The sequence below is a fragment of the Gossypium hirsutum genome, chromosome A04 (genome assembly GCF_007990345.1).
Source record: "Gossypium hirsutum isolate 1008001.06 chromosome A04, Gossypium_hirsutum_v2.1, whole genome shotgun sequence".
NCBI lineage: Eukaryota > Viridiplantae > Streptophyta > Magnoliopsida > Malvales > Malvaceae > Gossypium > Gossypium hirsutum.
Genome location: NC_053427.1, coordinates 68,134,343 through 68,206,431, shown reverse-complemented (window position 1 = coordinate 68,206,431; position 72,089 = coordinate 68,134,343). Strand labels below are relative to the sequence as shown.

The 72,089-nt window shown below is 33.9% G+C and overlaps 2 protein-coding genes and 1 long non-coding RNA gene across 3 annotated transcripts; 1 reads left to right on the top strand and 2 right to left on the bottom strand.

Annotated features, from left to right (window-relative positions):
• Nucleotides 1–20,220: 20,220 nt before the first annotated feature.
• LOC107948359 (aquaporin PIP2-2) lies at nucleotides 20,221–21,841 on the bottom strand. The gene is made up of 4 exons (XM_016882867.2): nucleotides 21,247–21,841; nucleotides 20,879–21,174; nucleotides 20,658–20,798; nucleotides 20,221–20,561 (listed from the first exon to the last, which is right to left on the bottom strand). Exons 1-4 carry the CDS (start codon nucleotides 21,545–21,547, stop codon nucleotides 20,442–20,444), a joined length of 858 nt encoding a protein of 285 aa, XP_016738356.1. The 5' UTR covers nucleotides 21,548–21,841; the 3' UTR covers nucleotides 20,221–20,441.
• Nucleotides 21,842–31,774: 9,933 nt separating this feature from the next.
• LOC107948360 (uncharacterized) lies at nucleotides 31,775–32,776 on the top strand. Its single transcript, XM_016882868.2, has one exon. The coding sequence runs from the start codon at nucleotides 32,121–32,123 to the stop codon at nucleotides 32,613–32,615; it is 495 nt and encodes a 164-aa protein (XP_016738357.1). The 5' UTR covers nucleotides 31,775–32,120; the 3' UTR covers nucleotides 32,616–32,776.
• A 7,088-nt stretch (nucleotides 32,777–39,864) lies between these two features.
• On the bottom strand, nucleotides 39,865–46,850 carry LOC107948361 (uncharacterized). Its single transcript, XR_001697342.2, has 4 exons — nucleotides 46,582–46,850; nucleotides 46,285–46,422; nucleotides 46,105–46,165; nucleotides 39,865–40,218 (listed from the first exon to the last, which is right to left on the bottom strand). It is a non-coding gene; the product is annotated as an uncharacterized lncRNA (long non-coding RNA).
• Nucleotides 46,851–72,089: the final 25,239 nt, after the last annotated feature.

The following is a 72,089-nucleotide window of genomic DNA, read 5'->3' as shown; positions in this document are numbered from 1 at the left end:
TAAGTCATACCAATTTTGGTTTAATTCTTACCTAAATGACTTTCTAGGATTGTCAGACATAAGGTTTAAGTTCTTCCTCTCCCCAAACAACTAATTCGCTAAGGAAACCCTATATAACAATTAGTTAATCCCACTTCCACTTACTAACCCCCCATAAGAGGATTAGTTCCTTATGGAATCTATAAACAACATATACTTGATAAAATAAATAAACATTAATAGCAGATCAAGAATATAGTTTAAGAAGAATCATGAGTTTGTATTGATTGATGAAGCGTAGAATCCACAAGAATTTGGTTAAATCTACAAATAAGATTTTTCGAAGAACACAAATGAAAATAAATCTAAAGCCAAAAATAAAAGAAAAACTGAAAACTAATTACAAAGAAAATTTTAAACTATGAAAATTATCCCTAAACAAGTGTTAAATGAGCCTATTTATAGAGTTAGGGTTGGTCGTCGTCCTTAGCCCTAGGTTGGCTGATGTTTTTGGGTTAATTTTCATTCTGCGGACCAAAACGCCGCTCGCTCATAATTCTTCTTGTACAAGGTCGGTGTCGCGACACCCGGATCTTGTGTTGTGACATTGAAGGTAGTTTGTCTGGGCCCAGGTTCAACTTTAAGGGTGTGTTGCGACATTCTCTAGCTGTGTTGCGACACCAAGGTCAGTATTGGTATTCTTGTATTCTGCTCCCTATGTTGCGACATTGGACTTTCTTATTGCAACATAAAGACCAACCTTGAGCTCTTATGCCTTTGAATAGTGTCCTGCACGCTTACTAAATACGTTAGCTTATCTTTCGGCCTCATTCGGCCCCTAAGGTTATAAAATGACCCGATTTACACTTTTTATTAAATTAAAGCTAAAATAGAAAAATTAACTAAAACATAATAAAATTGTTTGTATTCAAGCTCCTTAAGTATGAAAACTTGTTTAATTTGGTACACCAAATTACGAAAAATTACAGCGCACGAAAATGAGCGTAGCTCGTTAACATGATTGTATCGCCCGCATGAGAGACAAATAAATGGTAAGGATTCATACTCAAATATTTGTAATTTACCTTTCATCATAATCTGAAAGATTAATGACTTATCTAGATTTACGAATATTACCATTTGGGCGAACCGTCCCCTCCACCTATTGTTAATATTGAAATCAAGTTTTGCGACATTCCCTATCGATACGTCAATCTCTTCAAGAACCAATTTGTTATACAAATAACCGGGAAGGCCTAGGAGTCGAATCCATGCCATAATAACCGTCGGGAAAAGCTGGAGTAGGTTGGAATCTAGTGTCCATAGCTAGACTGTATGATATTGGCCAAAAACACTCCAAGGTTCCTGGGTAAGTACTTTCTCAAAATCTTCTTTGCTCTGAAATTTTACAAAAAAATACACATTCTCCACATTAATAAGTTGAAAGGGTTTTGATGGCCACTACAGAGTCAAACTTCTATTTTGAAGAGTAGAATAACTAATGCTCCGCTCTAAAATTTTAACCACAACTGTGGTTTCCGTGTCCTTCAAAGGGTAGTTTTGAACCTAATCTAAGAAAACAATCGCGAGAATTCCATTTACTGATAACCTAGTGAAGTCTCCTTCTACAAAGTCAAAAATTTCCCCACCGTCTTTCCCTGTTTCCTTCGAGGATTTGACTGAGTTTCCTATAAGCATATCTTTCCATGACAAAGTAGAGGCTGAAATCGGGGCTACTGACATTTCTACACTATTGATTCCTTTATCCTTAAACTGAACTTTTTTAGTATTACGACCATCTATCGAGCAATCACCTTCGTCTTCAATGATACCAAAAGTTGACATCATAAGTTTTTTAGAATGTTGTTGTATTTGTTAAATCTAAAATTATTGGTAATAGTGTTTTATTTCAATAATTTCACCCAATAAAGACTAAAGTATTATAAATAAATAAATAAATATTTAACAATACAATGTGTCATGCCCTTATTTGTCATTTTACACATATCACCTTTCAGCTATCAGCTAAGTTTTACCAAATATTTTTAAATAAACAGTTAATAGAATCAGTTGGTTAAACCAGCCACTGTAATCAATAATCAATTATCAGTTATCAATCAATTACCAAATAAGGTCAATATAAAACTATAAAAAGACAAAAGTGATATCATTATAATATTAATTACAATTTAAAAAAAGAGATATTTTATAATTTTATAATTGAGTTGGCAACCCTGTTAAGGGTGACACTAACTCAGTAAAGTGCATTATAAATAACATAGATATTAACTTTCTTTAAATATACTAGAAATCCTATCACATGTACATGTGTGTGAAAACCACATATTTGGAGCACAAATATGCGTTAAGGTTTTACTAATCTAATTGGTGAGGGTTCAAATTTCACAATATGCATATTTTTATTGGTTTTTGTTAAAAATGAAAAGATTAATATATGTTTAAATAATATAATTTATTTTAATTATGGAAAGACATTTTCGTAATTTATTTAACCGAGTACCGGTTAACTTGTAACACTAACTCAATAAAAAACCTAAATAATAGTATAGATAAATTTATTTTAATTATTTTCTTAGGAGGTGTGATATGAATCCTAAATCAACTAGCAAGCCAACATTGGCATTAAACTTTTTTTAGACACACAATTTAAAAAAATAAAAATTTAAAAAAATAAAAGTATTAACTATTTTCTTAAATGATAAAATAAAATTTTCCAAAATGTTAAAAAAATGTACAAAATTTTGTATAAAAGATATTTTTAACAAATGTCATATCACATTTAAATTATAATAATTTTAACAAAAATAATCAAGATTTTTTATTCTTTATTAAATATTTAACTAAAAAAATAGTATTTCAAACAAATATAAAAGAAAAATCATTCATAAAAATAATTATTTATGATTTTTTTTATATCTAAGAAGAAACTATTTTAAGTTCTTAAAAAAATAGAAGTCAAAAAGATCAAAATCAATATATATTTTTCTTCAACAATTATTTTCAACGAATATTTTAATTTCAGAAGAATAGTCTGAAATATTTATTTTAACTGGTAATATTTTTTATTTTACAATATTTTTAATATTATGTAATTTTTACTATTTAATTTTAATTTTTTGAATTTATATAATTTCTTCAAATTTCATTGGAAAAATATTATATATAATTTTTTTGAAAAATTACAAAATTGAGGGATGAAAATGTCATTGCGTGGACTTGAACCTGGACCTCAAATGTTAGTAGAGAACTCCTTAGGTTAAATATGTAATACCCCCAATCTGATTTAAGAGTTTCAACTAAGTTGAAGGTATTACATTAGATCACCGAGGTGATCCTGTAAAGCCTCTCTTTTACTTGCATTGATTTGTTACGAAAAATCACTCTTTTGTTTTTAGGTAAAACGTTCATTAATTTAAACCAACTTTACTTAGAAATTCAATTGCAATATTATTAATGTGAAGACTTTGGAAACGAGGTAAATTTTTTAAGAAATGACTTATCAAAACTTTAAGTATTTTGTAAAGCAACGGAAAACATTTAAAGTAATGGTTTTTTAAATAAAAAAGCATGCAAATATTAGAGTATTAGCTAAGTGTCATGCCTTAAAATAAATAAGCTAAACAACTTTACCCTAGATATAAAAGAGAGAAATAATTGATAATTACAATCCCAAAAACAAAACGAGTAAAGATAACTTTGGAATAATAATAATGAAAAATGAGTTGCTAGCCCAACGTTCCTCCGATGCCATTCCGAGTCCTAATTTTCTGTGCTACTTGAGAGATAAACAAAAGGGGAATAAGCTTATAACGGCTTTGTGTGAGACTAGTCTTAAATCATTATATATAATCATTCAAACAGTAATGTATTTAATTTATAGCGTAATAATAGTTTAAACATAATATAAGGAACAAATATTAAATCAATGCATATACAGAATATATTTATAATGTAATGTAAATGCAAATTTTCCCTCCCGTGCATCCTAATCGCCCTCAAGCATTGCTCAACACACCATCACATATATAAAGAACTGACCATCCCGGATTTGTTTTTCCAGTGACGATGGTCGTTCACTTTTCATTTGTGATGATGACTTTTACTACAATAACTTACCATTTCGGTTGCTCGATTTTGATGGCTTTTTACTACAACAGCTATCATCTCGGTCATCCTGATTTAGTGGTTTATTAACCTACCATCTTGGCTTATCCAGTTTTAATGACATTGCTACCTATTTCGTGCAGTACTAACTTTTGGTGTGGACTTAAATTACCACTGTCTCCTACGGAACTCCTCCGTCCATACCCAATTTTATAAAATTATGCACATATACCCATCATATCGTACTCATTATGTAAAGACCCAAAATCCGTGGGCACCGGAAAAGTGTGTTATCGGGCCTCCGTCTTAGTGAAATAAGTTTGAAAATAATTATTAAAAATATTTATGAGTCAAGTGGTGTGTCTAATTAGGTTTTAATTACGTAAATTTAGCTTAATTTAGAGTAATTAGCAAAAAGGATTAAATTGAATAAGGGTAAAAGTTTAATTATAGATTAAAGAAAAACTAGAAGGACTAAAGAGGAAATAAACCATTTCCTATAGCTGAGGTGGTTTAACGTGGAAAAAAATATCAAAGATTTTATTGATTAAAATATATATTTATTTGTTTAATAATTAAGTATATTATATTATATTATATTATATTATATTATATATAAAAGAAACAAATGAGTTAAAAGAAACATAAATGAAAACGAAAACAGAGAAGAAACAGGGGAGAAAGAAGAAAAAGGAAAATTTAGGTTTCAAGGTTCAAAATTAAATTGGTAAGTCAATTTAATCCTTTTTCTTGTAATTTTTAAGTTTTTGGAGTTCTAGGAAAAATATGTCATGATTTATATTGAAATTTTGAAAGATAGTAGATTTCTAAACATGAGTTATGTTGAACAAATGATGGAATTGGGGGTTTATTTGATAGAAAATTTGATTAGAATTGAATAAAGGATTGAATTGTAAACTAAGCTATAAGTTTTGAGTTTTAGGGATTAAATTGAAATAAATTCGAAATTATGAAAATATGATAAAAATTAAGTAATTAGATGTGAGTTTGGCAAGAAACTGAGTAGCAAAACGGTATGAATTGAGAAAGAAAAATATATAGGTTTAGTTGGGATTAAATTGGAATTAAAGTAAAAGTTAGATAAAAATTTCAGCATTTAAATTGTATTATGCTAATAATTGTGAAATTATTTTAATTGCTCGTAGCTAATATCGAGCCTGAAGCATCGGCCCAAAAAGGAAAAGGAAAGATCGTTGAAGATTAAATCCGAAGAAAATTCTGGTTTGTATCATTATAACTCAAGCTTTATAATTAATATGTGTCTAATTTAATATGAATGTGTGGTAAGTATTTTAAGGTAAGTATTTAATGAACTGATAAAATTTGTGATTGGGTATTAAAATCGAGATTGATACTGAAATGAATTATGGGATACTGAATATTGTTTTGAATACTGAATTGAACTGTGAAATTACTGAATAATGTTACGTATACTGCATTGAACTGTAAAATTTCTAATGAAGTGAATTACAGTATTACTGTGAAAATTGATCAAAATAATAAATTATAATTAATGTTGACTCGAAATGGAAATTATACTGAAAAATGATTTAAATACCCTATTAACTAGTCGGGCTAGTCGGATATAGTTGGCATGCCATAGGATATGGAAGAGTACGAGTTTATGCCAGCTTACTGATCAGACACTTATGTGCCGACTACTGTTACTGTTACCGTTACTGTTATCGATTCGACACTTTGTGTGTCGAATACTGTTACCGTTACTGTTACAAATTCAACACTTTGTGTGTTGAATACTGTTACTGTTACTGCTACTGCAACCGTTACTGATTGCTGATTACGTACTGTGTACCGTTAAGGTACATTGTGCCGTACTGGTGTGTTGGTTGGAATTCGTGTACCCGCCGAGTCTGAGTCAAGTTAATAGGGGCAAATGAAATAAATCTACTGATAAAACTAAATTTGAATGATATGGCATATGTGAAAGTTGAGAATTGAAACAAAGAAATAAGAATAGTATATATATAATCGAATAAAAAAAAAAGATTGAATTGTTCATTAACTGATGATGATTGTAATGTAAAAGTATGTGTGTGATTTAATGTATTTAATTATAAACTGAATTATAGTAATACCACTGAGTATATGCATACTCAGCGTATGGTTGTTTCCGTGCGTAGGTTGTAGAAGTCAAGTACTGAACCAGCATCCAAAGCCAGACCCGATTTCAGCAAACTTTTGGTGATGTATATTTTCTTTTGGTAATGTGGCATGTACATAGGATGTGTATAAAAGTTATTATGTTTTGAATATAAATGATTTAAAATGTTAGTTTTACAAGTCTAAGAATTATAATGAAAAAGTTTATCCATTTCAATTTAATTAGTAAAATGATAAATTTAAATTAATATTATATTGATTAAGTTATTTAGAAGGTAATTAGAATAGAAAATGAATGTGTGAAATAAATTGGTTGAATTGGTTATGTTTGAAATGGATATGGTTTTAATTGCAGGGGTTTTTATGTAAAAATAAGTAGAAATGCTGTCGAAATTTATAAAAAAAAATAAAAAAAATTGGAGTACTTAAACGAGTCCGTTTCACTTAAATGTATGCTTTAGATTTTGAGAGTTCAATATAGGGATTTAGTAACTAAATTATGCTAAGAATGTTATTTTATTTGTGAATTATTCGTAAGTTGTCTAATACGTCCGGTAATGCCTTGTAACTCTGTTCCGGCGACGGTTCGGGGTTAGGAGGTGTTATAATTGTTGGTACCAGAGCTAAAGTTTAGCCGATTCTTGGACTAAATCAAGCTTGTAAATGAGTCTAGAAGTACATGCCACATTTTAGTTGAAACTGAGTCAGGTTCTTGGATGCTAATATATTTATTTAATTTTTTTTATAGATAAAATGTCAGATGAAAGAATGGATAATGTTGAACAGGAAATGTATATTGGAAGTCGAGAATTTGAAGAAATCGGATCTGCTACACCTAGTGTGAATCCGTTAGATAATCAACCTCTTAACATAGGAAGAGAAAGAGATGCCTCACAACTGTTAAGAGATATAACTAATGCATTACAGCATATAGTAGGAACTATACCTGCTACTACATCTGTACCTACTGTCAGACAGGCCCCGATTAAAGAGCTACGAAAATATGGTGCCACGAAATTTCAGGGATTAAAAGGAGTTGATTCGTCCACTGCTGAAAATTGGATGGAAATAACAAAAAGAGTTTTGCAACAATTAGACTGCAGCCCTCGAGAGAGTCTGATATGCGCTGTATCACTGTTACAAAGAGAAGCGTATCTCTGGTGGGAATTTGTGGTTAGGCATTTGCCAGATGATCAGGTATCCTGGAACTTGTTTCAAAAAGAATTTCAGAAGAAGTATATTGGGGAATTGTACATCGAAGAGAAAAAACAAGAGTTTTTAGTGCTGAAACAGGGTAATATGTCAGTACTGGATTATGAGCGAGAGTTCTCTAGACTGAGCATGTATGCTTCAGAATATGTTCCAACCGAGGCTGATAGTTGTAAACGATTTCTACGGGGACTGCGAGATGAAATCAAGATTCAATTGGTAAGTCTCAGAATTACTGAATTTGTTGATTTGGTTGAGCGGACGAAAATGATAGAACAAGTACTAGGCCTGGATAAAAAGTCAGAAATGGGTAAATCAACTGGGAAACGTATAGGAACTACCAGTTCTAATCCATTACCGAAGAGATTCAGAGAATCAAAAAGTGGTTGGAGATCAAGCTTTCGGTCTTATAGGGGTGACAGAAGCAGAGAAAAACAGATTACTGTCTCTATCGGTAGTGTAAAAGCTCCGCCCCGGGAAAGTGAAAATCCTGAATGCAATTATTGTGGGAAAAGACATTTTGGTGAATGTTGGAAGAAAACTGGAGGATGTTTCCGCTGTGGCTCTACTGAACACTTTGTTAAAGATTGTCCAAGAACTCAGAGTAGTACACCTGCCACATCTCAGAGATCAGTATCGACTGCCAGAGGTAGAGGAATGTTCAGAGGAGGTTCTGCTTCGAGGAGAGGAGGAGTTGGTAGAAGCAGTGATATAGCTACATAGCAATCTGAAGCTAGAGCTCCAGCTAGAGCTTATGTAGTCAGAACCCGGGAAGAAGGAAATGCTCACGATGTAGTGACAGGTATATTTTTACTATATTCTGAGCCTATTTATACTTTGATTGATCGTGGATCTTCACACTCATATATTAATTCAAAATTAGTAGAGTTGGGGAAATTAAAAACAGAAATGTCTAAAGTCTCAATAGAAGTATAAAGTCCATTGGGGCAAACAATATTAGTTAATCAGGTGTGCTCGAGATGCCCGCTAATGATATATGATCAAACTTTTCCGGTGGATTTATTAATAATGCCTTTTGGGGATTTTGATGTTATACTGGGTATGGACTGGTTAGCTGAACATGGGGTAATTTTGGACTGTTACAAAAAGAAATTTAGCGTTCAGACTGAAGATGGTGATAGTGTTGAGGTAAATGGAATTCATACCAATGGGTTAGCTCGAATCATATCAGTAATTAAAATTAATAAGTTGCTTCATAAAGGTTGTACAGCATATCTGGCATATGTTATTAATTCTGATTCAGTCGGAAGTCAGTGTAGTTAGATTAGAACTGTACATGAATTTCCAGATGTATTCCCTAAAGAGTTACCGAGATTGCCACCTGACAGAGAAGTAGAATTTGTGTAATATCCCGAATTAGGGCCTAATCGGAATAGTGGTTTCGTGACCATAAATCCGAGATAGAAATAATTATTTTATAATTATTTTTAGGTTTATGATATGATTGCATGATTGTGTGAAAATTTCGTGATGAAATTCTATGCCTAAAGTGCTTAAATTGAAAGTAGGGACTAAATCGAATAAGTTGCAAAACTTGCATTCTAGAAGTTTTTAGTATGAAATTGTTTTGGAATATTAATGAGGAGGTCTTAAATAGAAATTTGACCAATTTTAAGTTCATGGACAAAATTAGGACATGGAAGGAATTTTTGAAAAGTTTAGTAGTAAGGGTATTTTGGTCATTTAGTTATTAAAATGAATTAAAAACAAAATTAAAAGCCAATTTTTGTCCATCTTCTTCATTAGGCCGAAATTTCAAGGGTTCTCCATAGCTAGGGTTTGTTTCAAGCTTCCAAGCTCCATAGTAAGTGATTCCAAGCCCCGTTTTTAATGATTTTTACGATTTTGAGATCCCGGTAACTCGATAAAGCTTATGTTAGCAATAATTTAACCTAGGGTTTATATTTGGAAAAATACCCATAGGTGAAATTTGTGTATTTTGATGTTTTATGATAGAATATGAAGTTTTAAATTATGTTAGACAACTTGTACTACTCGATTTTAAGCAAAAACGAGTAAAAGGGCTTAATCGGTAAAAATACCTAATAGTCACAAGTACATGTTAGAGTGAGAATTTGATGTTGCCATAGAAGAGAAAAGTGATCAGCATGTTGTAAAACATAAGAATAAGGAATAAATTTTAATCCCGAGCCTAGGGGCAAAAATGTAAATATGCAAAAGTTTAGGGGTAAAATTGTAATTTTGCCAAAATTTGAGTTAAGGATTAATTTGATAATGTGAGTATTAAATAAGCTAAATGTGTTATTTTAGATCAAGAAAGACGTGGAATCGACCTCAATCGAGGAAAAGAAAAGATTGTGGACTAAATTGCAAAATCTTTGTATTTTGGTACCAAGGTAAGTTCATGTGTAAGTAATGTAGCATAATTGTTATTTTTAAGTTATTGATATTAATTATGTGTTATTCTGAATTTCATTATGAAATGTATGCTTTGTGGTTAATTTCAAATAATATGTAAATTATGTAAGCTACTTGTTAAATATAATTGTTACCGAGTATTGATTTCGGCATTCTACGGAAGACGGCAAGGATAAGTGTTCGAGAAAAATCCCGTTTGAACCTTAGGAATAGATTAGGATACAAGTGACATGTCACTAGGATGATTGAGCATCCGAACTCGTTGAGTTGAGTCCGAGTTCACTTATGGATGCGAATGTCCGAACTCGTTGAGTTGAGTCCGAGTTCGTGAGATGTAACTAGGAATCCGAACTCGTTGAGTTGAGTCCGAGTTCACTTATGGATGCGAACGCCTGAGCTCGTTGAGTTGAGTCCGAGTTCGCTTATGGGCGGGTTACATGATTGCTTGATTGCATATATGGCACTTATGTGCAAGTTATCCATGTATCCGAATTATATTCCGATGTGTTCAACGGGTAAAGTTCTACTCAATGGAGAAATATTCGAGATGTAAAGAGAAGTATTGGTGAGTGATGTGAAATGGTTATTTTGGACAGGTATGTATTTAACCCTCGGGTTGAGTATTGATACAACCACGATAAGGTAATAAGATGATGAAAAATGATTAAAAATGTGATATGTGTTTTAGTGATACATGCTAATGTTGATTGGTATGACTGTTTGTTATGTTACTTATTATTTGCATATGAACTTACTAAGCATTTATGCTTACTCCCTTCTTCTTACTCATTGTAGTTTTGGACAAGCCAGCTCAGGAGTCGGGATAGGTCGAAGGCTCAGTCACACTATCCGGAAGACTTTTGGTAATGGCTTGTAAATTTAAGTATGGCATGTATAGCAATATACTTTTTTGTGTGTAAATGATCTTATGGTATGGTGATGGAATGGTTGAGGAAATGCTTGATAATGATAAATTATGAAAATATTTAGTTTAGATTATATTTGATGTTAAGGAAAATTATTAAGATACTTAGTGCATAAAAACTCATAAAAGGGATGAAATTTGCCATAAACAGAATACTACAGCAACACTGACACGAGTTTAAAAATTTACTAAAAATCATATAAATTGAACTTGGTGATGGAATACATATCAAATTGAATCTTATTATATCTAGTTTCACATGAAACAAATGAAACAGGTAAAGGAATTATATGTTACAAGATATTTGAATTTTAGTGAAACAGGGTCATAGCAGTTTCTGAATCCCCTGTTCCAACTTTAGAAATTCACCATAAATTGTAAAGATATAATTAGGTAGTTTATTTTATATTCTCAGAATCCTTATTGAGTCTAGTTTCATTAGAAACAAACCTTATAGTCATATGGATTTTTTACAGAGAGAAATGTGGTTCGTAGTAAACAGAGATCAGACCAGTCAAGTCCTGAAACAGGGGTAACTTTAACTAATAAACTGTACTAATTGGCCCAACCAAAAATTCTAGAAAAAAATTAGTAGATAGGTATATGAGTCTAGATTTAGGGAAAATTTACGGATCTTGATTTCGAGTTTCGTAACTCGAGATATGATTTTTGTTGTGACTGTGATGCAAGTAGCTTAAAAGCTGTGAATGTAGAAATAAATAATCCAAAGTTCTAAATATGTTAAATTAAGCTTAGTAACACCTCATACTCGACTCCGGCGACGGTCTCGGGCGTGGGGGCGTTACAATTTGCAATTGAAGTATACCTGGGTACAGATCCAGTGTTGATACCTCCATATCGTATGTCTCCCACTAAATTGAAAGAGTTGAAGGTACAACTGTAAGATTTACTAGAACAAGGTTTTATACGACCTAGTACCTTACCGTGGGGAGCTCCAGTGTTATTTGTTAAAAAGAAAGATGGTTCGATGCGATTGTGTATTGATTATCGGCAATTGAACAAGGTGACAATCAAAAATAAATATCCATTACCACGTATTGATGATTTATTTGATCAATTGAAATGAGCTTCAGTATTTTCAAAGATTGATTTAGGATCAGGCTACTATCAGCTAAAAGTGAAAGAAAGTGATGTACCGAAAACAACTTTTCGTACAAGATATGGTCATTACGAGTTCTTAGTGATGCCATTTGGGTTAACAAATTCCCCAGCTGCTTTTATGGATCTTATGAATTGAATTTTTCAGCCGCACTTGGATCAGTTTGTGGTAGTTTTTATTGATGACATTTTGGTATATTCAAAGTCCGAATCTGAACACGAGCAGTATCTCCGAATTGTTTTACAAACGTTACAAAAGAAACAGTTGTATGGGAAATTGAGTAAATGCGAATTTTGGTTATCAGAGGTGGTATTTCTTGGTCATGCGGTATCAGCAGATGGAATTAGAGTGGATCCAAAGAAGATTGAAGCAATCGTTCAGTGGAAGACTCCCAGAAATGTGTCAGAGGTACGTAGTTTTCTTGGATTAGCTGGGTATTATCGAAGGTTTGTGAATGGATTTTCAAAAATAGCTTTACCGATGACAAATTTATTGCAAAAGAATGTTCCGTTTGCCTGGAATGATCAATGTCAAGAAAGCTTTATGAAATTGAAGCAGATGCTGATAGAGGCACCAGTTTTAACTTTACCAGAATCAGGAAAAGATTTTATTGTGTATAGCGATGTTTCTTTAAATGGGCTCGGGTGTGTATTGATGCAAAATGGGAAAGTGATAGCTTATGCTTCTTGGTAATTGAAACCACATGAACGTAATTATCCGACACATGATCTGGAATTAGCAGCTGTGATCTTTGCTTCGAAAATATGGAGACATTATTTATACGGTGAAAAATGTTACATTTATACAGATCATAAAAGTCTCAAGTATATTCTATCACAAAAAGAGTTGAGTTTGAGGCAGCGTCGATGGATAGAACTTCTAAAAGATTATGATTGTGTTATTGGTTACCATCCAGGTAAAGCTAACGTGGTAGTTGATGCATTGAGTAGGAAAGCAGCAATTGAATTACGAGCGATGTTTGCATAGCTCAATATTAGTGATGATGGATGTTTATTGGCTGAATTAAGAATTAAACCAGTAATGTTTGAACGAATCAAGTCAGCTCAATTAGAAGATGATAAGCTAATGAAGAAAAAAGAAATGGTTCAGAGCGACACAGCAGAGAATTTTAGTATTGATGAGCATGATTGTTTGAGATACCGAGATTGGATTTGTATTCCAATCAATTTAGAGATTAAAGAATTAATTCTTCGAGAAGCACATGACGATCCATTTGCTTTACACCCTGGAGGCACAAAGATGTACCGTAATTTACGAGAATTGTACTGGTGGCCAGGGATGAAAAAATATATAGTTGAATATGTTAGTAAATGTTTAGTTTGTCAGCGGGTGAAAGCAGAGCATCAGGTTCCTACTGGATTATTACAGCCGATTACTATTTCAAAATGGAAATGGGATCGTGTTACGGTGGATTTCATTACGGGATTGCCATTGTCTATAAGTAAGAAAAATGCTATATGGGTAATAGTTGATCGACTCACAAAATCGGCTCATTTTATAGCTGTCAGAACGGATTGGTCACTTCAAAAACTTGCAGAGGTCTATATTCGAGAAATTATAAGGTTGCATGGTATACCAGCTTCTATAATTTCTGATCGAGATCCTCGGTTTACATCGAGATTCTGGAAACAGTTACATGAGTCTTTGGGTACTAAACTTAATTTCAGTACAGCATTTCATCCACAGACTGATGGGCAATTTGAGCGAGTAATTCAGATTCTGGAAAACATTGAGATTAGACCAGATTTGTCATATAAAGAGAAACCAGTTCAAATACTAACTCGATAAGTGAAAGAATTAAGAAACAAATGAGTCCCTCTGGTAAAAGTACTGTGGAGAAGCCATAGTGTAGAAGAAGCAACATGGGAACTGAAGGAAACTATGTGATCACAGTATCCTCACTTATTTTCAGGTAAAATTTCGAGGACGAAATTCTTTTAAGGGGGTAGAAAATGTAACGACCCAAAATCCGTAGGCACCAGAAAATGTGTTATCGGGCCTTCGTCTTAGTGAAATAAGTTTGAAAATAATTATTAAAAATATTTATGAGTCTAGTGGTGTGTCTAATTAGGTTTTAATTACGTAAATTTATCTTAATTTAGAGTAATTAGCAAAAATGATTAAATTGAATAAGGGTAAAAGTTTAATTATAGATTAAAGAAAAACTAGAAGGACTAAAGAGGAAATAAATCATTTCCTATAGCTGAGGCGGTTTAACGTGGAAAAAAATATCAAAGATTTTATTGATTAAAATATATATATTTGTTTAACAATTAAGTATATTATTATATTATATTATATTATATTATATTATATTATATTATATTATATTATATTATTATATATAAAAGAAACAAATGAGTTAAAAGAAACATAAATGAAAACGAAAACAGAGAAGAAACAAGGGGAGAAAGAAGAAAGGAAAATTTAGGTTTCAAGGTTCAAAATTAAATTGGTAAGCCAATTTAATCCTTTTTCTTGTAATTTTTAAGTTTTTGGAGTTCTAAGAAAAATATGTCATGATTTATATTGAAATTTTGAAAGATAGTAGATTTCTAAACATGAGTTATGCTGAACAAATGATGGAATTGGGGGTTTATTTGATAGAAAATTTGATTAGAATTGAATAAAGGATTGAATTGTAAACTAAGCTATAAGTTTTGAGTTTTAGGGATTAAATTGAAATAAATTCGAAATTATGAAAATATGATAAAAATTAAGTAATTAGATGTGAGTTTGGCAAGAAATTGAGTAGCAAAAAGGTATGAATTGAGAAAGAAAAATATATAGGTTTAGTTGGGATTAAATTGGAATTAAAGTAAAAGTTAGATAAAAATTTCAGCATTTAAATTGTGTTATGCTAATAATTGTGAAATTATTTTAATTGCTCGTAGCTAATATCGAGCCTGAAGCATCGGCCTAAAAAGAAAAAGGAAAGATCGTTGAGGATTAAATCCGAAGAAAATTCTGGTTTGTATCATTATAACTCAAGCTTTATAATTAATATGTGTCTAATTTAATATGAATGTGTGGTAAGTATTTTAAGGTAAGTATTTAATGAACTGATAAAATTTGTGATTGGGTATTAAAATTGAGATTGATACTGAATTGAATTATGGGATACTGAATATTGTTTTGAATACTGAATTGAACTGTGAAATTACTGAATAATGTTACGTATACTGTATTGAACTGTAAAATTTCTAATAAAGTGAATTACAGTATTACTGTGAAAATTGATCAAAATAATAAATTATAATTAATGTTGAAACGAAATGGAAATTGTACTGAAAAATGATTTGAATACCCTATTAACTAGTCGGGCTAGTCGGATATAGTTGGCATGCCATAGGATATGGAAGAGTACGGGTTTATGTCGGCTTACTGATCAGGCACTTATGTGCCGACTCCTGTTACTGTTACCGTTACTGTTACCGATTTGACACTTTGTGTGTCGAATACTGTTACCGTTACTATTACAGATTCAGCACTTTGTGTGTTGAATACTGTTACTGTTACTGCTACTGCTACCGTTACTGATTGCTGATTAGGTACTGTGTACCGTTAAGGCACATTGCGCCGTACTGGTGTGTTGGTTGGAATCCGTGTATCCGCCGAGTCCGAGTCAAGTTAATAGGGGCAAATGAAATAAATCTACTAATAAAACTAAATTTGAAAGATATGACATATGTGAAAGTTGAGAATTGAAACAAAGAAATAAGAATGGTATATATATAATCGAATAATAAAATAAAAAAAAGATTGAATTGTTCATTAAGTGATGATGATTGTAATGTAAAAGTTTGTGTGTGATTTAATGTATTTAATTATAAACTGAATTATAGTGATACCACTGAGTATATGCATACTCAGCGTACGGTTGTTTCCGTGCGTAGGTTGCAGAAGTCAAGTACTGAACCAGCATCCAAAGTCAGACCCGACTTCAGCAAACTTTTGGTGATGTATATTTTCTTTTAGTAATATGGCATGTACATAGGATGTGTATAAAAGTTATTATATTTTGAATATAAATGATTTAAAATGTTAGTTTTACAAGTCTAAGAATTATAATGAAAAAGTTTATCCATTTCAATTTAATTAGTACAATGATAAATTTAAATTAATATTATATTGATTAAGTTAGTTAGAAGGTAATTAGAATAGAGAATGAATGTGTGAAATAAATTGGTTGAATTGGTTATGTTTGAAATGGATACGGTTTTAATTGCAGGGGGTTTTATGTAAAAATAAGCAGAAATGCTGTCGAAATTTATAAAAAAAAAATTGGAGTACTTAAACGAGTCCATTTCACTTAAATGTATGCTTTAGACTTTGAGAGTTCAATATAGGGATTTAGTAACTAAATTATGCTAAGAATGTTATTTTATTTGTGAATTATTCATAAGTTGTCTGATACGTCCGGTAATGCCTCGTAACTCTGTTCCGGTGACGGTTCGGGGTTAGGGGGTGTTACACATTATCAACGTCCGATACTATGCTTAACAAGCATATTTATTATCATATACTAACATTTAATGGCATGTGTTCATGCATTTATTCTCATCAATTTCACATACACATATAATTTGTACGAGTTTAAAAACTGTGTCACATACTCAATATCTACTTGTGAATTAATAGGCCTAGTTTATCTTAGCACATACATACATGTTCGCAGATAGGGTTTGTATATAAAAGGGGGTTGCATGCTATATACAATTTGCATAAATAAACACCTAGGGTTCGCTTGCTAACAAATAGAGGGTTCACATAATACACATGTAAGTTTTCATATAATTAACAGATAGGTTCGCATGTATATTTCTCCTAGTGTTCACATAAATACAAGTTTTGTAACATCTCGAAATTGAGCCTAGTCGAAATGGTGGTTTCAGGCCCATAAATTCGATGTTAAAATAATTTTTTTATGATTATTATGAGGCCCGGGATATGAAAATAAGCATATGTTAAAGTTTCATGAAGAAGTTCCAAGTATAAGGTGTCAAATTGGAAATTAGGGACCAAATTGAATAAATTGCAAAACTTGGGTTCTAGAAGAAATTTGTATGAAATTGATTTGGATTATTAATTAGGAGGTTTTAAATAGCAATTTTCTCAATTTCTAAGTTTTTGGACAAAAATGGGCATGTATGGAAAAATTTGAAAGTTTAGTATGGAGGGGCATTTTGGTTATTTGGTAATAAAATTAATAAAAAGGGAAAATGAAAACTAAAATCAGCCATCTCCTTCCCCATAGCTGCCGAAATTTGTATGTTCTCCATAGCTAGGGTTTCAACATTTTGAAGCTCAATAGTAAGTGCTCCCTAGCCCCGTTTTTAATGTTCTTCGTATTTTTAAGATCCTCGTAACATGCTCTATTTATTTCTACCCATATTTTAAGCTAGGGTTCATGGTTAGAAATTTACCCATGCATGAGATGCTTGTGTTTTGATGGTTTATAGAGGAATAGGAGAGCTTAAAGGATAGTAAACAACTTTTACTAAGTAGATTTTCATGGAAATGGCTTAAAGGACCATTTTGTAAAAGTTGTAAAAATGGGTAGAAAAATGTGAAATGAAGGGAAATGTTGGCTACTATAAGTATGAAAAATATTCAGCTAGGCTTGGGTAACCAAGAAAATTACATACATTTCATTATACGAATTTAGGGACTAAATTGTAAAAGTTGTAAAAGGTTAGGGGCAAAATGGTCATTTCGTCTGGTGTTGAGTTTTATGCTGAAAATGAGTAATATGAGGTATTAATAACTTATTGTTGCTTATATAGACCCCAAGAGACCAATCCCGAAGGTTGACCGATAAAACAAAAGGTTTTGGAGTAACCAAAATTTGAATCCGAAACGATTACCAGGTAAGTTCGTGTAACTAGAATGTAGACTATTTAAATACATTAAAAATGTATATTCATGTATGAATTATAATATTGCTATTCGTTATGAGATAATGTATGAAAAATATTGTGTTAATGAAAAGTTGATAAACTATCCCAGTTGAATAACAAGGATATCTGATGGATTTTTCTGGAAATGAATTGACCGTAAAACGGATCTAGCCCGGACGAGTTATCCTAAAGTGATCTAGCCTCCCGAAGAATATGTATGCTGAAATGGATTTAGCCTGGAGGGTAATCCGATTAGGATCTGAATTTAGCCTAGACTGGTAATTCAGATCTGAGCTCATAGGAGTATATGTCGTTGTAGGGGATTTAGACTGGACTGGTAATCCTGCCGTAAGAGCGAGGTTCGCGGAAGTGCATACTTAAAATGATCACTTGCATGAAATGACGGTAAATGAGATATCCATCGAGATTTCGAGAAATTCAACGGGGTTAAAATGAGAAATGAGAATGGAATTTCTTAAACTGATGAGCTCATCTAAGATTAATGCTATAATGTATTGACATGAGACTAACTTGATGATCGAGTGTATGTGATAGGGAGATTATTTTATACTTGTTAGAGTGAATATCTAATATGGTTGTATGCTAAACAACTGGTAAGTTTACTTTCCAGTTATTTGAACTTACTAAGCATGTTAATGCTTACCCCCTCTCTTTTCCCTTGTCTTACAGAGCTCGTGGACTTGTGAAGATTGGAAGACAGTTAGAGCTCCGATCACACTATCAACTTGTCTTGATTTGGTATATAGAAACTTTTATTTTGTTATAATGGCATGTATAGGATTCTTGGTCATTTTTGTTATATGTGTCATTTGGCTAGCCAAAGTAAAGGCTTAAACGATATGTTTATTCATTTTGTATATGACCATGAGATATGACTCATATTGATGTAGGTTGTAAACCTACTAATTGTGCATGTTTATGCTCGAATGTTTCATGTGATGGTTGATGTGATATACCATGAATGGTCGTGTGTAATGTGGCCAAATCATTTGGGAATGGTTTATGTCACAATTGGTATGGGTTATAAATGAGCCAAGTATAAAATGAGATTTTTGAAATGTTAACCTTAACACAAAGAAGTAATATTAATATAGGTTAAATAGGGACATGAAGTAACATGTATGACATTGGCCAAGAAGGTTTAAAGTGTACATTTATACCCTGATAAATGTCCGAGAAGTATATTAGTGTTTATGGATGTTTGAGGGTGACCAAGGGCTTGGGAAATAGCCTCCAAAAAGGTCCACACGGGTAGATACACGGGCATATGTCTAGGCCTTATGTGTCACACGGTCAGTCCCCATGGGCGTGTTATACGGCTGTGTGTCCCCTGCACCTAAAATTTTAGGGCAGTATGCATGGTAGTAAACACACAGGTAGAGACACGGCCATGTGTCTCAGCCATGTGGAGAGCATGGCCTTTGGCCGCGGGCGTGTGCCTTGGCCACGTGCTCCTAAATGAATGATGACATCATAAACAGAATGTCCAGGTTTTTGCACACGGGCTGTGACACGGGCATGTCGAGCAGTGTGAGGGACATGGGCCAAAGGCACCAGTGTGTGCCCGGCCGTGTGAAAACCCCAGTAAGTTCGAAATGAAAAATAATTCCACACAGGTATGGGACACAGGCGTGCGCATTGCCTTCACACGGCATATGAGGCTTAAACATGAAAATTATTCAAAAATTTTCTTAAGTTTTCAGTTTAGTCTCGGACCACTTTTAACACATGTTTTGGACCTCGTAGGCCCATAATAGGGACAATATGATTTTGTTCAATTGGTTTTTAATTTGAAATGAAATTTTATAAACCGTTCTCCCTAGAATGTTCACGGTTGTGTACAGTAATGCCTCGTACCTTATCTCGATCTCAGGTACGGGTAAAGGGTGTTATAAGGTTTGCATATTACCTAAGGTTTGCATGATATAGATAGCTCACATAGTACCTAGAGTTTGCATGTTATATATGTATATACTGAGAGTTCGCATACTTAATCCTATGAAGATTTGCATATGGGTTCACATACAGGTTCGTATACATCGGTTTACACACATGGGGTTTGCCTATTTTGAGGGGGTCGTTTACATGGGTTCGCATGGTGTTTGCACAGGGGTTTGCAAGGGTGTTCGAATGAGAGTTTGCAGGCGGCTCACATGGGTTTGCATGGGGTTCGTAGGGGTGTTTGCATGGGGTTCGAATAGGGTTTAAAATCACTTATATTTATCTTATCATATAAAATTCTTTAGGTATTAGATATCTACGAGAGCGAATTCGATGATTAATTCTTTACGTTTAAACTTATTAAGAGAGTAGACGTTGACCATGAATCTTAAAACAACTATATACTCGGATTAACACACTTGTAGACAACTCAAATCTATTTTCCATATTCTTAGGAAATGGAACTGAACTCCATTTAGATAAAGCAAAGTTTGAGGCACGTTAAAAATAAGTGCCAGATACATAGAGAAGAAGCATTACACTTTGATTATTCTTTACAAATTCAATGGTCTGAAGAAAACTTCATTTCATTCATCCATGCATGCCAGCCTTAATTTACTTTGAACTTATGGCTGCACAATTCTTGCTTCAACATATTTTACATGGCAGAGCTGCTCCTGAAGGATCCCAGAGCTTTAGCACCCGATGCCCTCAATACAAACTGGTGATAGATTGCGGCAATTGCAGCTCCAATGAAAGGTCCTACCCAGAATATCCACTGCATCCATTTCAAAGAAACAACAAAATTTTTATAAGGTGTCATAAGACAAGGGCCAAAAATAAAAAAAAGTTGTATAACTCAAAAGGTTCATACATGGTCATCCCATATCTTGTCCTGGTTGAAGATAACAGCAGCCCCCAAACTACGAGCTGGGTTGATACCGGTTCCGGTGATGGGAATAGTGGCTAAGTGAACCATGAACACAGCAAACCCAATGGGAAGTGGTGCCAAGACCTTAAACAACAATACACAACAATTCATAACTGATACAATACAATTTACGTTTGTGATTTGGTTAAAGTTAAGAGACATACAGGGATATGGGAGTCTCTTGCATTCCTCTTGGGATCAGTTGCAGAGAAAACAGTGTAGACAAGGACAAAGGTGCCGATGATTTCAGCCGCCAAACCAGTTCCAGTGCTGTATCCTTCAGCCAGGCTGTTGGCTCCTCCTCCATACTGGTTGTAGTATGAGTTTTGGAAGGCCTTGACCAGCCCACATCCACATATGGCTCCCAAACACTGAGCACCCATGTAAAATATGGCTCGAACTAACGACACCTTCCTAGCCAAGAAAAGTCCAAAGGTCACTGCTGGGTTGATGTGTCCCCCTGCAATATTGAGCTAAGTTGTCAGTCATTTGCTAAATCGTATCCCGCTATTAGCCCATTTTGCGTACTTACCAGAGATACCGGCAGTGCAGTAAACAAGGATAAAAATCATGCCACCAAAAGCCCAAGCAATGCCGAGAATGCCAACGCCTCCACAATCTTCACCGCCCTTAGCAAGGTCGGTCTGGGTCTTGTAACCGATCACAGTCAAGACAGTGATGTAGAGAAAGAGGAGAGTGGCAATGAACTCAGCTATGACAGCCCTGTAAAAAGACCACTTGGCTAACTCCTGAGCGTCTACCAATGGAGCGGGTGGAGGATCATGGTAGTCCTTGGCCTGGAACTCACCACCAACCTCAATGTCCTTAGCCATAGCTCTTACAAAACTGAATAGAAGCTTGGATTACAGCCTTTGTTTTTGAAGATAATCCTTGGAAGAAGGGTATATATGGGTGCGGTGGTCGAGTGGGTGTCAATTTAACGTAGTTGTTTTGCCGCCCCATTTCAGAAAACCAGACCCTACCAAGGGTGGCTCTTTGCTGCTGGACTACTTCGGGACAATATTCCTTAAAATTAATGATAAGCGCTTCATTAATTATGCATTTATTTATACACGGCAACTATTATTGTTCATGTTGGAATATACATTCTCTTTAACTAAAAACAAATATAGGTTAGTATTATAGCTATCTATAATATAATTTAAGTTTTTTTTGTGGAAATAAAAATTATTACTGTAATTCTTTTTACTTAATTAAAAAGGCCAAAAATCTAGTGTGGAAAAGAAGACAAAATAGATGATAAGTGGGTAATAATTCGCCACGTTTCATTAAGTAATGGAGAGATGGAAATGGTGTGTCGGGCGTGATCCAAAAAGGCGTACCGACTAAACACTTAAAATGCGGTAGGCACTACAACCGTCCATTTCAATGCCGGACCCACCAAGCACCGCCGTTGATCCTTTCAACCACTCTTGTCCAGCCACGTGGTATCAATCATAAAATATTGCTCTCTAATCACATCGCATGGACCAAACTCCTTGAAATAGAAAGAGATATAATAACACTTAAGGCTTTCCTTTACCAACGTGTCGATACAAAAGTTATGATGCCGTCTCCGCTTTGATGATTGGTCGGTTGTCCTCTACTGTTTTTCATCACTTGCACTCAGTTTACAGCACAATAAGGCCACAATATTTTCCTAATTGCATTGCCGATTTTTTTAATGAATATTTTTCTAAATTTGTTAATAATGATTTGAATGACTGCCAAGTAATTATTTTGGTAATTGGTGTAAATCTTTTATTAATTTTAATAATCTCATTTATTATCCAACTATAACAAAATTATATGGTTAAAAGTATATTTAGAAATTCATACAGAGGTTTTAATAGATATTATTCGAAATAATTTCACATCAATTAATAATATTATAGAAGTTGGGTTAATACAGAAATGATGCACTAAGAATTGGAAAATAGAATTTCAACATATTAACAAAATAACTGATTCTTTGGGTGAGACAGCAGTAATGAAGTTAAATAAATTAATTTTTCTCACATATAGACCGCAATATATTAGGACGAGATTGCTAGAGGGATGTCAATAATTCACTGCATAAAGAGACCTCTATCCCATAGATTCCTAGTTTTTAAGCGTGTTTTTTCTATTTACTATAAAAAGAAAAATAAACTCATTTTTCAATATATTTTTATGCAACTCTTTTTATTATTTATATCTGAGATAATACACATTACCACCTGAATTAAAACTCCTTCAGCATTGAAAAGTTTCCTACTTTAGTAGTCAATTCATAATCTCAAGCCTTACAAAGAAAGAGATGGGAGACCATCATTGTTATTGACTGTTAATTTTAATCAAACACCTTTTCACAAGGTGGACTTAAATTTTCCCCACCGTAAGAATGGTAGCAAAACATAGTTTTAAAAGGAACAAAATTTTAATGCAAGTATAAGGATCATCTTTTTTGTGTAGGCCAAATACATTTTTCCTTTGATGAACAATCCTGCGAAGTAACAATGAAATAAGAGAAAAAAAAAACCATTGAACTGTAACAAAACTGGAACATTCCATTAATTCCCCAAGATAACAATTTATAACAAAATGTGGGGAGGGGGGATTTCAGTCCTAAATATGGATGGGTGAGGAATGCTAGTCGTCATTGGAGTCCTCAGCTTCATCTTCGGTGATGGTCTCCAACACAGGAGAATTAGATGTTCTGTTCCTGAGGGGAGAAATGAGAAGAGCAGGTGCAACTTCAACCCATGAACTCAAATGCCTCATCTCCTTTCCCATTGCTGAATAACAGAAGCTTTTGCTTTCACACCTGTTCTGCAAAGACTATATATAGTAGAGCTACCTTGCTGGATGTAAACTGGAAGTGGGTTGATAGATGGGGATCGGGCAGTGGATGGGTTTTTATAAGAAGGGAATACCAAGAAAGACAATGGAAAATGGGGGGGAAGTTGCCTCCCCTTTAAGCTAAAGCCATGTGGAAAATATGGAAGATGAAGTAAAGCACTTGCCTAAAGCACGGGGCAACACTTATCAATTGCACATGCCAACTATACCTACCTTCCCATTGCTTGGATGGGATTTAACCTCCTGCTTCATTTATTTTTGTTCGGTTTTTATTAATTTATGTATTTATTTTTGCATTCCTATTACTCAAAATTGATTTCACGCATACCCCCTTTTGCATGGTTTATTACAAACAGTTTTACATTTGTAATTCTTTTGAATTACACGATAACATTGAGAGTAGTTTATAGTGATTTTGGTGTGTTTAGAAAGGAATAGTGGATTTTCTACAAGAGTTTTGATATGTAAAGTAGTGTTTTGGTATCATTTGAGCAGTTGAGAGAGCTTATATAATCAATATATTAATGTGAGTCCTTGTGATTGATTACTTGTTAAAGGAAATTGGATGTAATGGTGCTTTATGCAAGTATACTTGGATGTGATTTGAGAAATTATTGTATTATCATAAAATTTTTCAAGTGTGTTTTAATGTGATTTGACGATAATTATTTGTTAAACATGCGAGAGACAAATGTTGATAAAAGACATGACATTATGATTCTGATTAGTATTAGATGAGGTTTTTTAAGTTTGAGAAAGGGCATCCATTTTACTAACACAATGGAACCATAATTGGTCTGGCAAAAGGCGATGCAACATTCCTTAGCTGCTTAAAATGTATATATTATAGAAGAATCCTGGGATTATGCATTTGCATCAGCTGCGCCTTCAACAATGGATTGGAGAATGTGAAGACTTTCGGGGGAAAATGAAAGGAGCCGGAGCCATTTCCATCCATTTTACTGCTTTCCTTAGCCATTGAAGCCCTCGTTCAATAAAAGTGGAGAAGTATACTCATTTTTACATTTTTTTTTAAATTTTCTTTTTACTTTTACTTTTACTTAAAAGTAATAATTCGTTACTGTTTAACAATTTTTTGAAAAAAAACTAGAATTATCGTAACCCAATAAATATATGAACTTAAATTTATAAAAACAGACTTTCAAAAAAAGTTGTATGAAAACGGACATAAATATATAAAAAACCAAAACTAAATATAAATTATCAAAATAGAAAGAAATTTTAGGAAATTATATACCAACTCTCTATATATACATATATGAAATAATTAAATCTTTTCAACCCAAAAGTTTTTAAAAATCTTCATTATCATGGTTTTTTAACACCAAAATTCTCCTCTTCTTCACTCAAATATTTAAACATATTTAATTTTATCCCTTAAACTAAAATATAAAGCCAAGAATGAAAAAAAGAGCAGCAACAAAAAATAGCTATTCCTTAATAGAAATTATGCCATAATAAAGGATTCCTTAATAGAAATGATGAACATCGATTGCACACACATCTAATACCCCAATCAAATAACGTAAGTTGAAATATCAGACCACACCCAAACCATTCTTTCAACATCAGTCACCACAAAACTAAAACCATACATTCATCCATTTACTAAACATGGAAGCAAATTAACTGCAAAACAACATTCCTAATATTTATATCTATACCCCAAAAAAGAACCTTCTTTTTTTTAACTATCCAACCAAAACATCGATGACTTGGATCGGGTGGAACTATGGAGGCATGGCTGTTGACGGGATCAACGTTACGATCTCGAAGGGTGAAAGAGCGGAGTTGTAATTTGTATATCTACAAAACTGTTACTTCATCATGTTTCACAACTGCATCAACCATCGACCGCCATTCTTTCTTACTCAAAATTTCATATTTGGATTATATCAACCACCTCTTTTCAATTCTCTTGTTAATTTTCTCTAAATCCACCTCTATCAATATAAATCTACAAAAACATTTTGAAGTTTCCACCCAAATTACACAGTCTTCCACCGCTTCAACAATCAATTTTCTAATATGTGATTCTCTCTCCTCTCTTTTTTCTTTTCCTAAGTTAAAATTAAATACCAAAACCCATGCTTTTTTTATCACTAAGAAGAAAAATACCCAAAATCAATGCAATCATCATGCAATTTTCTTTGTATATAAATTTCAAATGGCTCGAATTATAAGATCTTTCTCTCTTTATTTTTACAATTTTACTTTGTTGTTGTGCCGAATGATTTCAAGTTTTGTTTTGTTTTATGTTTATTTGTTTTCAATGCCTCAAAAAGAGTATTTGAGGAAGAAAAAGATGTCATTCGAGGAAGAGGTTGGGATAGCCATTCAACACCCCCTCTACGGAATGGCTATTCAACGATTTTATGTAATAGAGTAGGAATCAATCATTCGACATTTAGAGAATTCAATAAACCATATAATTGCTTCACTTCCATCAAACTTAGTGTTAATGTTCAAATAGAAGTGTTTAGATCAAATTCAAACATTATATTCTTTTTTATTTGTTGGAACTCTATTCAATTCGAGATTTAAATTTTTGTTTAAGTTGTAAATTACATAAATTTATTTTAAGTTGTTGATATATATATATATATTTAAAAAGTAATTATATTAAAATTTTATGTAATTTGAACCATTTGTGACTTTTAAGAAATAAACTCATTTTAAAAGAGTTTAAATTCGTATACTTTTGAAAAGTGGTCCATATACTTTTTATTTTTAAGAATGTATTGTGAAAATCAAATTTTGTTAACTTTAAAAATTAATGTAGAATTTAAATTTAATTAACAATGGAATTTAATTTTTGAATTAAAAAAAGGCAAATTATAATTTAAATATATTACAAAATCGGTTGTTGTTGTGTGCCACGTCATTAGGGAGATGGGGATCGAACAATACGTGTACGTTGTGATCTGTGATGGGTCTTGACTCTCAAAGGCTACTCCAAAGCGCGTTTCTTAACGGCAAATTGACTTTTTGGACTCATAAATAGCCTACGCCGCTCTCACGTGTTTCCATTTTTTTAATGACTTTTCAACCCCAATTTAAATAACATTAATCTTACGTCTTATTTCGTGCGCTCAAAGTTTGGAAAATAGATTTTCTTTAATTACTGTATTTTAAGTATAAACACAATATAACTTTTCATAAATAAATAAAAACTAAAATAATATATAGTCTAAGTAATTATAAAACTCATAATCTAATAATGAAATTCAAGACTAACTATTTTAAGCTTCGCTTCATGCCAGGAGTTGTTAGGTGGGATTTAGAGTTTATATATCATGTCATTTTCGATAAATTTTTTAAGCCTTTAATTATTATTAAAATAATTTTACATCTATTTCATTATTTATTTTTGAATAAATTAAGTTGATGTGAGATAATGGATTCTGAAAATTATTTGAGGAAAAAAATAAAGTTTAATAATTTGGTTGGATGGTCATTAAATTTTTAGTAAATTTACGTGTTCATAATTAAGTTTTAAAAAATTACTAAATAATCCCTTAACTATACATAAGTTTTTATTTAAGTCATTCAACTATGCGAAAGTTTTTCTTTAAGTTACTATGTTGTTACATTTTTCTTTTAAAAGTTCGATTAGTAAGTTCCAAGCTACAATTCAACTATCGATATGGTGGATCAATGCCCATCACTAGGTAGAAGAATATATCTTATATTAAACTCAATCTAACAATCAATGTTAAGGATTAGAAAAGAAAGCTATTTGAATTTTTGTTCGCAGATTCATGATGTTCAAAGATGTTTCATAAAAAATCTAAGTTGAAAAAGATAAGGGGAATGAGAGATTTTAATTAGTATAAGTGATGCGAACAAAGAAGGCTGTAGAACATCAATTTTAACAATTTAGTGACTTCAATGAAAACTTTCGAATAGTACAATGTAGAGGATAAACTTGATTAAACAACGAATAAAGTGAAGAAAATAAGAATTGAAAAGATCATACACGCAAATTTTACGTGGAAAAACTCCTCAAAGGAGGATAAAAATCCATAGGCAAAAGGAGATTTCACTATAATAAAGGAAAGTACAAAGATTGAGAGAATTAAAAGAAAAACCAAAAGCCCCATAAGAAAAAACCCTTCAAAACAAAGAACAAAATTCTCTCAATCTAGATATTTTGTTGTGAGTAACTAAAGTCTATTTATATGCTGAAAATTTGTAGTATATATGACTACAATAGCTCTAGGATAATTAGAGTTTAAGTGGGAAACTAAAAACATAATTTAACTGGGAGAAGAAAAGCCAAAATAAAATTTTGGTCAAAATAAGATGCATTCTCTCACAAATCTCCACCTTGACTCGTATTTGGACCAACTCCCTTGTCGAGCCCTGTTATGGGCTTAATTGATTCTTCGTCAGATACTTACCAAGTCCAACCAATGCTCGAACTTTGAAACTAAATGACTCTTCGTCAACATGTTGGTCGAATTGTGCTCTGTGCCAATTTTAAGAATCTGAACATCCCCTTGAATGATCACTTCTCGAACAAAATAACAATGAATGCCTATGAGCTTCGTTCTCTCGTGATGCATTTGATCTTTGGTGAGATGTATGACACTTTGACTATCACAATATATGATAGTTGTCCTATTTTCGCTTACCAATTCACTGAATAGGCCTCTTAACCAAATTGTTTCTTTTACTACTTCTGTAATTGCCATGTATTTTGCTTCAGTAGTCGAAAAAGCCACTGTAGCTTGAAGTTTTTCTTTTCAACTAATGGCACAATTTCCAAAAGTAAATAGGTAACTTGTGAAAGACACTTCTTTGATCTAAGTCTTCTGCATAATCAGAACCAATTTATCTGACTAGACTCTTTTGAATTCTTCCAAACTCTAAGCATATGTTAGAAGTACCCCGTAAATATATGAAAATCCACTTAATTGCATGCTAGTGTTACTTACCAGGATTTTTCATGTATTGGCTAACAACACTAACAACAAGTGAAATATTTGGACGAGTGCGTACTATTGAATACATCAAACTTCCAACTGTGCTTAAATAAGGTACTTTTGACATGTACCTTTCATCTTCTTCATTCTGCAGGGAATATGAAATTGAGAGTTTAATGTGTGCAACTAAAAGTACTTACCGATTTTGTATCTTGCATCTCAAATCGCTTAAGGATCTTCTTGATGTACCTTTCTTGTGATAAAAACAATTTCTCGGAATGTCTATCTCTCAAAATTTCCATCCCAAAAATTTTCTTTGCTGCACCTAAATCTTTCATCTCAAATTTAGAGTGAAGCATGATTTGAAGACGACTAATTTTAAATAGATTCTTAGTTGCAATTAACATATCATCAACATAAAGTAACAAATATATAAAAGAATCATCATTAAGACATTATAGATAAACACAACTATCATACTTACTTCAAGAAAAACCAAAACTTAACATGAATGAGTCAAAATTTTTATACCATTGCTGAGAAGACTGCTTCAAGCCGTACAAGGACTTTTGTAAGAGACAAACATGATCTTCTTTACCTTCAAATTTGAAGCCTTTTAGTTGTTGCATGTAGATGTCCTCCTTAAGGTCACCGTGAAGGAGAGTAGTCTTTATATCTAACTGCTCTAACTCAAAATTATTTGATGCAACAAGAGTCAAAAGAACTTGAATGGACATATGTTTCACAACGAGAGAGAAAACATTATGAAAATCAACTCCTTCCACTTGAATGTAGCCCTTTGCAACTAGTCTTGCCTTGTACCTAATGTTGTTAAGACCTGGACCTTCCTTCTTTTTAAACACTCATTTGCAACTAACGATTCTTTTATTGATAGGTGGTTTAACTAGCCTCCAAGTCTCGTTCATTTGAAGCGAATCCATCTCCTCTTCCATTTCAACTAGTAATTTGCTAGAATCAGAGGCTTGAACTGCCTTATAATAACACGAAAGATCAGTTAAAACAATGCTCTTGACAACACTAAAAGCATAAGCCACTAGGTTTCCTTCATAATATTTCTTTGGTGGTCAGATTTCTCATTTTTTCCTGTTACGAGCCAATTTATAATTAGTTAACTAAGATGGTGAGGATACTTGAGGATCAAATGGAGCTCTAAACAGATCCGAAATGGCTTTAAACATGCAAGAATTATAATTTTTTTGTGTTGTTGTGACGTAATGTGACTTTTCGTCGGGATGATACCTCTTTTCATCGTGTCATTGTGATATTGGACATTTGCTCGTTGGGATGTCGCCCATTGTTTTGGCTTTTGACTCCACCTTGCTTGAGACACTCTGATTTATTGTGCCTTTAAAAGTGAAAGTCCTATTTTCTAATCAAAAGGTGACAGATTCATCAAGCGCAACATGTCTGCTAACAATTATTTTACCGAATTTCGAACACCACAATTTAAAACCTTTTATACCTGCAAAGAATCTTAGAAAGACCCATTTAATGACCTTTAGTTTGAGCTTTCCCTAGCTAAATTTAGCATAAAATTTAGAGCATAAGCCATATAACGACCCTTCATGCATCCTAATTTGTATTCCCCATCATCACAACACTACATTCAACTGAACTGTATGCGAAGAACCAGTCCTTGTTGGGACACATGTGATAGGAGCACCCTGAATCTAAAGATCTATTTGGAAGTAAGATGAGAGCTTTTGCTTGTTGACACCAACAAGAAATCATCATCACTGTCCTCGGCTACACTAGTATAAGCAACTTCAGCTTTTTTCTTATCTTTCTCGTTGTTTTCGACATCCCTTTTGATTTTATTTTGAAGTTTCCAACATTTTGTCTTAATGTGACCAATCTTTTTACAATAGCCACAATATTTGTCACGATTTTTCGATTTGGACCTTGCTTTAGACTTATTTAGATTTGTCTTTTTGGTTTGTTGTTTGCCTTTTGCAACTAGAACTAAGGCTTGCTCGTCTAATTTTTTGTTTGGGCCTAACTCGTTTTTGAGTTTATCCTTGCTCAAAAGAATCCCTTTCACATCCTCGAAAGAGGGATGATCTCTCCTATAAATTAGAGTTTCCTTGAAAGTTTTATAAGAAGAGGGCAAAGTGCATAACAACAACATAGCTTGATCCTCGTCACTAATCTCTACTTCGAGATTTTTTATGTCATTAAGAAGGATAACAAACTCACTAATATGAGTTCTAATGGACTCACATTAGGTCATTCTGAACGTGTAAATACCTTGTTTTAATACTAACATGTTGGCCAGAGATTTTGTCATATATAAGGCTTTTAGTTTCTTCCATAACGCAAATGTTGTTTTCTTCAACAAAACCTCCTGTAACACATTATTCGTGAGGCACAATTGAATAGCGAATAGAGCTTTCTCATCAAGCTCTTACCATTTTGATCGATCCATATCTACAGGCTTCTTTGTTATGATGACCTTTTTCAGACCGTTCTGAACCAGTGTTACCGTTATCTGAACTTGCCACAAATTAAAATTTGCAATTCTGTCAAACTTCTCAATATCGAACCTTGATGATGCCATCTTTGACTAGGTTGATTGCAAAAATTAAACTAGTTCTAATACTAGTTTGTAGGGGATAAACCCAATTAAACATCGAACAAAGTGAATAAAACAAGAATTGAAAAGATCGAACATGCAAATTTTTCATGGAAAAACTCCTCAAAAGATGATAAAAAACCATGGGCAAAAGAAAATTTCACTATAATAAATGAGAGTACAAAAGATAGAGATAATTAAAAGAAAAACCCAAAACCCCACAAGGAAAAACCCTTCAAAACAAAGAACAAGATTCTCTCAATCTAAATATTTTGTTGTGTAAAACCTAGACTAACTAAGGCCTATTTATAAGCTGAAAATTCGTAACATATATGACTACAACAACTCTAGCCCTATTTAGAGTTTAAGTGAGAAACCAAAAATAGAATTTAACTGAGATAATAAAAGCAAAATAAAAACTTGGTCAAAATAAGAGGCATTCTCCCACATACAATATCTATTTTATAATATTTTGAAATTAAGTGACTAAAATATAAATTAATGTAAAAATAGCATGTGAAGACAAATCTAAATTGGTTAACAATAAGCTGTAGACTTATTTATTTGATTTAAAAATAATAGGAATCCAAATTTTAAATTGAAAATGCATGCATCTCGCATATTTATTTAAATGTTTAAGGTGCAGTAATTATTCTAATTCTAATAAGGTAACAAGTCGTGTTTTTTTTCTTCTTAATAACAAAACCATTTAATAATGGATATGAAGTCTTGACTTAATAATGAAATTGGAAACTTCCCAATTGAAGTTTGATTATCACACCATCCATATATGATTATAGTGGACGATCCCCATGGATTGCTGTTGGGGATGCAAGCATGGTACAAAATTTCCCTCTTTGTATAGTAAGTTTTGATTTACTTGTAAAATGGAGAACTTATCCACTACGCCACTACAAAAATTCAATCTAACACAATCAACAACTATTACAAACGAATCATTTTCTTCTTCTTCTTCTTCTTCTTCTTCTTCTTCCTCTTGTAGAAAGCAAACCCTTTTCATCCATGGCGTCAAGGAAGCTCCTTTTCGGGTCAAAACCAAGCTATATATACCCAGCCGACGATGGAAATGATGTCATCATAAACCAAAACGACGTTTTCGAGTTCGATGAAGCAGATGTATGGAATAACAATAATTCCAATGAACCCACAACGAATATCGAGGAAGGGAAGAAGCCATTGCCGAGTTTAAGAGCTTGGTCTAAGAAACTTTCGAGAAAGATGGAAAGTCATAAGACACCCAAAATGGCTGTCCCAGCTTCATTGCCAGTCAACATCCCCGACTGGTCCAAGATTCTTAAAGCCGAGAACAGGGAACATGGTTGTGAGGATGATGAAGACGGCGGCGACGGGGAGGGAAGGGTTCCTCCACATGAGTACTTGGCGAGGAGAAGAGGGGCTTCGTTTTCAGTTCAGGAAGGAATTGGAAGGACTTTGAAAGGAAGAGACTTGCGATGCGTGAGGAATGCTGTGTGGAAAAAAACAGGGTTTGAAGATTGAACCAAAAAGAATACCAGGTTGATTTGTTTTGAATAAACAATTGGATATTAGTTTTTCTTGTTTATTTTGAGGAGAGCTTTTATTAGTTAGAAAATGAGTTCAGCATGATATTGTCTCGAGAATAGTTTATTAACTATAATGAAATTTGTTACTTTTTTTTTTTTATTCCTCGGTCTGATATATAATTAATTTTAAATACCAAGAATGTTGTTGTATTAAAAAAAAAACCCGACAAATGAAGATGGGTTAGTTCTTTTTGTGAATAAATTTAAAAAGAATTTTTATTTTTATTTAGTTTGATAGAGATAATTAATGTGCTTTTTGAGGAAGACAGATATTTAATAAATAAAATATGACTAAAACCAGTGCTTTTTTTGGACATATATTAAAAACCCAATATTAAATGTGAGCGAGTTATTCAACTAATCAGCCAAAATTCCATTAAAACAAAAGGAGATATGTTATCTACGTCTAACATAACATCATTTTGCTCATCTTACAAAACTAAACTCCAATTAAATCATCAAACCTGCTTCATTTTATACCTTATTACAATATTTTATGAAATAATACGTGTATGTGCAGTGCTCCCCCTAAAATTAAAATTTTCTATCTTTACTCTTTTTATAATTTAAAATTTTTAAATTAATTTATAATAAAATTACACTTTGGTTCTCCAAGAATGAGAAAAAAATGATGTATTCTTTTAAAAATTATAAAGATATAGATTATTAAAATGATAAAATTTTACTCTTACTATCATAAAAATATATAACTTTATTTCGCCCCTCAAAATTTTTTTTAGCTCTGCCCCTGTGTATATGAAAGAATAATTTATTATAAATTAATAATATACAATATGTGATTTAGGTTTAACTCACTATATTACAACCTTACTCTTGTACATTTATTTAGATTCATTGTTTCAATAAAATTTTTCCCTTGAAAGTTTAGATACAAAAAAAAATTATGCACTTAAGACAAATTCCTCTTATGAACAAATTAGAACTCTCTTCACTCATATGTCATTCGTTAACCAAGTCTTTCATATATATATATATATATATATGTAAAAACAATATTAGACTTGTGAATCTCCAGATAGTATGATCAACTAAAGCCATTAAATTTCACCCATTTAAGTTCCTGATAGGGCATGAAATAAAAAGAGACCATCTTCGCTTTAGTTTATCTAAATCTAGTATTTCTTTAAATAATGTAAATAGATCATATTATGACTCTTATTTAAATATCATAATTTTGTTAGAACCATAAAAATAAGATCTGATATAAACTTAAAATTATAAATCAGGATTTGTCATGTCAAATCATTAAGAACAAAACTAGATACAGAAGAGCACCTGAATACATGGATTTCTTGAAATATTTTGATATTCCAAATTAGTACACAAATAATTTTGATAAGATGGCTCTTTCTTTTCTAAAGATGAGATATTAAAAAAGTTACGTATGTGTAATTTGGAGACTATAACCTTATATATAATTTTTGCACATTAACCCTAATTTCTAATCAGCCCATCATCAATTAGAAATTAGTTACTAGAGTATCTACACATATTTGACCCATACTTTATTTAATAACTAAAACTCAATAAACCTTTAACCAAATTAAATCACTTTTAATTTGGGCTAACCTTTTATGATAGTAAATAATAACATTTAATTACTCTTATTATATATGTGATGTTCATATTTTCCAATATTCTCTCACTTGACCACATATATATTAATTACTCTATAATTACATGTCATTATATAACCTTATAATCTCAAAACTTTACTATCATATCCAAAAGGTATTCCGAATAATCTCATTCATTAACTATGTTAAAATAGAATCAAGGAAACTTTCATTACGTAAACCGTAACTAAAACCATCCCTGATCACATATATTAACATAACCAAATGACATAGATCAAGTATGGATGTGTAGCATGATTACGTGCAATGTAAACCAAACATGCCTATTTTCAATTGGTCCTCTTTAGCCTTAGTGAGATCAAACATTACCAAAATTAGAGTGTGAATAAACCAAATAAACTTTATTTATGTAGAAAATAACTTTAAGTTGAAATAACCAAAAAATTGTCTATAATAGAAAAGCATTTAAAATTACAAACTCCTACTAAAACAGAATATCTTGGAATGCCATTACACCTATATGAGCAGTGTGCTCTTATAAAACCTTGGGTGTAGTCCCTTAGTAAGTAGCTTCACAATTATAGAGTTTGTCCCAATATATTTTATTGGTACCTAACCACTCCGAACTTTTACTTTAACATCCAGGAACTTAAAGTCTATGTGCTTTGACTTTGATATGCTCCTGTTGTTATTGGAATAAATGACTACTAATTATTGTCACAATTTGCACCCTAGTGACAAAATTTTGCATCAATATTCCATCAAAATCGAAGTCTATATACTTGATGATCTTTAATTTATCAGACCTCCGATATGTGAGCATGTAATCTTTTGTTATTTGAAGATACCTCACAACCCTCTTGGTTGTTATCAAATGGTCCATACTAGGTTGCTTAAATGTCTGCCTAACATCTTAACAATGTACGCAATATCTGGACGCGTACATACTTGAGTATACATTAGACTCCCAATAGCTGATGCATAAGGAATCTTTTGCATTTTCTGAATTTCAAGGTTACTTTTAGGGCATTGATTAAGATGAAATTTATCTCCTTTAGCAAAAGGGGTGTCACTTGGTCTTCAACCTCACATGCCAAACCTTTTGAGTACTTTATCGACATAGCTCTTTTGTGACAATCTAAGAATAGCCCAAGATTGGTGTCAATGTATCTGAATTCCTGAAACAAAAGAGGCATCCCCAAGATCTTTCATCTCAAAATACTTAGATAAAAACCTCTTCGTTTCGTGCAATAAGCCTATATCATTAGTGGCAAGCAAAATGTCATTGACATATAGAACTAGGAATATATACTTACTCCTATTGAATTTGTGATACACACAATCATCAACAATATTCATCTCAAAATCGAACAAGACAATTACTTGATGAAACTTGTGGTACCATTGATGAGAAGTTTGTTTAAGTCCTTAGATGGATTTTTTTAATTTGCAAACCATATTCCTAGGTCTCTCGACTCAAAGTTTTCTGGTTGCAACATATAAATTGTTTCTTCAATGTCGAAATTGAGAAACATTGTTTTAATGTCTATCTGATGTAACTCAAGATCAAGATGATTAACAAGTGCCATGATTTTCTTGAAAGAGTCTTTCGATGAAATTGGAGAGAAAGTCTCTATAAAATCAATAACTTGTTTCTGAGTATATCCTTTAGCTACAAGATGCGCGTTATACCTCTCTATATCACCATTTGCATCCCTCTTAGTTTTAAATATCCATTTACAACCAACTGGTTTTGCACCTTCAAATAATGGGACAAGTTCCTAAACTTTATTGTCTTGAATACACTTATACTCTTTTTGTATGACAACAATCCACCTTTGAGAATTAGAACTATTCATAACGTGAAGAAAGTTGATTGGATCATCTTCCATCATTCTATTGTCAATCTCATGTTCTTGAAGAAATACAACATAATCATCTAAAATAACATTTCTCCTTTCTCTCGTGAACCTCCTTAATGTCACTTGTTCTTGAGGTTCTTGAGTTTGTTTGTAACACCCCTAACATGTACCTGTCACTGGAATAGGGTTACGGAGCATTACCAAAAACTTTTAATTTAAAACATTCTATTACAATCATTTATAAAACACATCATTTTCCATTCAAATACATGCATAACATTCCTTTTTCGAGCCTTCGAGGCTTTGGAAACACTTTAGAAATGATTCGAGACTAAATCAAAAACATTTAGAAATTCATGACAAATGATAGAAAAATTCATATTGTAACACCCCTTAACTCGTATCTGTCGCCGGAACAGGGTTACAAAGCATTATTAGAACTTTCAGAACATTTTTCAGATAATTCATCTCAATCACTGTTCATTTCTAAGATTATTCAAAACGTCCTTTAAATGAACCTTCGAGGCCCAAAACGAGCATTAGAATCAAGTCGGGACTTAATCGGAAACTTCAAGAATTTTTCGCGACATTTCAAAAATTTTCTAAGTTACAGGGCTCACACATCTGTGTGCGCCAAGGGACACGCCTATGCTACAGGCTGTGTTCGACCCCGTGTAACTCTCTGACTTGTGCACACGGCTATTCCACACACCTGTGTGCTAGCCGTGTGGTTAATTAAATTCTTTCGAAATTAGGTGCAGGTTTCACATGGCCAAGACACACGCTCGTGTTCTAGCCCGTGTAGCACACACGACTGAGACACACACCCGTGTCTCTGCCCGTGCACTCGATTGTAAGCCTTCTGTTTCTCAAATTTAAGGTGCAGGGGATACATGACCTAACCATACGCCTATTTACTAGGCTATGTGTCACACACGGTCTAGACACACGCCCATGTGTCTGCTCGTGTGGACAAAATGAAGCCATTTCTAGCTTCATTTCTCACCCAAAATCACACCAATTACCTGCACTTAAACTCACATCCAAATACCAACCATTTCAAGCATTCAAATTAAGCAAACTTTATCATTCAACATGACATATCATTACATGCATGTATGTTTATAATCTTACCTTGGTATATTCCAAATGTTAGGCATAATTCGAACAACTATTAACATGTATATAACTACCATAGTATGACATTATAAGTATATCAAAAACAACCATTACTAGCCATTCCAATGGCTAGATTACAAACCACATACTTAAGCCATCTATGGCCAAGTTAGCCTATACATGCCATCATACTAAAATGATTTTACTATATATACCCAAAATGAGCTAGTGGATAGTGTGATGATGCTCCAATGACCTCCAACCTTCGTGAGCTTCTAAGCACTATAAAATAGGGGAAAATAAAATGGAGTAAGCATTACATACTTAGTAAGTTCGTATAATGGAAACTAAACTTACCAATCCCGTTTATTAAATCTAAGCATACAATATCATGTTTTCCATCAACTTGGAAAAATTGCCTAAACACATGCATTCAATCAAACATGTTAGTCACAAAATTTTCATATACATCAAGTAAACATAAATGAGATCATCATGCAATATTCTTTCAAGACATTATCATTTCATCTCATAATTCTCTCATCATGCCAAGAGTTTTGTCTGTTGAATCTTTGAAATTTCGATGGATACTCAAGTAGTACACTTGAGGTGTACGATTCAATAACCTGTTAATTCTTATTCAAGAGTACCCATAGGGCACTAAATCAAGGACCACGCTCTCGAGCCACATATCGTATTACAGGATTACTAGTCCAGGCTAAATCCATTATGTAACGTATGTTCAAAAGAACTCAATTAGGATTACCAGTCTAGGCTAAACCCTAATTGTAATCATATGCTTGAGAGAGATTATATCAAGATTACCCGTTCGGGCTAAATCCTTTCTATAATGAGATCAATAGGATTACTTGTCCAAGCTAAATCCCGTCAGCAACAAATGTAGGACCTCATTCATTTCAGGAAAACACATTTATCCATCGAAATTTAATATTCAAACGAGACTTTACCCTTTTTCCAACATTTCCGAACATGTAATCATTTCACACATTTATAACATTCACATAAATATAATTCATATTGCATACAATCATAACATTCAAGTTAACATATTTACATGCTCGATTAAGTTACACGAACTTACCTCAACACTTGTTTGTGTATATAATCTACTAATCCGAAACCTTTTCTTTTCCTCGATCTAATCTCGAATTTGTGTTGTCCGGATCTATATAAATGAATTTAACCATCAATTTCACACATTTCATATTCATTTGGACCCAATTTATGTCTTAGGCAAAATTACCATTTTACCCCTATCTTTTCCATAAATTCCAATTTCGTCCCTAAGCTCGAAAAATGAAATTTGTGCAATTTACTCCCTATTCCAAGCCTAACCAAAATCCCATCACAAAATTTACAGCACATGTATTCATAAAAATTTAGAATTTTTCATCAAATTTCACAACTTTACATTTTAGTCCCTAAATCATGTTTTCATCCAAAATCACTTTGTAAAAGTTGTTTATCTATCAACAACCTTTCATTTTCTACCATAAATTTCTAATTTTTAGCATATTCATCCATAACCCAATTTTTATACGTTGATAACTTTTCAAATTGACCCCCCAAATAGATAGATTAAACTATTTCAATTTTAAAAATATCGAAATTACTAAAAACGAGACAAGGAAACTTACCCAATTAAGCCATGAAAGTTTATTCTCTCTCTCCTAGAGTTTCCATGTATTTTAGGTTAAAGATTAAATAAAAGAAATAAGACGATATCTTTTATCATCTTTTAATTAATTAAATATTTTTCAATTTCCAATTTAGTTCTTGCCCTTTTTCTTAATTTCCATGGATGACTCACCAAAATATCTACATACTTTTCTTTAATAGTCTAATTACCATATAAGGACCTCTATTTTTGAATTCCATAACTATTTAATCCTTATAGCTACTAGAATTCAACTTTTACATTTTATGCGATTTAGTCCTTTCCCTAATTAGACATATAATCGATAAAATTTTCTTATCGGGATTTTCACATGACCTTTCCAACATATTATGGACCATGTAATAAAATAAAAATAAATTTTATTTTCGGATCGAATTTGTGGTCCTGAAACCACTGTTCCGATTTTCACTGAAAAATGGGTTGTTATACATACTACAAGGGTCACACGAATGTGTGGCCAGGCCGTGTGAATCACACGGCTGAGACACACGCCCGTGTCTTAGGCTGTGTGGTTATTCAAAGGAGAGACACACGACCATGTCCCAACTCGAGCCCGTGCCTGTGTGACTCCTTAACTCGAGTCACACGGCCAAGCCACACACCCGTGTGTCAACCCGTGTAATGCTCGAAAAGCAACATATAAAAACCTACAAGAGACATAGCTGTTTTGCGTGACTGTGTGTCAGCTGAGACACACGTCCATGTCTTAGGCCGTGTGGACGAGAAATAGGCCATTTTCAAGCCATTTCATTCACTCCAAACATGCTCATACATACAAACCATTTGTACCTATTTCAAACATTCAAAAAAAGTACCTAAAACATACATAATGTAGTTAAATCAAAATGTCAATTATCTATACAACCAATATGCCCAAATGCACCTCAATCACAACGATCAAATGTACTTAAACATATGCATAATTTAGCCATTCATCAACTATACATTTCTAACCTAATTCAATACCAATCTTACCACAATGACCACATACCAAAGTCACATTCAAACATACCAAGTTGGTTATTCAAACATGCATCAACTCCTTATCAAAATAACATACACCAAATAGGCATCAAAGGTACCAAGGTTACATCAACCAAAATGACATATACATGCCAAACTCATCAACTAACATAAAACACAAGTCCACCTATACATGCCATTATAACTTTGATCAGAACATCAAAATCTACCATTATAATCGTTGGATAGTGTGATAGATCTCTAACTAGCTTCCAAACCGATCGAGCTTCTGATAATCTGTAAAGTAAGAGAAATACAACCACATAAGCAATGAATGCTTAGTAAATTCGTATAAATTTTAAACATAACATTCCATTTTTAAATATGAACTTTATAAGTCATAAATAAACCTATACCAATGCTTTAAGATTTATCAAACTATATAACTATCAACTCACAAATGAATAGGTTTATTAACATCCCTAATACTTTCTATTTATACCATAATAAAGTCTTATAAGCTGAATTACATAATCATCAAACTTTTCTTAAAACAATGAACCATTTCATTTATTTACTTACTATTCCAATTACTTAGCATAAGCTTAATTATGTATCAATCCATGAATCAGTATATCTATTCATGAGATATGTAAAGTCACATATATCATAAGTAATTTCCTTTCTTACAAGTAAGTCCTTTAACTCGACAATCCTTTTTATTTCATCATATTTGGTCACATCTATGAACTTATCATTTCCATATCTAATCTCACCTGTTTTATTTGCATAACTCACAAGATATAAGTATAAACATCAACCATAACCACAAGCTAGTGCACTTAAACGTAACTCTTTCACATTTAACTAATAATCATTCTGTAATTCATCATTTGTCTCAAACTTTCCTATAAACATGTCATTCTGGAATCACTTACCTTCACTAAACAAGATTAAATCTAAATGAATAAATTAATCATATCTGTTATACATTTACGAAGCACCTATAGGCTTAGTATTGAAAATGATTCATCATATGCTTCCTGTACTATAATAATTCAACCCAAACTCATTTATATATGTATACAAACATATATCTTTAACTGAATAATCATCAATATAACGATACTCACATAGGATCAAGTAATTCATTGAACATTTAACATTTAATACTTACTAATATCTTGACTATACATTAGCCTTTTAACATTAAAATAATTTTATAAATTCCATTCACAGTTAGCCCGACGAATTAGTAACTTGGCTCGCATACTCGGGTAACTACACCACACCAAAGGCATCATAGATGCATAACAGGGGCACCGAAGTGCAAACAGGGGCACAAATATGCAAACGAAGACACCGTGTGTGAATAAAGACAATAAAGTGTATACAGGGGCACCAAAGTGCAAACAAGGGCATCAAAGTGCAAATCCCGTACAAGCATGCATTCTAACCCTATTGGCATTCCAATTGCATCCTAGTGATTACTATGTTCAACCAAGCATTTCATGAATCCATTTCTTTTAAACATATTTATCATTCAAGGGCACTTCATCGTTTCCGTGCACATGTTATAATATCAATACATATATTCACACTGTCAATGTGCCATCACAAATATTAACATCATTTATTAATCACTTTCATATTTATCGATACACGTTTTGTAACAATTCATAATCATGCTGAAATTGCATATATATCATATCTCATAAATATTCAATAATTTTCTAATATATCATTTCTCACCTTATATTCAATTATAAGATTTCGGCTCAAGAGTGCTCTCTCGTTAGTCTCCCAAAGAAACAGGTTTGTTGTGGTTGGGTAGTGAGTAGGTGGTGACGAAGATAGCTATGTTAAGAGATGATATCTCTCTTCTGGAAGAATAATTGGTACATATAACAGTCAAAAGTTCACTGGTAGTCTCCAATGGAAAGTTGACTCTTTTAGGGACGGTATGGATGACAAAATCATACAATCTGGATAGCTTTAGAGCTCAATTAAAGAGTATTTGGAAAACAAAAAAATTTTGAGACTCAGATTGTTGACCAAAACTTATTCAAGATTGAATTTGAAGATGTGGTAGATTTGGAATTAATAATGGCAGGAAGACCATGGTATTTTAGATGAAATTTGGCAATTTAAAAAAAAACTAAAAAAACCGATAGAGAGAAGCAATATTCATTTGGTTCAATATCCTTTTTGGCTTAAAATAGGTCATTGTCCACCTAAATGTGACAAAAAAGACCTTGCACATACAATTGGATCCACTTTTGGAGGAATCATTAGCTCAGGATTAATGGGGGAATTTTTGCCACATAAAAGAGGAGTTAGATGTTCAAAAGCCATTACGTAGGGGGATCTTCATTCTAGTAGGTAAGCAAGAAAAATCTTAGATTCCTTTTAAATATGAAATTTTGCCTAGTTTTTAATTTGGATGCGGACGTATGGGATATGAGATAAAGGATTGCAATGACACTCTAGATGAATCTAAGGAATTACCGAAAGAGGATCTACCTTTCTCGCTAGCCCTGAAAGCCGAATCAAATTTGATAGGGAAAGTCAGTATGCAGCTGTGAGTCACCATGAATAAATCAATGCCATAACGCTACTACTTAGGAATATCTAATGAAGGAATAGAGGACAATTCAAATTCTGATACTGTTCAGGGGAGAAGGGGGACGCCGATGAGGGGCAGTTTGGGAATATTAGAGGTCGATACCAACTTGAACTCAAATTGGTTACGATAAGATTTTAAGGAAAAAGATAAGGAGAAAGCTTGGAGTGAGGGTAATGCGAAACGTAACATAGAAATCTCACACCCTCAAAGTCCTATTAAGGATATAAGAGAACATAATGGGCATTCAACGTAGGCCAATTTTTCTCCAGCTATGAAAATGGGCCAAATAGTTTTCTCTCAAAATATTATTGATGGACCTAAGGGGCCACAAAAAGGATGGAGACGAATAAGAAACAGCGCACCAATGGATCAAAGTGAAGGGGACCTATCTGTCAGAAAATAAAAGAGGATTGGGATAATCTCGAGAATACAGAATTGAACAACCCAAATACGGCTAAAAGTAAAAAGGAAAAAAATAGTGGGGGAACTAAAAATTAAAGAAAACATGGTTGGAAAAGGTGACAAGATAGATGAAGAAAAAATTTCATCTCAAATAGGACCAGCGGCAGCCTGTCGGCTTGCTGATCGGGCGCAATGAAAATTTTATGCTGAAACGTCCGTGGTTTGAGAAACCCACGGGCAGTACGTAGACTTTGGAATGTACTAAAGTTATATAAAACCTAAATTGTTTTCTTTATAGAGACAAAAATTGATAAGAGTAAGATGGAATCAATCATAATGAGGTACAATTTCATTAACGGGATTGAGGTGGGAGCGGATGGGAGTAAGGGAGGTTTGTGTTTAGCATGGAAAGAAGATGAGGATATTACATTACAAAGCTTCTTAGGAAACTATATAAACGTGATGATCAAATCAGAAGAGCAGCAATTGGAATGGCGTTTCACGGGATTTTACGGTTCTCTATATGCAAACGGAAGAAATGACTCGTGCCATGAAGACTGAGTATGAATTTTAATCTTACATGGTTAGTTTGTGGAGACTTCAATGAAATTCTATACGCATCTGAGAAAAAGGGTGGCCAACCAAGAGAAGAAAACGAATAGAGTAATTTCGAGAAATATTACCGGAATGTGGCCTTTATGATGTGGGTTTCTCAGGCCCATGGTTTACATGGAAAAAGGGGAAATTCGTTGGAAACCAATATAAGGGAGCGACTTGATAGGGGAGTGGCAAATACAAGTTGGCTATTACAATTTATCCATGCTTCAATTAGTCATCTACCACATTCATTCTCTGACCATTGCCCTTTCCTAATTCAATTAGAACAACAAGGTAGATAGAGGAATAAAAAAGACTTTTATTTTGAAGCTTGGTGGATGATGGAATAGACGCTTGAGGAGGAAGTTTAAAGAATTTGGAGTATGACAATTGGGGATTTATTACAAAAATTAGAGGGTTTAGGTAGAAGTTTGATGAGATGGAGCCCAGATATCAAATAGAAAAGAGGTTGCTGGCATATTGTCTGAAAAAAGGGCTTAAGCAAGGTATTGACAATTTTTCGGCCCTTTTTTTCAACGTTGTTGGCATATTGTCAGAAAAGAGGTTAGTTTATTTTGCTTACATGTCATTAACAGAAGAAAGAGCATGGATAAACTAAATGTTACTAATATAGTTATAATCTCGAAGACCCAAAACCCTATCAATATGACTAGTTTTCGACCTATTAACTTGTGTAAGGTCATCTATAAGGTTGTAAGTAAAATGGTGGCAAACCGCTTACAAATGGTCCTTGATTTATGTATGGATAACTCACAAAGTGCTTTCGTCCTGGGCAGACTGATATCAGACAATATCGTATTAGCATATGAAGTTTTGCATACTTTTGGTCAAAAAAGGGGAGGAAGTAAAGGGTTAATGGCCTTAAAATTGGACATGAGTAAAGCTTACAATTAAGTGGAATGGGGTTTTTTGTGAGAAATGATGACTGAAACGGGTTTCGCGAAGGCCTGGGTAGATATGGTGATGGAGTGCATTTCAACTGTTTCATATTTAGTAAGCATAAACGAGCTAAGACGAGAGAAGTTTCGACCTACAAGGGGGCTAAGGCAAGGGGACCCATTAAGCCCTTTTCTCTTTTCTGATTTGCAGTGAGGGTTTATCTACTTTTATGCGTCTAGCTAAAAGAGGGAAAACTAAAGGAGGTTAGGACAAGTTAAAGTGGGCCATCAATTTTACACCTACTTTTTGCCGATGATTGCATACTCTTTGGAGAAGCTACAACTAGAGGAGTAATCGCCTTGAAAAACATATTGAAAGAGTATGAAGACTGCTCAGGACAATGTATAAATTTTGAAAAATCTACAGTTTTCTTTAGTGCAAATACTCTCGAAAATGTGAGACTACAATTATCTAACGATATGGGAGTGAGATATTCAAATAATGCAGAGAAGTACTTGGCTATCCCTAATATAATTGATAATATAATTGATAGAAGGAAAAAAAGCCTCTTTTCAAACCTTAAAGGATCGAAAGAAAAGAAAAATTGATAATTAGAGCACACGATTCTTATCGCAAGGAGGAAAAGAAGTTTTTATTAAAGCAGTTTTACAATCTATTCCAACCTATTCTATGACATGCTTTCTACTCCCAAAAACACTCTGTAAAGAAATGGAAGGAATAATGGCCGGGTTTTGGTGGTAGAAATCTCAAGAAAAAAGGGGTTTACATTAGTGTAAGTGGGGAAAGTTATGTGAACTGAAGGAAAACGAGGGTCTGGGTTTTCAAAATTTGGCAAATTTCAATGTATCCTTATTAGCAAAACAAGGATGGAGACTTGTTATGAACCCAGAATCATTATTTGTAAAAGTTCTTAAAGCCAAATATTACCCAAATTCGGATTTTTTGTAGGCAACATTAAAACCAAATGCGTCTTACACATGGAAAAGTATATGGGTATCGAAGAAAGTGCTTCAGGAAGGAACATGTTGGAGAGTGGGAAAAGGCGATAATGTCTCCATTTTTAATCATGCATGGTTACTAGGTTTTGATAATTATAGGTTAAGTCATCTAGTTATTAATTGTAATTTGGAGTATGTTGCACAGCTTATTGATAATAATAAGAGAGAATGGAGGAAAGAAATAATCTCCAAAACCTTTAACACGGTTGATACGGGTAGGATCCTTCGTCTCCCATTAGCAGCAATTTCACAAGAAGATGAAGTCGCCTGGAGGGGTGAACCATCGGGAGTATTCTCAGTGCAGAGTGCTTATAAACTATTATAGATTGGTATTCCTACTCCTACATTAAACACTTTACAACTATCATCTAGGAATTTCTATCGAGCATTGTGGAGTCTAATACTCCCTTCTAAAATTATGCTTATAGTATGGCACATCCCAAAAAACTACATGCCCACTAAAGTAAATCTACATTTCAAGAGATTAATAACAAATACAAACTGCCTAAGATGTAGGGAAGCAGCAGAAAACATAATGCATGTTTTTCTTTACTATCCTGTTTCAGTAGAAGTATGGCTATTAGTGAACTTAGAATGGCTAAATCAGAGTATGGTACCTGAATAGTTTGAATGGCTTACCTGGGCTTTTGATAATTACTTAAATTCCCAGAAGCGAATGATCTGTGTATCCCTTTGGGTCCTTTGGACAGAGAGAAACAAATATGTACATGAAAAGATAAAGAAATCCAGTAAAGATATTGTCTCTTTTATTCAAAATTACAAAATAGAGTTGGACAGACTAGAGGAAACTGGACTTACAAAGGCACAAATTAGAGACTCATGGGTCCCAATTGCTGGAGAAGACATAAAAATTAATTTTGACGCAGGGTTTAATCAAGATCTTTTTAGATCAAGCTCGGGGATAGTTGCCAGAAACAGAAAAGGAAGAGTGATTGCCTTTAGAGCGATCATACACGAGAATGTTAATTTGACTTTCGCAGTAGAGGCACATGCACATGTTATGAAGACGTAAAATTTCAACATGTCCATCAAATAGCAAACACTTTGGCAGACATCATAGCCATTGAAAGTCTAAAGCAAATGAGAGGATTTTACCTGGAAGGAGTGGTACCAAGGCATGCAGTCAAAATGCTAGAGGACGAATGGGTCAAAGAACTAGACTGAGGTTTTGTGAGGAAAATGAAGGTCTGCTCTATGGAAATCAAAATGTTGGAGTAACATGTTTTGAAAAGATGATTCTTAGGATATTAAGGGAGTGTTGTTTTGAATAGGAAAGGGAGCTTTTGGGAAAGATAAACTGTCAGGAAATTATGGAGGGACAGGTGTGGAACTTTCTAAGGAAGTGGGCTTTAATTTTGATGTTTTGTTTTTTTTTTTTCACAAGCTTTCCTCTTTTTTATTTCTATATTATCTTAATAGGTTAGGTAAGTGGGCCGTCATCATGGCTTTGGCCTTAAAAGCTTTATTTCTTGTACAATATGATATTATATTATAAAGCCTAATTCATTTTTATTCAAAAAAATATAATATTTCGAATTTCAGCTCACATTTTAAACATCATATATAAGTATATACATTCATGAATCAACATTAACATTATTTATATATATAGGTATGTACAATTCTATACCTCGATTTTTCACTTGATCTTGATCTAAATTAATAATTTCATTCAATCTATTAATTTAGATATTAAAATAATATATTTTATGAAATTGAGTCATTTTGACATTTTTACAAAATTACTCTAAAGTTTCACTTTTATTCAATTTAGTCCTTAAGCCTAAAACATGCAAATTAACCATTTTTACCTAAAATTGAACCCAGCAAAATACTTATGCTATCCAATGCAGCCCATTCATGCAACAATTTCTCAACAAATCCTTGTATTTTTACTATTTTAATAATTTAGTCCTTAATCGACAAATTCATCAAAAATCACTTAATAAAATAATTTTAAATAACAACTAATATTTCAAATTCATCATTTAACATCTAAAATACAAGGTTCATCAATGGAAACATTCAAAATCTTTAACAGTTTCAAAATCGAATGTACGGACTAGCTAAACCTATTTGCAACAATCTTAAAAATATAAAAATTATTAAAAATGGAGCTAAAATGACATGCCATATAATAGGAAACCACCATGGCTGAAATAAGCTTAAAACCTGGATGGGCATTCGGTTGTTTGAAGAAGAAACTAAAAAGATGATAGCCAATTACCTTTTGATTTTATTTTATTTTAATTTAATATACCAAATTATCATTTTAACCTTAGTTAATAATTAAATAAAACATCAAATTCATGTCTATTATTGTCCACTAACACCTTGAATGGTCTAATTACCATTTAAGTCCCTTTTTATTTATTCAGTTAACCATTTAATCACTCAATTCAAATAGTGATTAAATTGTACATCTTTTACGATTTAGTCCTTTTTAATTAATTAACTATCGAAAAGTTAAAATTTTTCAATGAAACTTTAATACCACCTTAATGGCACTCCATAAATATTTATAAAAATATTTATGCCTCATTTTATAGAAACGAGGTCCCGATACATTATTTTCTAAACTCATTTGACCTTAAGGTCTTACCATTTAAACTTATTAAATCATTTGTATAAAAAATCACTATATCAAAAACATTTTTAAAACAATTTTGACTCATACATATTATTATATTAAATAATAATATTTATGAACTTGCTCGTCAGATTTGGTGGCCCCAAAACAACTGTTTTCGACACCATTGAAAAACGGGCTGTTACATTGTTCTTCTAGAAGAATTACCTCATCTTGAATAGGGAGTCGCTCAACATTGTATTATTGAAGTTTTGGATTCACTTCTTGATCAATTATAGATATGCAAACCTGAACATCGTCAAAAGTGATTGCAGGAACTGAGTTAGAATCAAATTCCTCCTCAAAAGCAATGTCTCTAACCTTATTTCTCCTTCCAAACTCAATATCCTCAAAAAAGAAATGTTGCAGTTCCTGTCTTAAAAATATTCCTAATCATGGGATCATAAAACTTATAACCATTAGATCTCTCAAAATAACCAATAAAGTAGCTGCTCGCTGTGTTGGAGTCCAATTTCTTTTCATGTAGCCTATAAGGCTTTACCTCAACTGGACATCCCCAAAATGTGAAAGTGCTTTAAACCAGAATTTTGACTTGTCCAAGGCTCGTAAGGTGTTTTTTCAACTGTTTTAGTGGGTATTCTATTTAGAATGTAAGATACTATCTTTAGAGACACCAGCCAAATAAGCACTTTCAAACTTATCATGTTTCAATCCTTTTTCCTCTTGAGCACAATGAGAAATGAGCTCATTTAGAGTCCATTCTCCTGTTGACAGTTGTAACTAATTTTAAATTAGTTAAACTATGCAGGAAGTGATACCAAAACCATAAGAATAAGCAATTCCTCAAAAAGCTCGATCTTAAGTGCATTAAGTCTTAAAGCAACATGGATCATCTCCATAATGTACTCCCTCGCGTTTCTTTGACCCTTATACTTTATTGACATCAAAGAAGTCAGAAGTGATGTCATTTCAACCTTATCATTTTTGGTAAAATGTTTCTCAATTTCGTCTAGGAAACTCTTGACTTGAGTAATCTATTCAGATTTTGTACCCCTAAAGGCTTTTGGAATGATGTGCTCATGATTATTAGACTCATACGATTGGAACAATCTCACGTCTCAAAATCCCTTTTAGCATCAGGGGTACAAGTTGTTCTTCCCTTAGTGTAAGGTCTATGTCTATAAGTAAGTGCATTTTCTATCCCTTGAAATTAGTCCCATTAAGCATGGGTAAATAATTTATATTAGCAGATACTGTGGCAATAGAAGATGAACTAGCTGAATATAGAACAAAATAGATAAAAATAAGCTCACATGAATATTCATAAGTAAACAATAAATTCAAAATAGTGGTTAATCCCATCTCAAGATACCAAACACAACATAAATATCAAGTCTTTGGACAATAATATTAATAGTAAGTGATGCTCTTGTTATATCAATCAAACATTGACAATAAATTATGTCAAACAATGAATCAATCTTTGGAATAACTTATTACTCACATAAAGTACCTTATAATTATCACACATTTATCACCACAGATGGCACTAAAATTCTGCCAAATATTAGTTTACCTTTGGGTCAATTAATAAACACATGAATCACAAAAACATATAATCACCTTGGAATTTTAAATAAACTAATCTTTGCAAAAGAAGCCACTTTGGTGTCTTTTTACTTCAACTAAATTTTTACTTCAACTAATCTATTTAAAATATTAGACGTCCTTAATTAAATCCCAAAGCCAAAATTCTAAATTTATTTATTTCAAAATATTTCAAATTTAAGCCAAAATAATTTGAATAAAGGTAAATTCCATATCAAGATATTGGACACTCCATTAATATTCCATCTTTGGACAAAAATATTAACTTGTAAGTGATAACTTATTGTAGTAATCAAACATTGACAATAAAAATATATCAAATAATAAATCTTTCTTTGGGCCAATTTATTACTCACATATAGAATCAAATAATCGTTATATGTTTATTACCACAGTTGCACATGTAATTTTGTTAAATATTTGGGCCGATTAATATTAATATAACTTAAGTTACATGCACACAACCTTTTAGATTTAAAATAAAATAATTTTTACAACAAAAGTCACTTTGACAACTTATTGTTTCAACTAAGTTATTTTAAATAATATATATAAACATGCCAATAGTCAAATTTAATTATTTCAATAACAGTTAAAGGTCAAAACTAAAATTTCTGATCGCACTATTATTTCCGAAATAACCCAAAATAAAGTTGTCTTAATGCCACAATTAGAACTGAAAACCTTAATTTTGACTGATTTAATTAAAAAATAATAATGATAAATTAGTCATAGAACGGAAACATTTCCTTTTACCGACTAGACAATTCCATCATTATGATGCCACGATTGATTCTTAAAAAAATAATTCGTTTAGATTTACACTAAAACATCTAACATAAAAATTCTCAAAAATGAAAAACATGAAATATGCAAATAAACAAATAGCAATAGAGCATGCTCTGAGGGAAAAATAGATCCATAACTAGTAATCAAAAGTCAATGGAACAAAGAAACCAAAGAAAAATTCTAGCAAAAATTCAAATTCCCAAAGTATGTGCAACATGTTTGTTATGAATTACTCACTTACCATATGCAAATCATAGAGAAAAGCAAAAAAGGGTATGCAAATAAGTGACCAAATAAGGTAGACCACCTAGAGTCCCAACAATAGTATATTTATCGAAGTTAAATATTAAAAAAATTAACATCATAATAATTGATATATCCAATAATTTAAACTATAGATATTTGAAATCATAAAATATCAAAACCAAATATTATAGAGCCAAAATTAAAACCAAGTACTTTATACATATATCTTAATTCACATGCTCTTATATCAAAGCACCCACAAATATTATATATATTCCATAACAATATAGATTCAAAAACTGAATTTGCATCATGACAATTTAGTATTATTGACCTAAAAACATAATACACACTAGTATTAAATCATGCAAAGCCTAACTTCAGCTTAATTAAACCATAAAATCCAAATACCATTTCTTTCCTGAAGAGCCTTAATATGATAAACTGGATAAAATAGAAAACTTTATTAACAACTAATTCGTAAAACCAATTAGGCAAAGTTGATAACCACAAGGATAAAATTACTAAAATCAATGTGAATAGATGCAAAATAAAATAAGGATAGTTAACATGTTTGACGTTAAATACCAAATATTACAATGCTTTAATCAAACACTTCATAGCCACTTTAATACCCCAAAAAAACTTAAAATATTAATCAAAACTATATATCCATATTTATATTTTATAAAACCCTAAAACTTTAATTTAAAGAATCAAAATCTAAAAAAATTATCAAGAATCTCAAAGATTCAATATAGTATATAACCAAAATATTAAATCCATAAAATTTGAAAAAAATGAATCAATCCAAAAATAACAATTAATTCATTCTCAATGATTTAACATAATGAGGCTCTGATACCACTTGTTAAAACTGTAAAAAATAAGATTTGATATAAACTTAAAACTATAAATTAGGATCTGTCATTTCAAATCGTCAAGAACAAAACTAGATGCGTAAGCGTACCTAAATTCATGGATATCTTGAAATCTTCTGATCTTATGGTTTTGATTTTTCAAATTAGCACACAAGTAATTTTGAAAAGGTAATTCTATTTTTTTCTAAAGATGAGATATTAGAAAAGTCACATACGTGTAATTTGGAGACCATAACCCTAATATATAACTTTTGCACATTAACCCTAATTTCTAATCAGCCCATCATCAATTAGAAATTAGTTACTAGAGTATCTACATATATTTGACCAATACTTTATTTAATAACTAAAGCTCAATAAAACTTAATCAAATTAGATCACTTTTAATTTGAGCTAACATTTTATAATAGTAAATTATAACATTTAATTACTCTTATTATATATGTGATGACCATATTTTCTAACAAATTTCAGTAAATATCATCATCAATCATAATTTCGATAATTATTGCTAAATATTCTTAAAAAAATATAAGAAAATAAGCAAGAAAAACATGTAAAAGAAAAGCCAACAAATCAGGTAAATTAAGTACACAACATTTAGTTACAAATAGATTATTAAGTTATAATTGATGATGCAACTAGTAGCACTGACAAATAACTTCAGGCTTCCAAGCGTTTTTTCTCTAACATAAGATTCCAAGTTTTAAATGGGTAGGTTTTATACATATATATTTAATTGATTTTATTATTATTGCTATTGTTTTATTTTCACAGCTTTGGGATATGGTTAGACCTGTTTAAGGGTTAAGTTATTTACTTAAGCTTGAAGTTTCATACGAAATTTAGAAAAGTTTAAGTAAAAATTTTATATTTGAAAAATGACTTAAGCAGAAAAAGAAAAAAAATGCATGTTTAAAATATGGATCAAGCTTGGACTCAAGCATTAAAGGCTCTAGCCAACATGACCCGATTCATTTTCTAAGTTTGTGGCATATTGTATTATATTATTTTTACATATTAAGCATTTTATAACACATAAAAGTTAAATCTATCGTAATATGACAATTTTGATAAAGGGAAAAAATATATAAATTTAGTAAACATTACATTAAAAAAATATAAATATTTTTTCAAAAAATAAAAAAATAAAATGGGTAGACTTAAATGGGTTTGCAATTTTGATAAAAGGGAAAATATATAAATTTTAAACATTAAATTAAAAAAATATAAATATTTTTCAAAAAAATGAAAAAATAAAATGGGTAGACTTAAAATGGGTTTGGGCTAAACATTTACAAATAAGGGCAAACTTGAGCATAATTTTAGGTCCATATTTCGAGTTAAGCTGAGCTTTGACAAATATAAAATGTGTTAATATTAGGGATGAGCGTTTGATTGAATCGAGTTGAATCGAGTGAAAGATTTTTGAGTTAATTTAGTTGAAGAATCCTATTTTATCATCCTAACTTGATTTGAAATTTTTTGAAACAAGTCGAGTGAAATGAAATTCACGTTGAGTTGAATCGGGTGAAATTGTTCGAGTTAAACTAAAAAATTAAACATGCCAAATTAAAATCTTGTTACATTATAACTAATTCCATGTTAGAGTATATAAAATTGAAACCATATATATTTGAAATCATTTTCAAAGCAAAAAAAAAAAACTTTAGTATGATAAAATTAAATCATTAATTAACTTATTTAAGTCCCCAAATTATTATTCTATTTTTTTAATTTTTAACTTTCTTTATATATTTTTCTAGAATGTTTTTTTTTGAAATTTTTATAATTTTTTAAAAAATATAAATTTTGAAATTTTCATAAATATTTTGAATATTTTGTAATTTTTATTAAGAGAGAGACCAACTTGCTCATTTTCAAACTTGATAGGGACCAAAAGGGTATTTACACCAATCTGTTATTCGAATTGTAAAATTTAACTTGAAACACAAATTACTTATTTGAGTTGAATTGAATAATTTGAATAACTCAATTCAATTAACTTGAAATTCAAATTTTTTTTTCAATTTTTTCGAAACTAATCAAGTTTTTCTCACCTCTAGTTATTATCATGTTAAAACTCGAACTGACCCATAAACACTTCTAACCATGGTCATGAAAATTTGAATGTAGTTTTTTTAATAGAAGGGGCTATACTAACAAACTAGTGGACATCAAGCTTTGGAGCTATTGAGGGGAATCAACTCTTTTATTGGGAGAAGTTTTTGAACTATTGTCCTCTGAGTAGTCAACTCGAACCTTGAACAATGAAGGTATTGTACTTGGGATGTCTATGTTCAGTTTTAGCTTCAGATTTTGTCTCTCGACTCTAAGGAGAGTCCAAAGGGGTTCATGGAGTTTATCGTGAGTGCCTAGGGTGCACCAAAGAAATGTTTTATCATTTTGGTCTTGGTGGGGTTCGAACCCAAGCCATTAAAGGGTCTTAAAGGGTAAGAATACTATCACTTACTATGAACCCTTTTGGGCTCTCCTCTGAGTTGAGAGAGAAAACCCTAATACTAAAATCGAGTATAGACACTCCGAGTATAACACTCCAAACCCGACCTAGACGCTATGGCCGAATTCAGATGTGTCACAAGATAGAGTTTTGAAAACAAAGTCATCTTGTCCAATTTATTCAAGATTCAAAAATTTGTACTCATTTATGCCAATTTTCAAAAGTGTTACTTAATCCCAATTATTTGTTAAAAATGTAATCTACAGCGAAAGTTTAATAAAACCGTTTTATTTTAAAAATGCAGTTCATATTTTTAGAAAACCTTTGTAGTTGGAAACCATGTTTTTAGCGTGTCGTCCAGATAAAATATTAAACAAAATCTAAAACCCTTGAGAAAACAGTCCGGAGAGTCCAATTAAAACAAACTCCCGAAAATAACCTTTAAAATAAATAAACAAAACCCTTAATTAACTTAGTTCGTGGACTAGTGGTCACCGCAAGACTCCGCCGCACCGATCCACCTAGGTCTGTGGATTACTTGAACAGAAAAAACAACAGAAGTGAGTTTATGTAAACTCAGTGTGCAACCCATAGAATTAAGCATAAAAATTTAGATACACAATCAAATGCAGATATAGTTCCAGATTCAAAATCAAATCCAGATTCGGATTATAGATATAGATACAAATATGCATAATTCCTACCCCCATCCTATACACATCATCTCCGACCATTCCATCATACCACGTGGGGTTTAAAACACCCACTCATCCCTACACACCACATTATGCCTTTAAGACACATATCAGAATATATATGTAGTCAAACTTTTAGATTATAGGCGATTAACGCCTACCAGATACTTCCTCCATACATATAAATCCTAACCCAAATAAAAAATATAGAAATTAGATGCAGATATAACATGCTCAACATGCTTTATACAGACAGATACATATACATCAATATATATTCAGGCATACCTTTAGTATCCTACACAGTTCAGTCTATCAGAATATTCTAGCGTACAACCTAAGGTTTAGTTAGCCCTTACTGACTCTACCGTAGGCTTACAGTCGATATGAGCGACTCGTGCAACCTTAGGAAAAACTTCAGAATTATAGGCCTACATACCCGTATGGGCCAATACGCCCGTGTGGCCCACACACCTAGATTGGCCTTGCTCGTGTGGCTCACACGGCCTGGCCCAAGAATCCACACGCCCGTGTGTCATGCCCATGTAGGCCTACACGCCCGTCGACCACATGGCCGTCTCTCACACATGGCCTTCCACACAGGCAACCACACGCCTGTGTGGCATCAATAGTGTAGTTTTTTGGCTTTTGCCGAAACCTTGTTTTCTGTGTTTCGGGTACACACCTAGTATCGATTCAATACGAAACCATTCCCGAGCCTTCCAAACCTAAAAAATGTCATAACAACACTTAATTACAGCCACATATTCGAAACCTTAGTGAAAATATTCCACGAACGGAAACTCACAACATCAACAACGTATTCATATACTTATAGGTAACGAATAGGAAACCTTAACGCTCAAATCGCTACAAGAGTACCAACCAATTCATGACCTTCGCCTAATCCAAAATAACCAAAAACAACCCCCTCTTAGAAAACTAACCACGAAACAAGAAGATAGAGGGAAAACAGTTACTTACCGAATGAGCGCACATAACCGTTGAACAAAAAAAGAGACAATTTGGGAAACCGAAAAAGAGAGGGAGAGGTAAAGAAAATTCGGCAGTGGAGAGGGGAAACAGAACAAAAGATGGAAGAACTTTTGAGGAAATTGAAAATAAAAAAGAAAAAAAATAAAAATAGCAATTATCCCCAAATCCCTCCCCACTAACCCACCCAACAACCAAGCTCTCAAAATCCAACTTTACCAAGACTCTAACAGAAAACCAAGCAAAAATTTATACTCACGCTCACGTAGGGATTCAAATACAAGACCTTCAATATACCAACACCCTTACCACTCAAACTAACAAGCTCATTGTAATACGAATTTACAGACAATTTAATAAAAGCCCAGAGAACATGGGTAAAGCCTAGGTTCAAAAATAACCATAATTGACAAAATTGAGACTTGAACCCAAGACCTCTCACACATTCTTAGAACACTTAACCATTGAAACAAATACACAATTGTCTTAGGTTTTACAGAAATAGAAATAAATTATCTGAGGCGTTACACAATTACAATACCTCCACTATTCGAGGTCCGAGTCGACCACTTAAAGGATGACACTTCAAGGACTTCTCCCAATAAAAGAGCAGATTCCCCTTCAACAAGAGCTATTGTACGCAGCATTGTATAATTGGTTATATAATGTTTCGATCTTAAATTGTTATCAAGTAGATTAAATTTCATTCTTGTTAAAAATTTAGTGTGTTTTGAGCTTTTGGTTTATGTGTTTTGGCCTATTTCCATCAAAAATTGTAGTTGAGTGTATTTGTTGATATTGGTTGGTATGAGATTTTAGTATTTTAAACCAATTTTTAATTTTTATAATTACATTTAAAATTAAAATATAATTATTAAATTAAATTATTGAGCATAATTAATTATTTTAAAATTCATATTTGCATATAAATATTTATGTGCAATTGAAATATATTTACATGTATATAAATATTATTAAAAAATAATAATTAAATTATACTTATATAAAGAAATATCAATAAATCTAAGATAATACATGAATTTAGGCCCATTATATGGTATAAATATGTACCAAGATAAAAAAAAAAATGGTATACTCAGCAGATCTATACAATCATGAAACAATATTGTGTCATTTTTATTTTGATACATATTTAAATAGGTAAAAATTGTTTTTTTAATTTTAATATTATAAACATTTTTATTATTTATTAAAATAAATTTAAAGAATTTTATTTTTCAAAATACGTTTTTTGTTAATTACTTCAATATCAACTACTGTCAAGTTTTGTTACTTAAAATAATTTATTATAAAAAACCATATTCTTAAAAATGATTTTTGATTTTCGAAAACTTATGCAAATAATTAAAAAATTTACAAGCTTTGTTCAAAAAAATAAAATAAAATTACAAGCTAAAGTAAAAGGAAAAAGGAAAAAAAAAAGAAAGAAAGGAAAACGACTTAAATTAAATTGGTAAGAGGATCAATTTCCAAAGTATATTTGTGATTTTGGTTAAATTTGTTGTTAGTCCTTGATAATGCATTTAATTGATATATTTTTTATCATTTATTTTAATTAATTTGGAATATGAATTTTACTTGATTTAGTACCTAATCAATTATTTTCTGTATAATTATTATCTAATGTTTTGAAAAATGAACGAATATGAGAATTACATTAAATATTTGGCATCAAAACTCCTTGGCATAGAAGACAAAAATTTCAAGATTATTTTATTATTAGTTTTATTTTTATATTTTGTATTTGTCTATTTTTATTTTAAGGTTTATTAATTATTATATGCGTGAAATAGTTAGAAAAAGGAGGCGATAACAGCGTGTGGTTGTTAAAAATAAGAGAGAGGGGCATTGGAGGCGTAGAATCATTAAATTTTGGTGTCGTTGTCAAGAATTGGTGTTAATTAATTTTGTGTTTTCTTTTTTTACTAGGTTTGGATTTACTAGTAGCTTGAGCTTGATCTAAAAGTAGAGAAGATTAATCGTGAAAAGAAATAATGAACGATCGAATGTATTCTGATATATTTATTAATTATCAATCATTTGGGTTTATATTGGATTACCCAATGAAAGCACAAGAGGTAAATATATGTTCCATGAAAAATAAGCTTAATGATACTGTTAATATTATTTATTGTATTGACACAGAAAATACGACGTTGGCCACAGTGTGTGGTATATGCATTGCACCTAGCCGTGCGACAGAGGCGTGTCCTGTTTGGGAGGATAATTATCTGGGACAATTTATCACTGTTGGAAGTTTCCACGGACGACCTCAAAGGCGATATGAGTCATTCTTCGAGACATACAAGTCTTGGTGGAGAGATCATTCTGATTTAGGCTATGGAATGAGACCTCAATTCGGTCCATATTATCAGCCTAGTCCACCACTGTAACAACACAATCTTCAAGTATGTTTTTAGAAGAACTAGTCAATGCTTTACCCGTTAACATTCTTGAATTCCATCAAGAAACAAAGGCTAGTGTTGCCAAACTGGAGAGCTTATTGAGTTAACTTTCCATCTCAATGGGTGAATTGGACTCCCAAGAGAAGTTTTCAACCCAAAAAGAGCTTAACTCAAGCCAAAAAGTGAATCCGATGACTCATAGAAGCGAAATAATTCCAGAGCCTCGTTCGAATAACAATTGTAGGAAAGACTTGTACAATGAGGACTAAGATGACGAGCCACAAGCAAAAGTAGAACCAACACTACCTAAGCTGGTCATGATTCCACCTTCTTTTCTTGGAAGGCTATTGGGAAATGAGCAAGAAAAAAATACAGAGTTCCTTAAGATTTTCCACAAAAACAAGGTAAATATTCCACTATTGGACACTATGAAAAATACAAGATCACTCATTTAGTGAAAATTTTACTTATTATCGTTCATGTCACACCCCAAAATATAAGAGGTTAAATGTCTAAGTTAAACAAGAAATGAATTATAGGCTTGATGGTTAAATGTTAGAGCCCGTTATTAGAGATGCCAGGTTCGAGCCCTCTCCTCCCCCTTTATTTCTTTTCAATTTTTGGCAAGTTTGGAAAATTTACTTGTGTCGCCACTAGGGTTTACAAACCCTAGCTATTTAATCATTTTTTCCTATTTTTATTGGGATTGCGTCTTTTCAAAATTCTAGTAAAATTGCTCTCTATCTTCTTCTTTCTTCTTCCTCTTTTTTCTCCCATTCTTGTACCATATTTTCACCTTTGAGTTATTAGTTCTTTGTAACGCCCCAAATCTGTAATTTTGGCTTTTGTGGTTGTTGAGCATGGAAATATTGAAACTTTTATTTTGATTCTTTTTGGTATATATATATGTGGTTTAAAAGGTTATGTGCTTTGGGGTGTGTTTGGGAGGTCCCAAGTTCAAGTTTTAACTTGGGCTAAATTTTGGTTTTATTTGAGTAAATCCTGACTTTAGGTCAGTGGGCTTATAAGGAATTGATGGTAAAAACCTAACAGAATGGGTCTGCTGGTCTAGTAGTTAAGATGTGTGTTGGTGTGTTGGAGGTCTGGAGTTCGATTCCCTGCAGTAGCAATGGGATTATTTTTGCTACAAGTTTCAGTAAAGTGTTGGGTCTTATTAAAATTCTGAGTTGAGGGTTTTAAGAAAAATTAGGGGTTTTCTTATTTCTTTCTTTTTGGAAAAATATTTTTTTTGCCATTCTTCCTCTTCCAAACCATAACTGCCGAACCTCTCTTCTTCTTTTTCCCTTTTTCTCTATTTTTCTTCTTCTTCGTTTTCTTCTTTTTCGATTAGTTGTGGCGTGTTGCTAGTGATTTCGTCGATTTGGTAAGTTTGGTTTTTAATAAAAAGTTAAGGGATTTCCTTGGAGATTGTTTAAGAGGGATTTTGGTTGCTGTTTAGGGAATATTCTACGGTCTGTGGATTATTAATCAAGCTCTTAACAGCGAGGAATCACTGTTATTCGTTGAAGGTAAGTAGATCTCTTGTTTCAAGATTTGCCTATTCTTAATAATCTAACTTAAGAGACTAATTTTGGGCTCGGTATTGTCGATTTTAAGTTTTGGAGTGCCTGTAGTTGGATTAGCAGTGAAAACGAACCAGGTGTGTAAATTACGCAGAAAATGAGTTTCGGTGAAAGCCAAAAAGTAGCCTGTCGAAGCCACACGGACGTGTCGTCTGCCCGTGTGGTAGCCTGCGTCGCGAGGAACGGGCGTGTCACTGAAGAGCCAGGCTGTGCATGTACTACACGAGCGCTACGGACACTGACGTGTGATGGCTTGTAGGCCGTGTGTGAGGCACGGACTTAGGCAAATGGGCCGTGTGGGCCACAGGGGCGTGTGGGCCCATATGGGCATGTGAGAATCTGGCTCAGGTCGTGTGATCCACACGGGCAAGGCACACGGGTGTGTGAGCCCATTTAATCTGAAATGTTCTGTAAAGTTGCACGGGTCGCCCAAGTCAACTGTGACCTGTAGTAGGGTCTGTAAGCCCTATCTAGAGTCTTAATTTTGTGATGTATAGGTGTGCATGATATACTTAGCATGATTATCTGATCTGTTCTGTTCTGTAAATAAAGGTATGATCTGTTTGTCTGCATTATAGCATGCCATGCTTGTATGATGCATTGCATCGGGGTGGGTTTGACGAAGTGAAGGGAGTACCTGAAGGGCTTCATAAGCCCGTTATCTAGCAGCTAAGCTGCATACTTATGATATGTGCTGCGACGCAGTACTTTATGGTGTGTAGGGTTGGATGGGTCTATTATATCCCCATTTATGGTGTGCAGGGATGGGTGGGTCGATTTTATCCCCACATGGTGTGTTGGGTTGGACGGAGATGGTGTGCAGGGTTGGTGGGCATGATATTTCTGATATCCGATCTGTTATGCATGCGATATCTGTATGGCTGAGGCCGAATAACTGTATTTTGTTATCTGTTTGTATACATGTTGTTTGTGGGGATGTACACACTGAGTTGCGAAAACTCACCCCTTTATTTATTTATTTGTTCAAGTAGTCCCCAGGAGTAGATGGATCGGTGTGACAGAGGGCTCGATGGTGACCACTGGTAGACATTTATAGATTTTTGAGTAACACTTTATTTTGTCTGCTTTATTTAAATATTTATTTTGGGTTTATTTTGGGGATTTTAATTTGTTAAATTATTGATTTATGAATAAATGATGTTTTATCTTTCGTGTTAATGAAATCTTTTCACTTAATGTTTGGAATAGAGATTTCATGACTTAAGTAAAGATAACAAATTGGACGACTTTTAACTTGCTAAGGTTTTTCTAAAAAGCACTCACATGTGACGCCGCCAGATTCGGCCATAGTTCTAGGCCGGGTTTGGGGGTATTACATTTAATGGTATCAAAGCCAAGTTTAAAACTCGACTGTGAATTTTGGGCTCTAAAATTGGTTTTAGAGAAACACTTTCGAATGTTGTCAAATACTCTGATTAAATATGTGGTTCACTGAGTCTCCGGCGCCGATCCTGTCAGTTTTTGAAACTTTGTATGAAATTGTTTGAAAGCATGCTTAGAATATACTGAGTTCCTGTTTGAAAATACTAATGTTTGCTGTGAAACTACTGTAGGTAGTGTGCTTATTGAAACACTCTAGGTAGTGTAAATTGAAAACCGTAGTAAACTACAATTTGTGATAACAGACTCTGAGTACTCTGATAACTCTTCTGCATAAAATACCCGATAACCACTATCGAAACTGTAAGCTGACTTGCATAAAATTTTTAATATAGATTGATTTGAAATTACGATGAGCACAGTGGTACTCGTGGATGGGGTACTAGAAGCCGAGGTAGAGGCCGTAGAGGGTTCGAGCTGAGTCTTTTGCATCTGATATGATCCCTAATCTGGACACTAGCGAGACGCTGGTGTCACTTGTTAGTAAGACTGGTGCTGAGTCTCAAGACTGTGCAGCTGGGGACGACGCATTGTCCCAGGCCATGCTGCGAATCTTGGAGAGGGTCGTTGGGGCTAATGCTAGATCTGGAGGCCGTGGGTCGGTTACAGAACGACTTCGGTCCAATGGGGCTGCAGTATTTAGGGGCATCACTGGAGTTGCTCCTAATGCGGCTGAGTACTGGATGGAGGCCACAGAGCGTATTATGGATGATCTGGATTTTACTGCCGAGCAGAAGCTCAAGGGGACTATTTTATTGTTTCACGATGAAGCATATCAGTGGTGGCTGACGGTTAGGGATGGCACTCAGCCTGACAATTTGACAAGGGATTTGTTTAAGACGGCTTTCCAGAGCAAATATGTGGGGTCCAGTTATATCGACGCTAGGCGACATAAGTTCTTAAATCTTACTCAGGGAGATTGTTCAGTGGCCGAGTATGAGGCTGACTTTCTAAGGCTAAGTCATTATGCACAAGGCATGGTGGTGACTGAGTATGAGCGCTTTGTTCATTTTGAAGATGACCTTAGGGATAACTTGAGGGTCCTGATAGCTCCGCAGAGGGAGCGTGAGTTTGCCATGTTGGTCGAGAAGGCCAAGGTTGCGGAGGGAAAGCTAAGAGGGATCTAGAGTCTTCGAATGCTCGGGTGAGGCCTAGGAAAAAGGCCAGATCTGATGGACCCCTGAGAGTTGGGCCTACTGTTGCACCTGCTGGGGTGGCGATTTGTCAGCTTTGTAATAGACGCTATTAGGGCGAGTGTTGGAGGTCTACTGGAGCTTTTCTTAGATGTGGATCATCTGAGCATCGTGTTAAGGACTGTCCATTGAGGACTAATCAGATGCAAGCTTCAGCTACTGAGACTGCACAGCCGCCGAGGGGAGTTCAGCAACCACCTAGGGGCCGAGGTCAGGTTAGGGGTGGTAACGGTATAGGTCGAGGACAGAGAGCACCGGGCCGAGGTGCTGGGCCGAATGAAGCAAGATAGCCTGCGCTTATGTATACTGCACATCGTCGTGAGGATAGAGATGCTCCAGACGTCATCACGGGTGTGTTCTTAATCCTTAATGTACCTTATGTTGCACTGATAGACATAGGCTCTACACATTCTTACGTTGCATGTTCTGTGTTTGAGACTTTGGGAATACCGTATGAGAGTACTTCTAGTGAGATTTCAGTGGTGAGTTCATTGTGGCAGTCTATTAGGGGTAGTAAACTGTTCAGAGATGTTCTGTTGGAAGTCCAAGGGACGATATTTCTGGCTGATATGATGGAACTTCTGTTTGGGGAGTTCGACTTAATTTTGGGTATGGACTGGTTGGTGAAGCATCGTGTAAGTCTGGATTGTGCTGGAAAAAGGGTTGTTTTGAGGATCGAGGAGGATAATGAGATAGTTGTGATTGGAGAACAACTGAATTATCTGAGTAATATGATATCTGCATTAGTGGCAGAAAGGTTGGTAAGGAAGGGGTGCGAGGCATACTTGGCGTATATCAGTGCTGTTGATTTTGAGAACTCTTCAGTTAAGAACATCCAAATGGTGAGGGACTTTCCAAATGTTTTTCCAGAGGAATTACCAGGATTGCTTCTAAGCCGTGAGGTAAAATTTGGGATTGAGTTGATTCTTGGTATAGCTCCGGTATCTATCGCCCCTTATCGAATGACACCGAAAGAGCTAGCGAAACTGAAGGCTCAGATTTAGGAGCTGTTGGATAATGGGTTTATTCGTCCTAGTGTGTCTCTATGGAGCACATGTTCTGTTCATAAAGAAGAAGGACGGTATAATGAGGATGTGTATCGACTACTGTCAATTGAACAAGTTGATGGTTAAGAATAAGTACCCACTTCTGAGGATAGACGACTTATTCAATCAGTTCAGAGTGGCTTCAGTGTTTTTTAAAATTGATCTGCGGTCAGGTTATCATCAGTTGAGTGTAAAGGTGGCTGATGTGCATAAGATGACATTTAGGACTCGTTATGGGCATTACGAGTTTCTAGTCGTGCCTTTTGGGTTGACTAATGCACCAGTGGCGTTCATGGACTTGATGAACCGTGCGTTTCAGCCCTACTTGGATCAATTTGTGGTGGTGTTCATCGACAACATTTTGGTGTATTCTAAGTCTGAGGACGAGCACAACGAGCATTTAAGAGTGGTTCTGCAGATCCTTCGTGAGAAACAATTGTATATGAAGTTCAGCAAATGTAAGTTCTGACTTCGGGAACTGACATTTCTGGGTCATGTAGTTTCCGCGGTGGGGATTCAAGTGGATCCTCATAAGATTGAGGCGGTGTTAGATTGGAAACAGCCAAAAAGTGTGTCAAAAATCTGCATTTTTATGGGACTGACAGGATATTATCGACGTTTTGTAGAGGGGTTCTCGTTGATCGCAGCGCCGTTGACTAAGTTGTTGCGTAAAGGAGTTCCTTTCGTTTGGACTGACGCACAGTAAAAGAGCTTCGTGAAGCTCAAGACAGTTTTGACTCAGGCTCTAGTTCTGATACAGTCTGAGCCTGGTAGGGACTTCGTGGTTTACAGTGATGCATCACATGTGGGTTTGGGTTACGTCTTGATGCAAGATGGTAAGGTAGTTGCCTATGTGTCTCGACAACTTAAGACTCATGAGGTTAATTATCCGACGCAAGATTTGGAGTTGGCTGTAGTGGTCTTTGCATTGAAGATTTGAAGGCATTATCTGTATGGAGAGAAGTGTACCATCTACACTGATCACAAGAGCCTCAAGTATCTCCTCACTCAGAATGAGTTAAATCTTAGGCAGCGTCGATGGGTTGAGCTACTCAAGGACTACGACTGCAGTATTGAATATCACATTGGAAAGGTCAATGTTGTGGCCGATGCACTAAGCCGTAGGGCTGTGACTGATCTGAGAGCAATGTTCGCTCGATTGAGTCTTTATGACGATAGAAGTCTTCTGGCAGAGCTACAAGTGAGGCCGACATGGATTGAACAGATTAGAGCTAAGCAGTTAGAGGATAAGACTCTTGAGATGCGATTTCGTCAGGTTGAGACTGGGACTACTACAGATTTTGAGTTGAATAATGATGGGGTATTGTGCTTCCGAGGTAGGATTTGTGTACCTAATAATGAGGATTTGAGGCTTTCGATTTTGAGGGAAGCGAATAGTAGTCCTTATGCTATGCATCCTGGTGGAAACAAGATGTATAAAGATCTTCGAGGGTTGTATTGGTGGCCAGGGTTGAAACTTGAGGTTACCGACTTTGTTGCTCGCTGTTTGACGTGTCAGCAGGTTAAGGCTGAGCATCAGTTACTGTCGAGTTTGCTACAGCCAGTTAAAATACTAATGTGGAAATAGGAGCGAGTAACGATAGACTTCGTTAGTGGGTTGCCTCTAACACCCACTAAGAAGGACTTTGTTTGGGTCATTGTGGACCGATTAACCAAGACCGTACATTTCATTCCTGTTAGGACAGACTTCTCTCTACAGAAGTTGGCCAAGCTGTACATTTCTGAGATAGTGAGGCTGCATGGAGTACCAGTCTCGATCATTTCTGATAGGGATCCTCGTTTTATGTCTCGATTTTGGGGAAAACTTCATGAGGCTTTAGGTTCGAGGCTAGACTTCAGTACTGCTTTCCATCCTCAGACAGACGGTCAGTCAGAGAGGGTGATCCAGATACTAGAGGACATGTTGAGGGGCTGTATTATCGATTTCTGAGACAGTTGGGAGGAGTACTTGCCTCTAGTAGAGTTTGCTTACAACAATAGTTATTAGTCTAGTATAAAGATGGCACCGTATGAGGCACTTTATGGTCGTAAGTGTTGCACACCTTTGTACTGGACTGATTTAGGTAAGCGACGTGTTCTGGGTCAGGAATTGGTATCAGAAACTGAAGATAAAGTCTGTTTGATTTGAGAACATCTGAAAGCGGCTTCTGATAGACAGAAGTCCTATGCTGATCTAAAGAGGAAAGACATCGAGTATTCTGTGGGGGACATGGTTTTCCTTAGGGTCTCGTCATGGAAAAAGGTTCTGAGGTTCGGTCACAAGGGTAAGTTGAGCCATCGATTTATTAGGTCGTACCGGATTCTGAAGCGAGTAGAGCTACTAGCATTTCAATTAGAGCTATCTCCAGAGTTAGATTGCATACATGATGTGTTCCATGTCTCGATGTTGAGACGCTACCACTCTGATCCTATGCACATTGTGCCCGTGAAGGAGATTGAGATTAGATCGGATCTGACGTTCGAGGAGGAGCCTGTTCAAATTCTAGATCGCGACGTTAAGATCTTACGTAGGGAGTCTATTCCCTTGGTGAAGGTGCTGTGGCGGAACCATAGCACTGAAGAGGCTACTTGGGAGCCAGAGGATTCGATGCGACAGCAGTATCCTCACCTTTTCTGATCAGGTAAAATTTGAGGACGAATTTTCTTTTAGGAGGGTAAAGTTGTAACGCCTCAAATTTCTGTAATTTTGGCTTTTATGGTTGTTGAGCATGGAAATATTGAAACTTTTGTTTTGATTCTTTTTGTTATATATATGTGGTTTAAGAGGTTATGTGTTTTGGGGTGTGTTTGGGAGGTCCTAAGTTCAAGTTTTAACTTGGGCTAAATTTTGGTTTTATTTGAGTAAAGTGTAACACCCCTTACCCGGCCCAGAAATTATGGCCAGATCCGACATGCCACATCGAAGCATTCAAAACATTTCCGATCCAGAAAGAAAACTTACTGAGTGTTTTAAAAGATAATTTCATTATAGGTTAAAGTGAATGGAAGCTGTGCACCAGGTAGGAAACCGAAAAAGAGGAGGTGAGTCCATCGAACTGCTTAAGTACCAAACTCCCTTCGGATCCAATCCTAGACATGCAAACCGCCATTGCCATACCTTAACGTCATGTATATTTCTAGGAAACTAATTTGATTAAGTCCTTTTTAGGAAAAGTGATTAATTTTGGAAAATATCTTTATTGCGGAAGCTTTGCTTGTTTTCGTGTTATTTTGAAATCAATTACTGTTTTTGAAAACGTGCCCTAAAGCTATCTAATTTCAATAGTTAAATATAAATATTACCTATGTTAATAAAACATATAAAAACCATCAAAAATAAATAAGCGGCCTTATTACATTTAAAAGCCCAAAACCTCAAACGTAATTAAAAGGATGTCCAGTTCACCAGAAGAAAATCAAACTTTCAGAACGGGTGGCCACTTCGAATTCCCTCACAGCTCCAAGCCCATTATGGTTGGGGATTACTTGCGTGGAAGTAAAATAAAAGGGGTGAGTTTGGGGAAACTCAGTGTGTAAAATAACCCAACCATAGTCTAAATCAGCTCAACCCACAGAAACAAAATAAGTTGGCCTTAGCCCAGAACAGAAATTCAGAATAAAGCCCATAGGCCCATAACAGAACAGAACAGATATTACATGTTTATGCAAAAACCCAACCCAAATTCATCCATAACACCCCCGTACCAGCCTTACACCATGTGGGGAGACTACTCGACCCACCCAACCGCTACACACCACAGAAATCGCAGCGAGGCTGCCAGATATTGTGACGAAGTCACCAGATACAGATATTGTGGCATAGCCACCAGAACAGAGATATGTGGCAGAGCCACCAGATCAGATAATTGTGGCATAGCCACCAGGAAGCTTCCTCCATAATATAACCCATGTCCCCATGCAACAGATATATAATCATGGCATACATCATACAGAATCAGATCGTCATGCTTTTTAGTCAAAATTAACCTTAGGGGTATAACGGTAATTTTGCACCTAGGGGTATAACAGTAATTTTCCATACATAGGGGTATTATAGTAATTTAGATGCTTTTAGGGTTTTCATGCATATCCTAACTATTTACGTACTATCAGGACACTTACCGCGCATACTTACCGAATTGGGCCTGTTGGCCCATGAACCCGATCTTTGGCCCATTAAGCCCAAATTATCAAAATGTACGAAATCGCGCGTACTGTAGTTTATTACTTTAGATTACCAAATATTCAAACCCAACTATCTTACGAGCATTCGAACACTCGCAAATTCTCAAAATATCGACTTTTCGGCATTTCGGCTTTTCGGCTTTGGCCAATCTAGTCTATGAGAGGGTGTCAGTTACACACCTGTTTGCGATGATATGCTGACGAGATCCACACACGAACCGCCTACAATTGGATTACTAACACGTTAATCTTACTATTCAAATAAAAACTACGTATTAACCCCTTACAATATTCGGCCAACCACACCTACAGATCATAGTAAGCTTATAAGAAAACAATAAGCAACTCATTAACAAATTTTTGTCAATGTTTACCACATAATCATAATTTCACTGCAAGCTGTCTTCCTGAGTAACAGTCACTAAATTATTTATAACTGGAGCTACGAAACTCCAAATCAAGTGCTGTTAATTTTCCCTGAAAATAGACTCATATATCTTCTATCCATAAAATTTTTAGAATTTTTGGTATGGCCAATCAATACCAGATTTTTCTTAAAGTTTCCCATGTTTCACTGTTTGACTAATCTGACCACTCTTCATTACGAATCAAATTTCTCATTGTACAAAATTCAAAATATGTTCTTGTTTATTTTATTTGAAACTAGACTCAATAAGCTTTAATTACATAATTTATTCAGCTTCTAATTCATCTCCCACAATTTATGGTGATTTTCCAAAGTCATATTACTGCTGCTGTCCCAAGCAGATTTATTACCAAATCACTCTTTCACACCTAACTTGCATGCTTGTTATTTAAATATGTATATCACCAATCAATCATCACATATCTATGATTTTACTTAAGTATAATCTCCATTTCATCATTTTAAAGCACAACATGTTAGCCGATTTTTCCCCTTAGCATCTAAGGCACATGCATGCTCATTTGTTTGGCTCAACTTCACCTATCTTCCATTTTTCATCAAAAGAACATGAAACAACAACCATTTCCTTCATTTTAATTCATGACTAAATGCTCACAACACAACTAAAAACCAAAATATGCTTCAAGAGTTAAGGTAGAATCAAGAAGAACTCATGAACATCAAGATAGAAGCAAACTACCATGAACTTACCTTCAATTTTCTTCCCCAAGTGACCGAACATTCAAGAGCTTTCTCCTCTCCTTTCTCTTCTCTAACTTTCGGCTATGATGAGCAAAGATGGACAAAACTTTTTTCTTTTCACCTCTTTTTCTTTTAATAAAATTTCATATTTCATCCATTTAATTCTTTAATACAAAAGACATGAAATGCCCATCATGGAACATTTACCTAACCCATTATCATGGAACATTTACCTAACCCATTATCATGGAATATTTACCTAATCCATTATCAATTTGTACCATGAATTATGGATATCAAGTGCTCATATTGTCTACAACAACATGATGGCTGGCCACTTCATGTAAACTGGGAGGTTTGTCATGCAAATCCTCCTATTTTGCACTCCTATTTATTTGGCCACTTCAATTTAGCTTATAGCATTTTCAAACATTTTCACATAGGTTCTATTTCATAATTTCACCCCCTTTTTCTTATGGAAAAAAATTAACTAAAATTGCTGGATTCTATCTTAAGCTTGGGCCTTCTAGAGGCCCACTAACATAATTAAACCTATGCCAACATTCACAGAATTCCCAAAAATTAGGGAGTTACATAAAGCCTGACTTTAGGTCTGTAGGCTTATAAGGAATTGATGGTAAAAACCTAACAAAATGGGCCTGCTGGTAAAAACCTAACAAAATGGGCCTGCTGGTCTAGTGGTCAAGATGTGTGTTGGTGTGTTGAAGGTCTGGAGTTCGATTCCCTGCAGTAGCGATGGGATTATTTTTGCTGCAAGTTTCAGTAAAGTGTTGAGTTTTATTAAAATTTTGAGTTGAGGGTTTTAGGAAAAATTAGGGGTTTTCTTATTTCCTTCTTTTTGGCAAAATATTTTCTCTGCCGTTCTTCCTCTTCCAAACCTAGCTGCCGAACTTCTCTTCTTTTTTCCCTTCTTCTTTGTTTTTCTTCTCATTCGTTTTCTTCTTTTTCAATTAGTTGTGGCGTGTTGCTAGGGATTTCATCGGTTCGATAAGTTTGGTTTTTAATAAAAGTTAAGGGATTTCCTTGGAGATTGTTTAAAAGGGATTTTGGTTGCTGTTTAGGGAATATTCTAGGGTCTGTGGATCATTAATCAAGCTCTTAATAGCGAGGAATCACTGTTATTCGTTGAAGGTAAGTAGATCTCTCGTTTTGGGATTTACCTATTCTTAATAATCTGACTTAAGAGACTGATTTTAGGCTCGGTATTGTCGATTTTAAGCTTTGGAGTGCTCGTGGTTGGATTAGCAGCGAAAACGAACTAGGTGTCTATTCTGATTACGCAGAAAAGAGTTTCAGCGAAAGCCAAAAAGTGGCCTATCGACGCCACATGGGCGTGTGGTCTCCCCGTGTGGTAGCCTGCATCGCAAGACACGGTTATGTCACTGACGAGCCAGGTTGTGCACGCACGCCATACGGGCGCGACGGACACGGGCGTGTGATGTCTTGTAGGCCGTGTGCGAGGCACGGGCTCAGGCAAATGGGCCGTGTGGCCCACACGCCACATGGGTAAACCACACGGAAGTGTGGAAATCTAGGTGAGGTCGTGTGATACACACGGGTAACGCTAATTTAGGCCGCGTGACCCACACAGGCGTGTGGGCCCAGACGGGCTAGGCACACGGGCGTGTGAGCCATTTTAATCTGAAATGTTCTGTAAGGTTGCACAGGTCGCCCAAGTCGACTGTAACCTGTAGTAGGGTCAGTAAGCCTTATCTAGATTAATAATTTTGTGATGTGTGGGTATGCATGATATACGTAGCATGATTATCTGATCTGTTCTGTTCTGTAAATAAATGTATGATTTGTTTGTCTGCATTATAGCATGCCATGCTTGTATGATGTATTGCATTTGGGTGGGTTTGACGAAGTGAAGAGGGTACCTGAAGGGCTTCATAAGCCCGTTATCTGGCAACTAAGCTGCATACTTATGATATGTGTTCCAACGCAGTACTTTATGGTGTGTAGGGTTGGATGGGTCGATTATATCCCCATATACGGTGTGCAAGGATGGGTGGGTCGATTTTATCCCCACATAGGGTGTTGGGTTGGACGGAGATGGTGTGCAGGGTTGGTGGGCATGATATTTCTGATATCTGATCTGTTATGCATGCGAATCTGTATGGCTGAGGCTGAATAACTGTATTCTGTTATCTGTTTGTATGCATGTTGTTTGTGGGGATGTACACACTGAGTTGTGAAAACTCACCCCTTTATTTATTTATTTGTTCAGGTAATCCCCAGGAGTAGATGGATCGGTGTGACGGAGGGCTCGATGGTGATTACTGGTAGACATTTACGGATTTTTGAGTAACACTTTATTTTGTCTGCTTTATTTAAATATTTATTTTGGGTTTATTTTGGGATTTTAATTTGTTAAATTATTTATTTATGAATTAATTATGTTTTAGCTTCCGCGTTAATGAAATCTTTTCACTTAATGTTTGGAATAGAGATTTCATGACTTAAGTAAAGATAACAAATTGGACGACTTTTAACTTGCTAAGGTTTTCTAAAAAGCACTTACATGTGATGCCGCCAGATTCGGCCATAGCGTCTAGGCTGGGTTTGGGGGTATTTCATTCTTCTTCTTTTCCTTACTGAATCATCCTCAGTTCATTCATTTTTCTATTGGTATTTAGAATTTTCATTAATAACATTTGTTACCTTTGCCAAGAATTGGTAAATACACTTCGTTTCACTTATTAGATTTTGTAACTCTGTTATATGAATATCTGACTTAAATATTTCGTTCAATTAATCAATCTTTTATAGATCTTGCCCAAATCTTGGTACCAACCATTAGTTCATGTATATTTACTATTGAAGGACCGGATCTCGGTGAATCAGATCAGAATTGATCGTGAGGAGTGCCAATTTGACCCGTGGTGAAAGGCGTGTGTCTTTTCCAAGTGAATCAGTAGTGATCGTGTGTAGTTTTAGGGCCACACAGTCTCTCACAAAGGTGGACCACATGGCCGTGTCCATCTGCAAATTTTAAGGTACTTCGTGAACCACATGACCTCAGCCTGTTACGCGGCTTGCCACACGACCTTGTCCTTACTATAGGGTATTTTAGCATTTTTCACACAACATCAGGCTGTTACACGGTCTAGATACACTACAGTTTACCCCTTCCCACACGACATTAGCCTTCCACATGACCGTGTGGCCCCTATTTTACATTTTTTCCTAGAATTTTTGTGATATGTTCAATTTTTGTAAATTCAATTGAGTTCTTGATAATATGTATATCCTGGAATATGTAATATAATTGACTGAATTACTACTTTTATATGCATGATATGTGAATGATACATGTTTACTATTACTATAATTTCGTTAAACTATTATTGTTA

What these genes read in the sequence shown, in the direction of transcription:
- LOC107948359 (XM_016882867.2), bottom strand. Translation starts at nt 21,547, where the DNA reads ATGGCTAAGGACATTGAGGTTGGTGGTGAGTTCCAGGCCAAGGACTAC. An exon ending in CTGCACTGCCGGTATCTCTG is followed by an intron (nt 21,175 to 21,246) that starts GTAAGTACGCAA and finishes TCAATATTGCAG; the next exon opens with GGGGACACATCAACCCAGCA. An exon ending in CAAGAGACTCCCATATCCCT is followed by an intron (nt 20,799 to 20,878) that starts GTATGTCTCTTA and finishes TTGTTGTTTAAG; the next exon opens with GTCTTGGCACCACTTCCCAT.
- LOC107948360 (XM_016882868.2), top strand. Translation starts at nt 32,121, where the DNA reads ATGGCGTCAAGGAAGCTCCTTTTCGGGTCAAAACCAAGCTATATATAC.